At 47.2% G+C, this 72,089-nt stretch overlaps 1 protein-coding gene across 1 annotated transcript; it reads right to left on the reverse strand.

Moving 5' to 3' along the window:
- Positions 1-7,871: 7,871 nt before the first annotated feature.
- Positions 7,872-29,927, reverse strand: LOC120844587 (venom metalloproteinase antarease TserMP_A-like). The gene is made up of 11 exons (XM_040216439.1): positions 29,879-29,927; positions 27,244-27,401; positions 26,192-26,284; positions 25,687-25,804; positions 24,623-24,664; positions 24,076-24,203; positions 23,865-23,936; positions 16,328-16,461; positions 9,537-9,592; positions 8,276-8,387; positions 7,872-8,043 (listed from the first exon to the last, which is right to left on the reverse strand). Exons 1-11 carry the CDS (start codon positions 29,925-29,927, stop codon positions 7,872-7,874), a joined length of 1,134 nt encoding a protein of 377 aa, XP_040072373.1.
- Positions 29,928-72,089: the final 42,162 nt, after the last annotated feature.

The raw sequence follows: 72,089 nt of genomic DNA on the forward strand, positions 1-72,089 counted from the left end.
CCATCGGATATCACTACCGACACCTCGTCGCCTGCGGACACTGAACCCCCACAAGACCCTCCCCCGCAAGCTCAAATGTCTCGTGACACCACATCTAGAGACGCCAGTCAAACCACTCAATCCCCTCCCTTGGTCCTCTCCGAACCGCGTGACCCAGGAAACTTCACTTAATCCGGTGAACAAAACGTTGAAGAATGGCTTCTGCTCCACGAGCGAATCAGCCTGCATAACAGATGGGATCCAACTATTATGCTTGCCAACGTTGTCTTTTACCTCAAGGAAACTGCCCGCACATGGTTTCTCACGCATGAGGAAACAATCACATCATGGGACATGTGCAAAGAGAAACTCCAGCATCTCTTTGGCGACCCCACTGGTCGCAAGGTGTCCGCTAAACGCACTCACTTCACGTGTGCAGTCACCTACGGAGCCGTACATGACGTACATACAGGCCATCCTTTCCCTTTGCCAGAAAGCTGACCCCAACATGCCCGACTCGGAAAGGCTCCCCAACGTCCTGAAAGGTATCGCGGACGACGCATTCCAGCTACTCGTCTTCAAAGACTGCACAACGATGGAGGACGTTGTCAGAAAGTGCCGACGTTTTGAAGAAGCAAAAAAAACGACGAATCACCGCAAATTTTGTGCGCCTCCCCAACACGACACTCACATCCACATGTGAAGACACCAGCCTTCAATCGGACCACATAGAAAAGCTCATTCGCCGAGAACTTGAAGCCATGTTCTTTGTTAACACTTTCACCCGGCTTACTGAACAGCAAGAGCCGGTTTTCCCGGTTTCTGCCGTCCAAGCAGCCATAAGACAAGAAATCAACCGACTTCATGTTCCAACATACGCACCTCGACGTCGAAATTCTTTCACACGGTGGGATTATGACTCCCCTCCCCTCAACACTTCACCAAACCGGCGTGACCCCGCAGCATGGAGGACACCTGACAACAGATCTATATCTCTCCAATGCAACGCCGTTGGACACATTGCACGATACTGCCGCAACCAATGGAACAACCACCCACGCACATTCGCATCGAACATCTATCGGTCCTCGTTTGATCACCAGTTTTATGCACCTCCCCGCCGCAACCCTCAAGATGAAGAACAGATCATCACTCGTCCTACATACAACCGCTCGCCATCTCCACGTCGCCGCCAATCATTGTCCCCCACCCCCCGCCGCCCCATCTTCCCAACCCATGTCCCCCGTCAATCGGAAAGCTAAGCAATGCAGCTTCGAGAGGTGAAGTTGCTAATGGATCATTGGTAAGAAATCCTCTCCTCAAACGTTCACTGACCCCTCATAATCAGATTTTGTTACAATCGAGAATGTTGGAACAACAGCCCTCGTCGATACTGGCGCTGCTATTTCCGTTATGAGGGAGGATCTGAGACGTCAGCTACGCAAGGTCTTAACGCCACCGGATTCCACGTTACTTCGTGGTGCGGACGGTTGTCTAATTCCTTCTCTTGGCATGTGCAGTGCACGTATTGCTCTGAAAAATAAGACCACGTCCGTCCCTTTTACCGTCCTTTCAAATTGCTCTCATGCATTGATTCTTGGATGGGACTTCCTATCCGCCCACAACGCCCTTATAGATTGTGCAATGAGAGAAATGGAGCTTAATGTTTCCGCTTCGAACGAAATTCAGGACCCCGTCATTTTCAAACTATATTCTATGGAAACTTACCACATCCCACGATTAAAAGCAGTCCCCATCAAGGTGTCACCTGAAAGCCCTACAGCCGATGGCGACTGCGTCGTGTCTCCAAACATGGACATTTTTTTCGCCAAGCAACTTAGTATTGCGCATTCAATTCTTTCTATCCTTGATGATTCCACTTCTCTCTGGGTGGTCAATCTCGGGCATAGCCCGCAACTACTTCCCAGAGGCACTTCTCTAGCTGTCACATCACCGTTGTCTGAAGAAGCACTATCGGTTACTACCTACAACGACGGACCAACTCTGAATTCAAGTCCGCCGTTGACCTCTGATCTCGTTCAACTGACCAACTTGATTGATTCTGCGTTAGACACTACGCAAAAACAACAGCTACATAGTCTACTCTCGAGATATCACGAAATCTTTGATTTGCCAGCTCATCCTCTTGGCCGATTATCCACCACCAAACACCGCATTGACACCGGGACCCACCACGGGCCTTATCACCACGGCTCTTTACACCACGGGCCTTATCGACTTTCGGTAAGCGAACGTCGGATAATAGGAACCGAGGTGGACAAAATGCTTTCGCGAGACATCATACAGTTCTCTTCTAGTCCATGATCTTCTCCTGTGGTTTTGGTTAAAGAGAAAGATGGTTCCTGGCGTTTTTGCGTCGATTACCTAGGCTGAACAAGATAAGCAAGAAAGATGTGTACCCATTGCCTCGCATCGATGACACCCTAGACTGTCTACAATGTGCCAAGTACTTTTCTTCTATCGACCTTCGGTCAGGGTATTAGCAAATAGTGTGGATGAACACGACTGGGAATAGACCGCCTTCATTACTCCAGACGGCCTCTATGAATTTAAAGTCATGCCGTTCGGTCTGTGTAATGCCCCCGCTACTTTTGAGCGAATGATGGACCGCCTTTTAAAAGGTTTACGGTGGACAACCTGCCTGTGCTACTTGGACGACGTTATCATATTTTCCAGTTCGTTCTCATCCCACCTTGCACGCTTGGATCAAGTCTTGAACCTCTTCAAAGAAGCGGGTCTCCAACTCAATTCCTCGAAGTGTCAATTCGGCAGCTCACAGATAAAGATCTAAGGCCACTTGATTGACATGCATGGAGTTCGACCAGACCCTGGCAAGATAAAAGCCGTCCAACAATTTCTGACACCCCAATCACCAAAAGATGTCCGGAGTTTTCTTGGGCTGTGCTCCTACTTTCGACGCTTTATTCGCCAATTCGCTCAAATTGCTCGTCCCCTGACAACCCTCCTCAAGAAACACCAGCCCTTCTCCTGGCAACCGGAACAACAAGCTGCTTTCACTCGTTTGAAGGATGCCTTAATGTATAATCCTGTTTTAGGATGTTTGACGACTCTGCACCTACTGAACTGCGCACGGACGCCAGCGGTCATGGAATTAGCGATATTCTAGCTCAGCACCAATCTGGAGAGGAATGTGTAATAGCTTACGCCAGTCGTACACTCTGCCCAGGCGAACAAAACTACACGATAACCGAACGGGAGTGTCTCGCTGTTGTATGGTCCATTACAAAATTTCCTCCATACTTATTTGGCAGACAATTTTCTGTTATTACAGACCACCACGCCCTGTGCTGGCTTTCCTCGTTAAGAGACCCCATCGGCCGATTTGGACGGTGGGCTCTTCGTCTTCAGGAGTACGATTTTAAAGTAATGTAAAAATCTGGACGACTCTACCAAGATGCCGACTGCTTGTCTCGACACCCTGTCGACCCTATTGACCAAACAGCCGACGACACCGACCTCCCCGTACTTCATATTTCAACTTTTATGAACATCGCAGAAGAACAGCGCCGTGACACAGCTCTACAGACCATCATTGACAATGTCACTTCAGGTTCGACTAAACCCTACTCTAGGCTTTATACGGTTCACAATGGCATTCTTTACCGACATAATTTTCGGCAACATGGTCCGTCTTTACTTTTGGTAATCCCCAAACACCTTCAACATACAGTCCTAGATGACTTGCACGATGCCCCAACCGCCGGTCATTTGGGTGTCGTTCGTACCTACGCAAGGGTCAAGCATCGCTTCTACTGGCCCGATATGTACAGGACCATTAAGCGTAACGTTTCCTCCTGCGATTCCTGCCAGCGCCGCAAGACCCCACAATCCCGGCCCGCTGGTCTCCTGCAGCCCCTGCGTCCCACGGTCTGCCCATTTGACCGCGTCGGACTGGACCTTCTTGGTCCGTTTCCGTCCTCCTCCACTGGAAACCGCTGGATCGCCGTAACCGTTGATTACGCAACACGCTACGCGATAACAAGGCCGCTTTTGACTAGTGCGGCAGTAGACGTTCCGCAATTTATTTTAGAAGACCTAATTCTCACGCACGGCGCACCTCAAGAACTTCTGTCCGACTGTGGGCGCCCTTTTGTGTCACAACTCGTCGCCGAAAGTCTACAGCTATGTGCTATCGTCCACCGAAAAACGACGGCCTACCACCCACAGCCCAACGGGCTGGTGGAACGCCTCAACCGGACACTTTCTGTTATGCTGTCGATGTATATCTCGGCTGACCATCGCAACTGGGACACAGTTCTTCCCTATGTTACATTTGCGTACAACTCCTCCCGTCACGACACAACCGGCTTTTCGCCATTTTACCCACTATTCTATTGCGAGCCCAACCTTATGATTGACACCCTTCTTCCACTGCAAACCAACGCCCCACTTACAGATCACACCTCCGAAGCCATATGCCGCGCCGAAGAGGCACGCCAACTAGCACGGCTACGAACACTCGATTCGCAGGAACGACAGTGCGCCCGCTACAACCACCTACATAGTCTAGTTTCCTATTTGCCGGGCGACCTTGTTGTGGTATGGACGCCTCAACGACGTGTTGGTCTCGCTCAGAAAATGTTTCCGCGCTACACCGGCCCCTATCGTGTCGTCGCACGAGCGAGTGACGTTACCCTATGTGGTGGAACCTGTACAACTCTCTCGCGATACACGCCGCACTCAAGCCGACACCGTCCACGTTGTGCGACTCAAATCATACATAGTTCCAGCTAACGGCGAGACGCCGTTTTCGCCCGGAGGGGGATAATGTGACGAAGAAGATACGGCAAGACGACGCCGACGGTGGAAAAAGAAGACGATGCCGGCGGTGCACGCTCTGAAGGACTAACCACCCACATCTGTATTTCTTATTCTCTTCACTGCATAGTAAATCATTTGCATTATCAACGTAACAATATGTAGCCAACCGTAATGGGGATAATTCAAAAAGGTTTGTTCGTGGAGTGACCAAATGAAGTTTTTGCGAATTGTCAATACGCGCGGAAAAATGTGGTGCAGCCCGGCAATACACTCCTCTCTTCGATGCGCAGTGGTAGTACAAAGAATGCAATGATGCTAGTTTTGAGATTTTCAGTCTGTGTGCAAGAGTTGGTAGTCCGAGTTTTTCCTTTAGTGAGGTGATGCTTGTGCGCGTGTAGTTTTTAAGAATGAAGCGCGTGGCTTTATTTTGCACTGATTCAAGTTTTTCTGTCAAATAAAATTAATGTGGTTTGCATATTAAAGAAGCGTAATCAAGTTCAGATTGAATGAGGGTGGTATATGCTACAAGCTTGGTTTCCCAGTTGGCCATGTGAAGATTTCGACTTTGAAAACCGTGGATTTGATTTGCCTTTACACTTATGTGATTGATGCGGGCTTCCCAATTAGACAGATTTGATGTGAAATGAACCCCAAGATACTTATATGTATGCACATGTTCAAGAACCCCATCGAAGAGGGTGTGTGTTAAACTCTGCTGGACTTCGCTTAGTACTAAAATTTTGACATTTTTTTTAAATATTTATCTTCATTTGCCACATTACACACCATGTTGTAATAAAGTCGTTCAGAAGTTCAATACAATCATGAATGCTAGATGGTTTTCTGTAAATCACACAATCAATGGCATAAAAAAGGATGGTGAACTGGATTGTAGCGGTCAAGTCGTTTACGTCCAAAAGGAGAAATAGTGGGCCAAGCACGGTTCCCTGTTATACTGCTGATTTTACTTTTCGATGACATCAGGATTCGCTTTCATAGCAGAAAGTTTGCGAGCGGTCGACGAAGAAGTTCAATTACACTGTATGACACGTAATTCTATTTCTAAATTGCGTAATTTAAAAGGAAGTCGGCGATGTGGTACCTTGTCAAATGCGTTTTAAAGTCCATAAAATTGCGTGGATTTCTGTTTTAGACTGAAGGTTCTGATGAAGGTCCGTGACAGATTCAAAGAACTGGGTTTCGCAAGAATGATACCGCCGAAAACCGTGCTGGTTTACAAAGAGTAAATTGTTGTCCGACAAATGATCTATAATATTCCAGAAAATTGCATGCTCCCTCAGCTTACTAGGTACGTTTGTCAGACAGATTGGTCTCTAATTCGTCAACTCATTTCTTTGACCGGTCTTAAAAAGTGGGGTGACTTTTGCTTCTTTCCAAATTGCTGGAATTTTACCAGTACGTAAGGATTGTTGGAAAACTAAATACAGAAGAGAGGAAGCGTCTTATTTGCAGAGCCTAAGCACTTTCGTTGAAATAATATCAGGGACTGGAGCTGAACTTGGTCGAAGATTTCCTTTTAGTTTCGGAATACCAGACGCACACATAGTATTTGGAGCCATATGAGTTAGTATACTATCTTCAGGCAAACAAACTAACAAGTGAAAGGTCTCGTCGAAAAATATTTCACTAATCAGAAAACATTTCACAACAAGAAATCGCGAAATCGTTAGCACACGTAAACAGCATCCAGCTCGTTTCCCGAAAAATCAGTAAAGTAAAAGGGATTGGAAGTGTGCTTGGGGTTAATTTCATTCCAAATTATTTCGAGCAAGTTTTTATGAGGCCCCGCAGGTGTTAAATAAAGAACTAATTTTTTGCTTTATTTATTTCATTGACACACATTTGGTTGATTTCTTCGTACTTTGCCAATGAAATCAAAGAACGCGATATTTTAGCCTGCTTTCTTGGCGCTAGGAAACAGCCACTACCAGACACCTGAATTGATACTAAAATTCCCAGGACGTTTTGGGGAATAAAGCGATCACATAGAAGGTGAAGCAAGTATACAGCGTCGAAAAATATTTAGTTCACCTATTGTTATGAAGGCCGATAGTGTCGGTGTCGCAGTTTTTAAGCACTGTCAGTTCAGCTTGCACCACGTTGCAAAAGACGCTAGAGGGAACTGCAGGTGCTAACAAAATTTTACAGTATAGCGAATGAAGAACATCTTCATAAAATAAAGGGTGGAAAATACTCCCCGTGTTAAGTTTTCTAGCCACAGTCACTAGTTGATGTCGTCCCGTAGCAATTTCAGGCCCTTCAAACGCTCTAGCACATTGAACAGTGGCATATCCGGCGACGCCTCGTCACACACGAACGAAGGTAAAGAATCAAGATGGCGCAGGGTTCCAAGCGTTGGGCCCGCCGTCAGCACGGTGTGATAGGGTGGTCGGACCACAAATCGGCCAACACGGATTCCGGGCAACAGCAACATGTTGCCCTGCTGTTCTCGTTGCCGCGATGTGAGAGGGTCACCAGAAACGTGTTTTTCTCGTGTTGCCGAATAGAGTTGTCCGACTGTTGCCTCAGTGTGACCGGGACTTAAGGGCGTCAATCAATCAACATTGTAATCTTTCTTTTGGTTCAGTTCGTTTACGACGGACGTACTATTACTCTGAAAAGAAAAAAAATATTTCTCACGTTTAATGAATTCAGCTACCGTTTGGTAAACGCTTTGATGTTTCTTCAGTTCGATACTATGGACATAATTTGTTTATAGCGATAATAAGAGCACAACCACAATAATATGTATTTTCGCTGTGAACTTGCAGCCTCGTTGGCTCTCCAATGACAGGTGAGCTGCAAGTTCCTTTCAACTATCCCTAGCAGCTTAAGGAACATGGTGCGCGTATTATGGTAACACTTTTAGCGTCGTCGTTCGTTCGGTGGATTCAGGTAGTTTTTAAGTGAACTACGATTTAAGTAACTACGATTATAAGTAACATCCCCGTCAACTCTCAAACGACACATTCAAAATGAGGGTGAAATAATGGCATAGGAAATGTCACGGGTCCAAAGGAAAATAAAGGTTCGAAGATGCCAGCACCTAAGGAAGTTCAAGCAACTACTTACTTCAAAACAAATTGCATCTGCTCCTCACTACAACTTGAAAACGTGAAAGGCGGTCCATGAGGCCCTCCACGTTTCATTATGTATTTCTTAGGGTACAGGCAGTGACGAGCACCAGGATGATTCGGGATGTTTCTCGTGGGACCGCTTCCATCGTGCTCGCTCCCCAGCCTGCGAAAATATTGTTCATGCTAAGAAAACCATCTGATGCTCAACACCATAGTCAGGGACAGATTAAGAAACGCAAAGCAAGGCTCACTATAGTCACGCTTCATATCGGCCCATATTGCATTGTCCGTAGCGATGATGAAAGGCATGGGATTTACTAACGGTGACTAAAAAAGCTTTTTGCGGGTGATACGCTGGGCACATGTGTTTATGGAGGAAGCGACAAGATACTTACAAATGCCCGATTTCGTGGGTTATTGTGGTGAATCCATAGTACAGAGGAGGTATTTCCTCGGCCATTCCCACATTCCAGCCTTTCACGCAGACCCTTCCAGTATAGACGAGACCTGGAAATAATACTCCATCTGTTGCTTACGAAAAACATTCAATAACGCTGTTTTCAACCTGTAAGAATACGCTGGGATGTGAAAAAACCCCTCTTTGGAACAGCAGCTATTTAAAATTATGAGACGTTCAGCCACTTAACGTTAATATTTAGCCGATCGAGGCATGACCGTTTGTGCAAAAGTCACAAATGCCAAGGAAACAAGCCGTGTCTAGAAGTGGGGCTGCGTGCTTAGAGGGACAATTTGTTTTCAGAAAGGTACAAGCAAAGCAAACACACAAACAAACATCTACAGTTAATCTTTTCAGCGCAAAGCTAAATTACGAATTACTAAACGCTCAGTCTTTGGCCAAGTGTAGCACTCGGTGCTCGAACCTGATGCCAAAGTTTCACAACTTGCTGACTCAAATGTTAGGAACAGTTTTAGGAAATTCACAATAAGACGATGGCAGTCGACGAAGTCCAGCAACGCATGAAAATGAGTGGCGTCGGCTACCGAAAACGGGAGTCATTTAGCCAGTGTAAAATTAAAAAAATTGCTTCTAACTTTCGAATCCGCAAACAGTGAGTTTTAAAACTTTGGCATTAGGTTGTACCGTTAGAGCTCCATTTGGAAGGCACTAAGCGTTTGGCAATGCGTAGGCTGTCTTGTCATGAAAAACACTTTTTTTCCGCGGACTCGCGTACACTTGAAGTCTTACAGTTTTACGTAGAATAAAAATGTAGTCATAATTTGTTGTTGATTTTCGCGGTTCGTGTTGTAGAAAGATCACCACGAATATAAGTGAAATTTTCAAGAGATATTCGTTGAATGTGATTTTTATGACCATCAACTGACGACAACCCTTCATGTCAAATTTTATTTCTGAACTAAGTGGCCAAAACGTGCTTTAAAAAGATTTCGAACTTGACTTTCTCCAACTGTTTCAAAGCAAGAAATGTTAATTTTATTCAGTCAAGGTCATCTTCAGTGAAAACTGCTACCAACTTAAAAATCACACTCAGTAATTCGTGTTACTAACTAGCAGAAACGGCGAATGTCCATCGTTATTCGTTAAACATCTCTTGGAAATAACTGGTTAAACTCCGATTTTCTCAAGATTCAGCATAAATGTGTGGTCCGGAGCACCTTCTGACCCCACCCTCTTACCGTTAATATTAGAATATAATTTCTTATTGTACTTGTCACGTCTCCCTAAGCTGCGCCTGAAATGCAAATATGAAAATAATAATTATGCGCATTCCTGCTGCTGTGAACAATAATCACGTGAAACGCTGTATGTACATATAATTTGTGCTTTTTAGGCTTTACATGTCCTTTCTTAAAAAAGCAGTGAAAGCTACATTTATGCTGTCTCTGCAGGTGAGTTACACGGCGATGGGGACGTAACAAAGAAGCTGTCACGACAGCCTAATACTGACAATTTGAGATCACTGGGATTCGCATAAATAAAGGGTCTTAATATCCTCGGAAATAACACATGAATAACTTCCAGCATGCAGCGCGTATTAGACTAAATTTTGCACATCTACCCCTCGTTTTGAGGGGCAACAAAGCTTTTTTACACGTCTCTTGTTGCGTTGCCGTAAAGCCAAGTTAAGCGGCACTTAAAAAAGAGGGCATGTTACAATTTCGGATTGAAATGCTTTTTACACAAGCTTGCTGGAACGAGTCGGACCGAAGTACGAGGGTAGCAAAGGTGGCGATGCAGGCGAGTTTGTTCATCACTAGGTAAGGTAAATACAGCCCAGAGAAAGACGAAGACAAGGGGGAAAGAGATATCAGCGCATATGTGTCCTTTCTTGAACACATATCGGTTAGACAGATATAAACACATATGTGTATAGCTAGATACCGCCTCCTAATAACTGAACTATGCCGAAATAAAAATAAAGATGCCTTTTTTTTCAAGAAAACATGAAAATGTATTATTGCTTTGAACCCGTAATCTAGATGGTACTAGCATAAAATGAGTGGAACACTTATCTGCCAGTATTACGAATGAAACGCATGACATAAGAAAAACATATCAAAGCTTTGCAGGTCAAGTTGTGGAGGTTAAAACAAATCATCCTCGGGTGTTTTTCACCTAGCAAAGAATTGCCTGCTTACAAATATTTACTACGCCCAATTTTAGGATATGGGAAGGTTGTTTATGATCGAGTAGACTTTTTCGGTTTTTTGTTAAGGTTCGTTGTTCTAGCGCTCGTGCTGGGTTCTTTATGCCATTCGTGTGTGCGCTGTCTTTACCTTCTCTTGTGCAAGGAGATAGTGAAAACATTCCGGAATCCAACTAAATCAAACGAAGTGAATGTAAATATGAAATCGATTTATCTTCTAGCCTAGTTTTGACGAGCGTTTGAGTGAAACAGCCTCGTGCATTTTTAATCAAAAGTAAAATCAAAGGCCTAATGGTCATAATATATATATATATATAAACAGGACAAAAATGAAAATAAATACAGCTTTGATGCCCTTGATATTTATCGTCTTCATTCCAACAGTGAGTTTTTGGGGTTTCGATGCTCCAGCATTGTGGCACACATTTAGCGAAGAATCAGGTTCGCTACACATTGAAACGGGCAGCACATCAGACACTGTAGAGGAAACGTTTTGCATGTCGCCCAATAAAGGTGCGTAAAATAGAGGAAGCCTTGGGCATCTCTTGTCACCAGGTAGATAACATTTTACGTAATGAATCGAATTCGAAACAGAAAGCTTTTCGCAAGATGGGTGTCGCATTTTCTTAATGCGTAGCGAATCATCTGCATTCGGTATTTGCTCCGATTACAAAAAAACATAGCAGAATGGAAGTTTGAATTCCCTCACACTTTATATTTTTCCCAAAAGTCAATATGTCTTGACTAGAAAGAGATTTTGGTTGAATGAAAATGTAACAGAGGAATTCAATTCCGTATTTGAAGGTCTCTAAACAATTCCGATCCAAGAATGAATAGAAAAGCTCGAAAGACCTCGCATCAAGTGCGTTCATCCTCGAGGGAATTCTGTTTTCAAATACCACAACTTGAAATAGTTTTGTTTTCATTTCATATTCATTTCGGAAACATTTCGATATATCCTACTGTACTCCCAAGAAACACTACTAGCACAACGGCTTCCGTGTATTGGTAAAATGTTATTCTGCTTCGAAAAAATAACGACGTAGTTACGGGGATCACACCATATGGGGTAAAGTGTCGAAGGCGGCTCGAGTATTCGACACGGGCACTCAGTGATCACTCGAGAATGGCTCGTGAGAAAAAACAGCTCGACGAACATTTGAGTAGTAGTTTGCGTCTAATCACTGCGGTACAGTGAATCGCCCAACTGTACAGGGTGATTCAAGGAGAGGCCAGGCTCTTTAAATCGACCGCGAAATTCGGTTTCTTATCCTATCGTGCTACGAGTTTGTGCAGCGTTGGCCACATATTGTGCATTTTTTTGTAAAATTTGCAAAGAGCGAATTGAACTGAGGAAAAACTAAAGAAAGAAAAAGGCTTTGCGCCTATGGAAACGCAGCGACGCCACCGGTCTTCAAACAACACGGCGCCGTTTCGCACAGCAGAAAAGAGATGGCGCAACGAACGCCGCCAACGAACGAGCTTACGGCGCCGAGAGCCGGCGCCTTTAGCAGACGATCTTTTCGACTCAAAAGCGGCACGCGTTCCGCAGGCGGCGACAGCGCAGAAAGTACAGTTCCTTGTTTGCTAAAGATGTCGTATGCTCGTTCGTTGGCGGCAGTTGGCGTCGCCACTGCTTGCGCCATCTCTTCTCTCCCGTGCGAAACGGCGCCGTGTTGTTTTAAGACCTGTGGCTTCGCTGCGTTCCCATAGGAGCTGAGCCTTTTAGAGCGCAGCTCTTAGGGGCCCATTCCCGGCTTCAGCGGCGTCGCCGTCGGCGTAGTCAAGGTCACCCCAAGGTTATGTGACCCCCAAGGGCATCACAAGGTCACGTGACCCCCAAGGTCACCGCACGATCACGTGACCACCGAGGTCATCCCAAGGTCACGTGACCCCCAGAGGTCAGGTGACTCCCCAAGTCACGTGACCCCCCAGAGGTCACGTGAGGTCACGTGACCACCCCGAGGTCACGTGACCCCCCTCAGGGTCACATGGACCCCTCCCCCGAGGTCACGTGACCCCCCGATGACGTCATCGACACTGATGACGTTACCGTCATCCGCATCGTCATCGTCATCATCACTGATGACGATGCGATGACGTCATCGTCACCGATGATGTCATCAGTGACATCACTGATGACATCGTCACTGATAACGTCATCAGTGACGTCACTGATGACGTCACCGGCATCCGCATCGTCATCAAGGACGTCATCGGTGACGTCACTTATGACATCACCGGCATCCGCATCGTCATCGTGATCATCACTGATGACGTCATCGGTATTCGCATCGTTATCGTCACTAATGACGTCAGCAGTGACGTCACTGATAACGACATCGGCATCGTCACGTGACCCACCCACCTAGTACCCTTCCCTCTTCCTCAAGAGCTGCGCTCAAATTCGGCGTTACAGGGAGTTGTAAACGGCTTTCACTTATTTCTTTCTTTACTTTTTGCTCGGGTAAGCTCGCTTTTTTGTGAATTTTATAGAAAAAATGCACCACCTATGGCCCACGCTGTACAAAATCGGAACGCGATAGGTTAAGAAACCGAATTTTGCGGTCGATATAAAGAGCCTGGCCTCTCCTTGAATCCCCCTGTCGTAATAGACCGTTTTACTGAAAGAGGGCGAGAGAGAAAAGGGGAAAGGGCTACCGGCGCTTTCCCCCTTTCTGATTGTGTAGAAAGAGTGAAAGTCCCGGATGAGAGGCCTGGCCGGTGTTGGGTGCCCTCAGTACCCCAACTTCGTTCGCACTTTCTTTTCTGTTTTAAACTCGCAAACTTAATTATAGCTACGGGCTTCGATGGCAACAGTCCCCCGGTCATCGGGACAGCATTGCTCGGTCACAGGGTGCACGAATAAAAACAGAAAGCGTCGAATACTGTCCGAGGGCTTATGTAGCTTGCGAGGAATCCAGCAAGGCGAGAGCGGCTGCAATGTCTTGCAATGCAATGTCGGGATCATGTAGAAAGCTCCATCGCTTTCCATGTGACCCCGGTTTAAGGCGGCAGTGGATTGCGTCCGAAAACCGAAAAGGCGTTTCCTGATCGCCAACCTCTCGACTGTGCTCGGAACATTTTGTGAATGGAGCGCACACCGAACGCTGTACCGCCGATGAACATGGGGTACGCTCGCAAGGTGCGTGCTAGTTTTCTCGTGATAACTGCTGTTTGAGCTTGTCAAATTTTGTAACTGAATATATCTTAATATTGATACTTTTCAGTGGTGACTGACTCGATTTTATCATCTACAACACTTTTAGCGAGTTCGTTTCACACGCACTGGCACCGTTCGAGTTCTCTCCCAGAATGCATCGCACTCGCAGGGTGTTGCACGGAAAATTGGACTCAAACGAACTCGCACAATGCACCGAATGCAAAAGACTGATGCTGTCGCCTTCTATGTTGTAGAAAGAGTACCGACCTCAAACCGAAACTAGGGCCTTTCTGTTTGGAAAGATGGGTGGGAATGCGGGAGTGCAGTCACTACCAACGTTTATCTACAAACGTTGAACGCTGCAACCTGTGGTTTATAGTTGCGATTATGGTTGCGATCTTTCAGTTCTTGTAACCGTTTACACTGAAAAAAACTGATGATGCTGTCCGAGCACAAGCTTGATCCGTTCGAGCATAGTCTTATGCGTGAACCACTGAAATGGTATTGGTTAAAACTAGTCTGTTGGAATATCCAGCAAAACTTTTCGTGGAACATTCGATTTTGGTCGTCATTACAGCTGGTGGATCAGGCCTTGGTGAGGACGTCGAGAAGGAGAGCTTCTTCGAATAGAATACGACGGGGCAAGTTAGCTGACGTAGGTAAATGTTAAACATGATGATGTTGCCCAAGCCCGCGTAAAGTCACTATGTTTAGCTTTCTCGTAAGCCTATTGGGCAGACAGAGGTTTCTGCTGGGGGAGTTTTGTCGACAAGTGTTCAATTTTTCACCCGCACACGGATGAGGATAAACGTCTCGGGGGCCGCTGATGCGTTTGTTCTGAGCATTTCTTCACACTGGTGTATTTCAGCGTCTGTACGGCAACAGAACGACTTAAGAACTGCAAATAAAGCACGGGTTAATTGCTTCTTTCATGAAATAGCAGACGCTCATAATTCAAGCTCGCGTTTGATTATGTTGCCCGCGGGACGCGATTTCTATCAGAAAATCTACTTTTTTTCTTTTCGGTTCCGCGCAACGAGGTAATTGGTTCCGCGACACATCGTTGCAGACGAACCCACCGTCGTCTGCTCCCGCTCCTTGCCGACCTCGCCGGAGCGAGGCATGACGGGATTGCACTTTGGCGCACGTCCGATTTTCTCGGTGCAGCGAGCGCATGCACGCGTGGGGTGCCGCCACTGAAATGAACTCGGAGAGTGCAACCACTCGTGGAGTGCCTGCCGAAACGAACTCGCTTTACGCCGCGAGTGGGCACGCGTGGACACGAGTGCCGTGAAACGAACTCGCTATTAGTTAAATGCTCGTTTCCGCCGCCGGGTGAGGCTGGAAATTTTTGAAATGGTAGTTCTATCGGTTTTCTTGAATTGCGATCTCCTGCGTGATACCAGAGAGCCGGCAAAATAGCTCCTTGGAGTGGCGCTGGTTTGCTGTTTCCTTTGATTGGGCGATTTGAAACACCGGACAGTTGCTGCAGGGTACGTCTCGTGTGTTGCGATCTGCGTTTTCGAGCCTAGTGTCAAAGTTTCTCTGTTCGAGTAATGGCATCCGTCAGTGCGGCGACAGGGGGAACAGCGGCAGCGAACGTGCCAGCGATAGAAATTGGAGGTGAGTACTCAAACTATTGCATCAAATAGTCAAATTATTCGTGGCTGCTTTGAGACTTACTGCGGTTTCATATAAGTACATCTAGAACGTCCTCGTCGTTCATCCACAAGGAAATATAAGAACACGGACACGTAGATAAAAGCAGCGCAAACAAAACGATCAGTAGCAGCTCCGGGTGTTTACAAAAGTTAATTGAGGTTCCCGTTTCGTGTATCGCTTGTTGATTACTAAAAATGCCTACGTTGAAATAGGCTCATTGCAAGGAAACATTTCTAAATGGTTCACCATTTCCAGTCCTGCGGAAAGCGATGGAGCTTAAAAAAACATTACAGCCGCACTCGCCTTGCCGGATTCCATGCAAGCTACTATAGGTCCTCGGACAGTATTCGACGCTTTCTGTCGTTATTCGTGCACCTTATCACCCAGCAATGGTGTCCCGATGACCGGGGGACTGTCGCCATTGAAGACCATGGCTCTAATTAAGTTTGGGAGTTTGCAACAAAGAAGAAAGCGCGAACGAAGTTGGGGCGCTGCAGACATCCAACACCGGCCAAGCCTCTCATCCGGGACTTTCACTCTTTCGACACAACCAGAAAGGGGGAAAGCGCCGGTAGCCCTTTCCCCTTTTCTCTCTCGCTCTCAAAGTGGCGCTACCCACGATAAAACGGTCTATACCCCACCGGCCTTTGCCAAGGTTGTGACACTTGCCTGCCTCGAATCCGTAAGAGAAGATCATGTGGCCACTTGCTCCGGCAACGAGTTGAAAGCTAACTGTGCTCGTTTCTGTACGAAAAACAAATTCTACGCCTGCTTTTGAGTTGAAATAAAAACTAATTTGTTTTGAGAGGTTATGGAAGTCAAAGATATGATCTCAGCAGTGCGTAATTTATTGTTAAGTCCGAAAATTGTCGCACGACCGCCGTAATCTATCACATATCCTTCGGGAGCATTGAATCGCCATAAGGAACTAGAACATGTTATCTCTGCCTCACGGCACAACTAGACCTCAGGCTGAATTACGTGATCTTGCTTACCCAACGAGCATCACGTAGAAATCGGCGGGCCTTGCGAACGTTGTGTCTTTGGTGTATTGTCCAAAGGCTTTTATTGACTCGATCGCTGCGATTAGGTTATCTTCCTCCTCAATAAAATACTCCTCTTCTTTCGTCTGTAAACATAAAGAAATAAACGAAAATATTTATATTTTATTACTTTTTCAATCAAAAATTAGACCACCGTTGAAAATGGTGCTTGGTTATCATCAAAAAGTAGTACTTCCAAGATGCAATGATGTTTCTAGGTCTAAATGTTTGTAAAATTGTGCAATACTTGGCATTGAGTCTTCTAAGTAATATAAGCTAAAAGAAACATACGGAGCTTTGGTAAAGGAATTAGAAAGGAGCTAGTTTGGTTTTTACAACGCCATCTGTCATTACAAAAATAAAAATTGTACAAAATTTAAATATAAAACGAATGGTTACTTCGAAATAAAGCCAACGGCATTGACTGCGCGAACAGAAGCGATTTGGTCAGACAAATCCCCAATTGCTTTTGATCGGCACTATCACGTTGAGTCATATGTCATTCTTTTCTTATTCATTTACACGGTGTTATGTAATCGCGACATTAAAACAGTGCAAGGTCATGGCCCAAATAAGTCGTTTCTTTGATACCGTCACCGAACCATAGAACCCTTCTTCGCAACACAGACCGACGCTCCTTTCTTACCTTGTTCGGGGCCCCAACATACCATCAGATATAAGATATGTGTACAGGCACGCACTAGCACCCTCCCCCTCCCCTCCCTCCTCTCAGGCTTGTTCGAAACTATTTTTCTGCATTCGATTAGAGGGATACCTCCTGTTTGCAACAAACGTACCTTGGTTTTATTTCTCACACATCACACACTGGTACAAATAATCGACTGCAACTTTTGTCACACTCATTTCTCCGACTAAAGCTCTCAGCAATGCCTATATTTCATAAAAAGCTTGTGCATAGTTCAAAAATTAAAAAAAAAAGCGAAATGACGAAACTGTGAAGACGTACTTCATTCTCCCCCAGTTTTCTGACTTTTTTAGCCCACGTGCGGCCTCGCGCACGTACGGCTCCCAGGTTTCCAACTTGAAGCAAGATGACTCTTGCTTGGACCTCGTCTCTCTCGATGAAATGAACGAACGCGAAGCGTATCGGGTGCGATCTTCCCGACGTGGCGTTAAATTTTTCGTTGCCATGCCTCCAAATGGATGTTGGTTCTGGATCTCCTCTTTCCGTGATGGTGCTACCTTTCCGGTGGAAAATGCCCTCATTCAAGTCGCATCAAAGTAATCAAGTAATCCAATAAGCTCCGGAACACCGAGCAATATACGCACCGACGCAGAAACGCCCAGGGGCAAGGGATGTCCGAAGGCGAAACAAAGGAAAATGCCGCGAGTTTATGAATGAGCGCCCTTAGCTGACTGTTTCTTGAATATGCGCTTTGGAGCCCAGCCCCCTGAACAGAAGCCCACATTTTTTGCGCAAAAATGAAAATGGCGCCCACGATGAGCAGCTTGAGAAAACACGACGCGCAGACCACCAAAAAGCGCCTGCTCAAAATCCGTCATGAAATTTTCAGGGGTCGAGGAAGGAATCCCAGCAAATGTGAATGTAATTATAGCCCTTCAAACGCACGGGCAAAAATTTGTAGCTAGCCGACCCGACAACAAAAATCAAACGGCTGCGCTAGGCACTCCGTCAATTACAACATGCAGAATTACAAGTTGGTCACACATGTAAGGTACTATCGGAGAAAAATTAAATGCGAACAGAGGAGCGCGTGGCTCGCGGTACAGGCTGCGCCGCCTGGAAGTGAGCCTAGGGGCGAGGTTGCGTGACCTACTTCGATGTGTTCACGCCCCTCGATTGGCGCTCCCCCAGCTTCGGTAGTGCGCCTCTCAGTGCGTTGAAAGCTGTCACCGCCATCTTTGCCTGCTCGGCAAATGCGGCGAGCTTCTTTGCACCGCACGCGCTGAGCCAGCAATGATAGCGGTGATAGCTTTCAGCACACCAAGAGGCATACTGCTGAAGGTTGGGGAGCGCAGAGGGAGGGGCGTGAACACGTTGGAGTAGGCCACGCACCCTCGCTCCTGGGCTCACTTCCAGGCGGCGCAGCCTGTACCGCGAGCCACGCGCTCCTCTTTTCGCATTTCATTTTTCCCCAATAGAACAAATAAAGTCTCGTCCGCAAAAAAAAAAAAATTTAACTGGCGACAGCCGTTGCATGCCATCTCGTGTTGCGAAGGCAACTATTCAACACGATTGTATCAGCGGTCGTGGACGATGAAGAAGGGCTCTGCTATTTTTGTCTTCTTGTGGGCGTCGTTGTCTTCCAGAGAGTCGGCTGATGAAGGAACCGCCGGTGGCTGCGATGAGCGCCTTTCTCGATACATCGAATCCTTCAGGCTGGCCAACGTGGGCATATCTGCTGCTTATTCATCTGGCACCTAAAGTAATCTTAGTGTTTTTGTTCAGCAAACTTTGCTTAATACTTTGGAGGCGTGATAGATGTAATAATTTGTACGGAAACTGCAGAGCAGGTTTCGAGAAGTTCCTCCTTAAACAACCTTGGCATGGGCGTATTCGGGTTGGGTGCTGCTGACGTTTTCAGCACCAAGCGCAGCTGGTACCTCACAAGCCTCGGCTCGCCTGTTGCATGGTTATGGTCGCCTCTAAGTAAAAGGAGCGTAAATGTGCAACGGCATGTTAATGGTCCTTAAGCATGCACCTGGTGGCGCTAATAAGAGTAAGTAAGACACGATATAAATAGCAGTGGTTTCTATCGTGCATAAAGAGACCGACAAGCACAAATCGAATATAGCAACTTACGGGATCTGCTTTTCACGGTGTCCTCTTCAGTCAATATCGTAGTCGCGTATCCTAATGAATTGTAACGGCAACGAGACGAAACCATTCCGTTTGCTTTGTGCCGCTGTTTGTGACATATGTAACCTTCAACGTAAGGGCGCTTTTCTTCTCTCTGTTTCCTTTATAAAAAGCCGGACATCATCCCTGGCTGATGTTTCACTGTTGATTGGGTCGTGTTCTACTTCGGAGCGCAACGTTCTTTTCTTGAGTTTATGACTCAGCGCCAGCGTTGGGGTAACGCGTTACAAGTGACGACGTTACCGGTAACGCGTTACTTATTTTCGGTAACACATAACGTACTCGTTACTTCTTTTCAAAACAGTAACGGGTAATGTACTTACGTTACTAGCTACTTTTACTTCCTAAAAGTTTAAACAAAATTACACAAATATTTCTTCGTGCTTCAAGGCGCGAAGCTAAATGATTTTTTTTGCGTTTTTCTTTGCATTTTTTGTGAATATTTGGGTGAAGCCATAAAAAGATAAAGTAATTATGTTCAGTGTCTGCATGGACATAATGTTACTAGAAATATGGCGATTAAGTATACCTGTAACGTGAAATCATCAAAACATATCAATTTATAACTAAAAAAGAAAAGCCAAGATAACGTGCGTTAGTTTATATCGGTAACTGTAACGCGTTCCTTTCATTTCCAATTAATCGAATTGAATTGGCTTTATGGAGACACTAGGCCTATGATAACAGGACAAAAGGCAGATTAGCTCTGCCTGACGCGGGCCTATCACCCGTTTACAATGCTCAGCAGGCGAAAAAAAAAACAATAATCAATAAAGATTACAAGAAGATAAAATAGCACATCAGCAACAATCAACACAGCATGTTTTGTACAATGCTTATACAATCGTGAGTGCACTTAATACTTTGGAAATAAATGAGACAGGTAATTCAACTCATACACAATGAAAATATAATCTAAAAGTATTTACTCAACATGACATGAGAGAAGGTCCCGCTGTAGACTAATTTTAAAGCTGTGGTTTGTTCCACAACCTGAGATTGTTTTCCTAACGGCTGGAGTTTTATTTAAGAAATCAGGTATCAAGTATGCTAACTGGTGAATGTCCATAGTTCGTCTTAGACCAAGTTACTTTTTAGGAGCCGTGTCGAAGATTGCATTGTGTATTACTAGGAAGAAGTGCCTCAAAAAATAGTTGAAGTCTCTTATTATTTTCAGTGGTAAGAAAACTGTGTTTAAAATACGAAAGCCGCTTCCAGACTAAGAAACGCCCGTACCTCTACTTTCCCGCACAACACACGAAGAGCATATCACCGCAACTTGCGGAGGCAGCTCAGCGAATGACGATGCCGAAGCATATTTTTAGACCTAAAACGCTGTCCGAGTTGTGACATTAATCAATGCAAAACGTCAGGCTTGCATTGCTTAATGTCAGAACTCGGACTGCCTTTTTTGGTCGAAACATATGCTGCGGTATAATCATTCGCTAAGCTGCCTGCATAAGTAGCGCTGATTGGTTCTCCGAGCGTTGTGCGGGAAAGTTGACTCACGGAATTTTTTTAGAGTGTGCAACTCCCTGTAAAACCGAATTAGAGCGCAGCTCTTGAGGAGAAGGAGGGAAGGGTACTGAGGGGAGCGTAAACACCTCCTTCCTCCTCACCTCCTCATCCTGCCTGCTACTGCTCAGAGTTACGCCAATGGCGACTGCGACGGCGATGCAATGGGCGTAACCGTGAGGTCACGTGACCCTCGTGACCTCACGGGGTCATGTTACCTCACAAGGGTGACGGGACGTCTCTGGGGCCACGTGAACTTACTGGAGTCACGTGACCTCATGGGGATCACGTGACTTCACGGGGTCACCTCACCTCACGGGGGTCACGTGACGTCACGAAGGTCACGTGACGTCACCAGTGTCACGAGACCTCACGGAGGTCACGTGATGTCACCGGTGTCATGGGACGTCACGGAAGACACAAGATGTCACTGGTGTCACGTGACCTCACGGGGGTCACGTCATCTCACGGTTACGCCGACGGCGACGGAGACGCCGACGCTGCTCAAGCCAGAAACGGGCAAATAAGATCTGTGCTCCAAAAGAATGGTGCTGTGTGGTCAGTATGCTCAAGGTTTTCTGTTCAACGTATAGCTTTTGCTTTTGCAAAAGAAACAACCTATCCATAATTTTGTTGCTGTTGAACACGAAACTAATAAACAGTAATGGAGATGAAAGTAACTAAAGCATAGTGCAACTGACGGTTTAACCAGCATGGAACCAGCTATCTAATTTTGTATAAAATACCAATAGATCTCAAGCTGCTTGCATGCATTTTATTTATATGAGGTGTCCAGCTCAAATTTCTCCTAACAAGTCATAAACGATTACACGCTCGATCACCGGGTCTTGGAATTTTTAAAAACAATTTCACAGTCGTCAGGTTTAACTCGTGGGTTAAAACTTGCATATTTTGTTTTCGTAACGTTTAACTGAAGGTGATTGTGGTCAAGCCACTCCGATAACTCGTTGAGCCATGTGTCAACCGTAACCTCTAGATGACGTAAAAATGGACGAGAAAAAAAACGCGTGTATCGTCGTCATACAAAAACTATTTCAGGAGTGTTTAGGATAGGTACAATATCATTAATATAAATATTAAAAAAACAGAGGACTTAAAATAAACCCCTATGAAACCCCATGCGAAATTTGTTCTGGCTTGGTACCGGTATCCATTAAAACACGTATTTTGTGACCCACAAGATAAGTAACTACATACCAAATCTAAAGCAACACCTTGAATTCTATAAAACGGTAGTTTGTACAACAATATATCATGTTTAATGAGATTAAACGCTTTTCTACAGTGTAAAAATGTTCCAGTGGTAAATAATTTATTTTCAAAATGTTGATTGATTTTTCTTTGATACTAAGTAGCGCCATTTCTGTTTACTTTTTTTTTCTTGAAAACCGTATTGCTGCTTTACAAAGACATCTCTATCATTCAAAAATTTACATAAGCGTATTTTGATCACATGTCCTAATACTTTTAAAAATAAAGAAAGTACGGATATGAGCCTAAAGTTATTAATGTTATCAAAAGAACCTGGGCTTTGTGCAAAACAGCAACTCTTGGAATTTTCATGCCATGGGGAAAAGTATTACTTGCTAATGCAATGTTACATATATGCTGTAGAAGAGAACACAAAATATATGCGACAGCTATGATTGGTGTGGCCTTGATATCATCTGCTGCAATGAGTTACGTATTTCGTTACTTTTTTTTCGGTAACGCCTACAATACTGCTGCAGCGCCCACAATGCATCTTGGAAAACACAACAACTGAATTCCGAGTCCCGACTTTTGCCCTACCTATTTGCCCGCTGAATTTAGCGGGAACTCACGTCACGTCACTTTATGTCAAGGGACCTATAGAAAAATATTGTTTCTCCGCTAAATATAGCGGGAAAAGTGATGTCATGTGACTTGGTCACGTGACCTTAACGAAATTTTAATTTGGCCACTAGATTTAGCAGTAAAATTGACGCCACGCGCCCTCAACACCAATTCAGTTTCTCCGCTAAATTTAGAAGAAATGACATCCCGTGACTTTGTGACACATGATCTACACATGAATTTAGGAAAAAGTCGTCTAAGTGGGGAGAGTAAATAACTTGCGGATATTTTTATCTATTTTACTGCCATGTCCGTTGTCATCTTACACGAATTGCTAAACGTATGGTAGTTTATATAATAACTAATAATATTTTCATCATTTACCTATAATATTAATCACTAAACTGAATATATTTTTGCATCCGGCACAATTGTGTAAACCTGCTCTGCAGCACTATCATATTGAAAACAAAACATTGTATCAAGCTGACCAATACAAAATTCTTCCAAGCAAGAAAACATGAGCGTTAACAGCATGCTGGAGAATAAATTCAGGACGATTTAAATTGTGATTTCTAATATGATTTCTAAAGTGCTTTGAATCATACCTGATTCACTACAATAAATTGAATAGAAGCATTTCCACAAAACTAATCCCGAAATAGTTTTATAATTTACCATTTTTCTATCATGCGATGCATTGTATATTGATTGTTTTCTTTTTAAACCAAGGAATCGCCAAACAAAACAAAAATTCAGATAGCGCACTGAAATGAAGCATAAAGCACAGTCGTCTGAGCAAATCTCAGCCACACGATATTAAGCTGTTTTTTTTTTGTTCTACAAAGTCAAAGTTTACTAAACAAAAGTCACTTAAACCCTACTTCAAATCTACAGTAATTATTTCCTCCCCATTATTTTCAGCGGTAGGATGGATTTATTAGTCAATCTGTTATGTTCAAAAATACAGCTAGTGATCAAATGCACTAGTTTATGGCTATACTGATGTTATATAATTTAATATGGTATAACGCAAATGAATCTGACTTAAATCATAGGCATCGAATAATTTATAGTTAAACAAATAGTTATTGTTTTCCTCTCACTCGAGTCCCCTTTGCAAAGCGCAGTCTGATCAAAACGGTTCCAACTATAAAAGTCCACTTTAACTGTGAAAAAAAAAATTTTTCTTCTAAAAATTTTTGAGTTTACAATTGTGTTGCACTCTTGGCGGCCATAACAAGACTTTCAAACTTAGAGATACCAACCTTTGGGGGTTGGACAATCAATACGCACCTGAAACCCGAGTATTCCAACAAGCTGGAGGTTTATTCGGGGCTTGCGAACCGTCTTGAAGATAGGATTCACCTTCGTGGAAAAAATAAGGCATTCGAACGGGTGTCAGTAATCGGAGCACGAAACCCTCAATAAGCACTTTTTGTTTGATCAATGAAAACGGATATTACTAAATTATTTCTGAACAAGAACAAATGTAAAGCATACGCACGATGTTCATTAGCCTTATGATGTATCGAGCCTGTAGGTTTTTGTTTCCTTGCAGGTACTTGTGTATTACACTGTCAAACATGACGTACATTTCAGGTCGCCACACGGTGGGTGGCTCTGCAGTGTCACCTAGAAGATTTCAAATCATGGCATGCCCTCAGTGCTTCTCGAGTTTAGAATTCACTGTGTAATCATTTTTTTTTTAATAATCACGATGCCAGATAAGTTGATCTTGTTTTCTGTGCAAGACAGTAAAACAGTCTCTCCAATTAAATGCTTTCAAACTCATTATATCATCAAAGTGCGGCCTCGAATTGTAGTTACTCGCGCAGCACGTGCTGACGTCTACCGAATTATTTCAAAGCAAAAACCTCATGCAGAAAGATTAGGGTTTCTACTGTGTACAGGAAATAGCATCATAGTTAAAAAATGGCTAGTATGTATGCCGCGCATGTAACTGGAGTTGCAGCCTGCTCCTTGGCGTTTGTAGAATTGGTTGAAGGGACTGCTGAGGAATGTTAAATGTTATAAAAACAAAATAAGCTTACTTCTTGGCAGTATACTTTCATCGGAATGGTCTTCTACGGGAACTGTAAACATAATAGTGATACTGAATATAAAAGTAATCGAAGTTAAAGGTTATAACTTTTCAAAGGCATGCTTCTTCAGCAAAAGTATAGATGGACAGTTCGTGTTTTGCTGTAAACTAGTTCTTGTTTGTTTTTTTCTTTTTTGCTGGCCCGTTTTTGCGGTTTTTAGTCGTTAAGATATCTTCAAGATAATTTTCACAAATAGTTAGAATATCCGATGTCAGCGCATGTGTTTACCTTAATGCCATCACCTCAAAGCCGAACCATGCCAAAATAGAGTACATAATTCGTTTCGTTTGAAAGAAAAGGCGACGAAGTGATATTTTTGACGTGTTACCTAAACAGTAAGTATAATTGAGTAAAAATATAACGGACGTTATAATTGCCAGTATATTCCGCGTCCTAAAAATTATTTGTAGAAACATATAGGCTCGGAACTCTTGAGTGCAACCAATTAAATAATTTAAGAAGAAGTGAACGGCAACTTTGAACGCACTTAATCTGTGTTAACTTGAATATAAGGATATAATAACCTTTTTTCCGGCTGCCAAACCAGTGACCCCTTCCGTTAACTGCGAAAGTGCTAATTATTGGTACGATTTGAGATCATACATACTTTGATACTGAATACTCTTAACATCAGATTACATACTCAGATTACTAATACAGGAGCCGTTGAAATGATGCAAGTAAAAAAAATAATGAAATACTGAGGGGCCGTGGCCTCTGCAAGCACTTCTTTTAATTTCCCAATGACAATTAATTAATGCGATCATTTCGCCACGCTTTAAACGGAATGTTTTGTTAGAGAAAAAACGGGAGGGGAATTAATTATTCGAGATAATAAATGGCAAATAACTGAGAGCGTACCAGAATTGACACCGCAGGCGAAACAAACGCTGGAGGAAGAAATTCGGTCGTATACGTTCAACATTTCTAATCATTTTTGCTTCGAGAAGTCTAGCCTTTAGAGGTAGAATTTTCAACAAATGTCTAGTGCAGTGTTTGATTCTGTCACTTACTTTTCAAGTGTATCGGTTCCTCAGGCGTCGGGAGCGGAAATATTCTGTGAGGGATTCGGCCGGATTTGTCATGTATTCGCAGTGGCTCGATTCCGTGTGTAAAGTTTAGGTATCCTTCCTGTTAAAAAAGTGAAGGATTTCTGAATATTACAAGCACTGCCCGTGGCAGACCTTTTGTGAAACGCTAACCAAACATTTCATCCTTACTAAAAATTCAATGGGTTAGGAAGCAATATATGGAGAAAGTATTCTAAATATTTATTTTAAAGTTCTCATAAATAATGTTCTTTAGACGCTGTGGCGATGTGAACTTCCAATATGCTTAATACATCTTCATTTTTTCGAAACTTAAAAAAGCGCTGCAGGTTTATAAAATGTTCACGAAAATCTATGTAGTTAACAAATACAGGATTTATAAATAATGATTGCATAATCTCTTGTACATTTGTATAATCGTATTTATTGTTCCTATACGAATATATACTTCAAAAATATTTGTACGTACCATTTCGATTCCCACACTTGTTTCAGTAATTGTAAAGGAAGCCTTCTGTTCCGAATTTTCATAAACACTATTACGCATATCTGTAGTATCCATCTGAAAACAACGTATGAGTAAAATAACTGCGAAGTGATCTTCATTATATTAGCAGCTGAAATGCTAAACGGTTATTTTTATAGCCAAGCTATTTATGGCTATAGGGTTTCGTTGATTTTTTGTGCGCGTCAACAAAAACTCAGTTTCGAAATTTGGTGCAAAATTGCTTCATTTTATGCAAAACCTTATGTCTCAACACTTGGATATGCATTTTCAGTAGATTAGTTATCAATGGGCTTCATTTTCAAGATCAGTAGACTCTCAGGTAGATAATAAAGGTTTCTCAAAGATTTCGCGCTGTGCGACCCGCGTCGGCTATGTCTACTCTCGCACCGCCCTCTCCTCGTAGTCGCCCCAAGCGCTTGCGAGCCTAGTTTCCGTTCATTCCGCTGTCCCGGATTGGCGGTCGCGTCGCGAGTGTCTTTTTTCCTCCGGCTCGTCACGGTGACCACCGATCAAGACAATAAATGTGGTCTTACTTTTGTTCAAAATTCTTTGACACGTCTGTGTCGTGTGCTAAACCGCTTCGCTGGTCATCCACCTTCTCAGACTGGAATTGCTCATGCTTTTTATTTTTTTTTTTTCGCAAAAAATGACATTTTATAAAAACTAAGTAAATGATTACGTTCAATGAATTTCAACAAGGCGCAGAACGAATATCGGGGCGAATGGTTGCATAAAACATCGAGGAAGTAAAACTTAAAAAAAATGCAAAAAAGTAATCGTGGGAGTCGGCACATCATTTAAACAAATGCGCGTTATTTGCGTTATTAATAGCGGAGACAATTCTGCTTGAATGGCACTTTCAAATGTACGAAAACTTCCAAAGGCACTAGCGGACACATCAAATAACTTCTGAGTGAATAAACAGGTAGAATGTTTATTTTCTAATTAAATTAAGTGAATTTCAATCAATGAGGCGGAAGCATGCTTTCTTGTGAAAGGTAATCTTTCCTTACCAATTCGTGATTCACCTCTCCATCCCTAGCCTCGGAAAAATACAGACGGTCCCCTAAAACACTGGATTCTTCCAAGTCTATGACGTAGTCTTTAGAAAGTTGAACAGCGCCTCTTGAGTTGCCGCTTCTGCTTTCAATCAGAACCGGATACACGACACCTGGAACGTAACCGCTCCTGTTATCCCACTGTTCCATACTTGCAGGAAACTTATCGGTACAGAGGACGAAACAAAACGTTGGTCACAAGTCACGCTGTTTTTCTAATAAAAGAAATTTTTAATAGATCACGTAGCAACGTTCTTTTTCACAAACAAATTACAATTAACTCAACAAAAATAAGAAAGCTCTTCTGCAATGACAAGACGTTTGAAATGTAATGGAATAAAAACAAACCACGGGAAGCAAGCCTATACTCATGTGAATAGTTCGAACGGAACAAATTTGGAAAATCGGGGAAAGGGGGGGGGGGGGCATCTTCTAGTCGTGCTTCGTTATCACTAGTTATTCTTTCATATGCATTTCTTAATATGCAGCTTATGAGAAGATATCCTACTTCTATAGACTTCAAAATGCTGTAAGAGTGCTATACCACATAAAACAAAGGAACTGAAGAATTTAGATTACTTTTTTGTTGCCAAGTTTTTTAATATTGATGGTTATAATCCTAATCTTTTATACCACGCCTACGTTCCTGTTCTTGCGAAAAACTTTCGGAGATCTGTCAAACTTTTCGCAATTCAGCGCTCTAATTGTACGGCTCCATGATGAATGAAACATCGTTTTGGGACGGTCACATCCATTTGGTAACTCCGATTGTACACATAATCTGAACAAACAGAGGCTAAGAAAAGCGCAAGAGTAATTTTCTCAAATGCCCAACTACGTGAAAGGATTTCTGGCAGGTTGGAACTGGGAAAAAAAAACATTACGTTATTGTGCATTCCGTGCACGTACAATGCAATTGGCGTTCCGCATTAAAAAGCCACATTTGCATCCTCTCTTATTTTGTAGGTGTAACAGGAGGAACCAAGTGCATGGTCTTTATGCAGACCTGATGTACGTCAGACGTTGAATACGCGAACTGCTTCGTGTATAATTACCTCGGTGTCGCTTTCTATATATGTGTGACGCCCTATGGCCGGCTGAACTGTGGAGTACGATGCCTTTAGAGCTCGTCTGTGACTGGTGCGTTAAAGATTCTATCACATACATATTTTAAAAGTAATCCCGAAGTGTTCACAAACGACCTCACAGGAGCCAAAGCGTCATGCTCTCGGATGTTGCTACCCTTGCGCTTGGTGCTAGAATTCCCGGTCAAAATTACGATGGAAAGCTCGTACTTTTGGCTCCTACCACCACCGATGCAACACCGCCAGGATCCTGGCCGACGGCATGGAACTTATATGACGTCGAAGTGCGTAAAAAGACGGACAACTTTTTTAGAACGCGGAACGTGGCTTACGTACTGCTGGTTCCAAACCATTCTTTGGAGCCAGCAGTACTTAAGAACGCTGCTTAAGCTAAGTTGCTTTGACAAATCTATATAAAAAAAAGAAAAAGAATTACCATATTTGGTTAAAAGTACAAGAATTACGTGCCAGAGCTATAAAAATATAATCACTAGATTTGCGTTAGCCTAGTCGCAATTTTATTTTTCTTGTGTTTTGAAGACATTTGGATGTAGTACCGGGTGCATCAAGTAGCGGGCAGACTCTGTAAATCGACCGCAATATTCCGTTTCTTAACAAATGGCGCTACGATGTTCTGCAGCTTTGCTCACAGGTGGTGCATTTGATATATAAAATTTGCAAAGAGCGAACTTCCCTGAGGAAAATGTGAAAGAAAGGCTTAACTCCTATAGAAACGTAGTGAAGTCACCAGACTTCAAACAACAGGGCGCCCGATTGATGGAGGACCGGTGGCTTCGCTAGGTTTCCTCAGGAATTAAGACTATTGCTTTCTTTACTTTTTCCTCAGGTAAGTTCACTCTTTGCAAAGTTTATAGAAAAATTTGCGCCACCTGTGGGCAACGCTGCACAAAGTCGTAGCGCGATGGGTTAAGAAACCGAATTTCGCAGTCGATTTAAATAGCCTGGCCACTACTTGATACAGTCGTTAGAATACGAACGTATTAAAGTATCCGAGTTAACCCCTCATGGTTATCGGAAGATATAGTGGCATATATTTATAAGAGGCCGCTCCTTCAATTATTCACAACCTAAGTGAAGGGCCTGTTGACTGACGAGCATCTCATTATTTCTTCTCATCCATTAGGATTGAAGCATTAGAGGATAAGAACACAGAAGAAGCAATCACGAAGCAAAAATCAAGGTTATATTATTAAGCCACACCCTTCGCGTCTTATTTATCAGCGACTATGAAGGAATCTATGAATACAATCAACGCAGGATGTCTACCCAAGCCTATTTAAACCCTGCGCCTTTCGGGGGTATGGTGCATGCCGTAATACAAATCATTTCTCGTCTGCAATATTGTGTTCGGAAGTTCTATGATAACTGTTTATCGTGCCCAAAAACTCGGAGGTTTAAGCCCAGGAGAAAAGTAAAATTCGATATTACGTCACTAAGAAAAACGCCATGCAGAAGCGTCTTCGTAAATAGAATCAATACTTCACCGGCGTGAGCAGTAGCGACGCTGAAAATAATGAGTGAAGCCGAATACATTTTCCGTCGCATACACGTGCGTAAAGGAGAGAAAAACACTTGGAAATGTAAGAATGGCTATGTCAGGAACCTTTTTAAAGGGTGAAAAGAATAAGTGCCCTTTAAAATTTTACACAAAATACGAGATATTGAAAACAATAAGTCAAATGCCGTAGACAAGAAGTTGCATTTATTATGTTGTTAAAGACAGCTTTTTTCATGAAACGAGCATTAACAACGCAACTCACCCTTTTCAAATATCAGAGCCATCTCGTGGCAGTCTCAACAGCTCTAATTTCTCCGCTTTAATGACGGTGATAGAAGATCAAGATCGTCTACCTTCAAACACTCCCGACATTATGAATCAAAGGCCACTTACGAGGACCAACTTGTTAGAATGGATTCTCCTCTTCTCTGCGACATGCTTTCAAAGGCGCTCGCTTCTCCAAGGGCGCGGAAGCTGCGTAGCGCCGCCATTAGAGCGTCGAGTTTGGCTCTGAACATGGAAGGTAGACTAACTTTTGAAAAGGGCCGATTGAAGCGTGTCAAAAACAAAAAGAAAAGAAACGCCAGTGGTTTGCTTCTCGCGGTGGATTCTAAACATGGCTTCCACTTACATCACATCAGCGGCCATTCTGATGGCCATTGCTAGCTGAGCACGTGGCGTCTGCATCACTGCATGAAAATAAGTATGTAATATGACGTCACATGCCGGCCACACATAAACGCCGCGGCTAACGAGACAAGCAAATATCACGAAACCGGCCCGTTGGAGACGCGGAAGAATACACCAGCGGTTTTCGACAAATGGCGTCTCAAATCTCTCGTCGTTCTGATTGAGAAAAAAAAAAAAGTGCGATTCTATACACAGAATAACAGTGATGACACGTAAAACTGAGATTAAAAATCCTGTACTTTATGAGCGGCATCTGACTTGCTGCTAGGGCAGGTCAGAACAGCTTTCGAGGGCTACGTTTACTCAAGTGATTTCTATTGCCATTTTCACGACCGAGTTGGCATCGCGCGCGTCTCCCACGGGAAGGCACGGGGCTAAGACCCCACCAGCCAAATTTCTCATTTTATCTTTCTCGTCTCTCCTATAACGCTCTAATCTTGTAACGTATCGCTCGTTCATGTTCGAAATGTTCTAGACTACAGAGTATGTACAAAAGAAGCTGAATCCGGCAACATTAAGTCATTTGTATCTTGTCACTGTCACGGGATGCACGCTGTTCTTTTTGCTTAGTTAGGGGTGCGAGTTCACCTTATTGTACATTTGTTTTCAGTTTTTAAATCAACCTACTTTTTTATCCGTGATATTACAGTAATGCCTAAGGATGACACCCAAAACTGTAGGAAGACCGGGAGGTATCCATGGCTGCCCGTTAGATGACACCACTGTGTTCACTCTTTGTAAGCGGTCACAGGCGTGTCAAAACGACCATTCCCCCGGTGGTTTTGAATCACTAGCCTAAATCCACTACGGAGCATCCGATTCGTGCGGCGCCACCGCGCCTCCGACTCCACCAGCGGAAGACGACAGGCTTCCGGGAGTGACCAACTGTCGTCCCGGCATTCCCCATCGAGCTGGGCTGTCGTCATTTCCGGAAAGCGCCATCAGGCGTCGGTCGACCGCCGTTCCCGTCATGCTCGGCAAGGCAGGAAGTTACGTCGCCCAGAGATCGGCTTCCACTCGGCTCCGGGAAGGTCAGCCGATCGAGACCTGGGCGGTCCGAACCCTAAATCAGAGTCGGCGCTGCTCCAAAAGGATGTGCGAAAGACATCCGGGTTGATCTCAAAATACCAGTGGCGAACGCGCCCTCCAAAAAGGACGATTCCAGAACATGCCAAAACATCGTGTGGAATTCGTCATTACTAAAACGCAAATCTGCTAAAAAAAATATAAAAAAAAACCTTAACTCCTAATATAACGCAACGCCCCGTGCACTTTCATATTAACTTTAAAAAATAATTTCTGCAGCCCCCGTGCGCCAAATTGAAAAATAATCTCGATATTCTTGATCTTGGAGTCCAAACGAAGACGATTTTTGTGTTTTTTCTTAAATACAAAACCGCTTCAGTCTCACTTTAACTTGAAAAGCGTTTAGTGTGGTACATGTCAAAAAAGTGTCTTTTGTTGTGTTTTTCTTTTTCTTGAGAAAAACAAAATTGGCGAATTATTGTGTTCTGTTCGGTTTGTGGCGCGGCTCTTAGTTCCAAGCGCGAATGGAGCTGCAGAAATGGAGCTGCATTCCAGCTTGGAACTCTTAGTTCCAGTCTGGCGCACCGCAGTTTCCAAAACTCGTCAGGGTCCATTTTAAAAAGCTTCTGTCATACCTCGTTCACTCTAAGAAAAAAAGGGTGTAGTCAGGTGCGTCGGCCGCACATGCATTCTTTTCCTGAAAGATGCACCCTGCGTTACCCAGCAAGGGTACTTGTACACCGACAATGATCATTCTCCTCCCCTTAAAGACCTCTAGGTGTATCAGTGCACCCCCACGATAGCCGCGCGCCCCGATCAGCTTGTGCTTGGATTCCCCCTTGGGGGTCACTTTTTAAGTTGGGCAGTATCTTAGGAAGTATGGAGCTATCTTGTTCACTCGGTGTTGACAGTAGAGTGGACGCTATGCTTGTTTTAAGCCAATCGGGTCTCCGGATAGGATCACGTGACTACAGTCTCCAAGCAAGATATAAGGTAGAGCACGGCACCTGCCTGAAGGTCAAGGCGAAGTATAGCATTCACTGCACATTTAACTTGGGTCGAACATTTAAGATTATATAAGTGACAAATCCTCTCGTTGTGTTCATTGTTGGGTTGCTCCTGAAGATAAGCCTTTGCGAGGGCGCTTCCCTTTTGGCCTTGAAAAAGCTGCAATTGGCTTTTCCTTTCTCTCCCTAACCTGAAAGCGTGGAAGAAGGTGCGCAGCTGCCGGACCAATGAACCGAAGGCTTTTTTATGCCTCAACATCGCTGTCTGGGCGCGGCTGACGGCAGGAGCGTGATCATGTGGTAAAGGTTTCACGGGTGACGTAGAAGCTTCTTTTGGGGGCTACGGGCCGTTCATCGAAAGTCAATTTGTAGCAGGGCAATTTGTCGCGTAGGGCAATTCTTCATAGGGCTATTCGTCTCTGAGGCATCTAGTCGAAAACTGGGTTTTCTTTTTCTATTTTATTTTTTTTAGGAAAGTTTAGGGGAATTGGAAAGGGGAAGGGGGAGGGTATGGAACGTGTATATATAAATATGAATTTTAGAAGCCTTCCAAGAAAAGTTCGAACAATGCCTTGTTGTTCGCCTTCTTTTGAAGTTTCGGAAAGGTCGGAGGCTGCTCTTCTAAACATGCATGCTGTGTTGTATCCTGTTTTGATAGTTCACGATCCTTTGTCCGGTTTCGATACTCCATTCACCTTTAAGCCGACAGTGCACGGGAGGCTGTATGTTCGCCGGTCCAACAGTTTGAGTGGTTCAGCAAGCGTGCGATTTTTTGTTATTTCTTTGTTATTTAGATTTCGCTTATCCATTTTTCGGAAAGTCCAGAACGAACTTTCAAGACTTATAAGATAAAGTTTATAAAACGTTTTTGTCATCCACATCCTTTTAGTTCCAGGGGGACGTTCGTACACCAGCCAAATGTTATAAAATAACTGGTCTAAGCGTTTATTTTGGCAGTCGCTCTGGAGGTCATCAGAAAGACAATTTGTAGCAGAACAACTCGTAGCACGGCGATTCGTCGCATAGGACAATTCGTCCTAGTGCTACTCGTAATAGGGCGATTCGCCCAGATGACGATTCGTCACTCTATTGATGCCTTATTACGTGTTTAATTTTCACAGTTTTTTTCAAAAACGAAGGTTCTTTCTCATTTGGTGTTTTGATTCGTAGCATAATGTTTAAGATTTGGCTTAAATGTTCTACTTTCGCAGTAGACGCTGTCTAGTTCTGTGGGTATACGACACAACCCACTTACAAATATAATTCAGTAATTTTCATGGGACAACCACACAGGTGTGAGTTCACGAAAAGTGTTTTATTTGCATCGAAAACTCTGTATATAGGCATCCTGCGTTGCCCAGGAGGCGCTGCGAAAACTGACTTGTTAGGACTTGTTTTGGGTAGTACAAACTTGAGCGTCTCAAACTGCCACACATATAGGAGCGTGCCTGCTCTGGCGCGAAACATGATAACGAGTGAAATAGAGAAAAAAAACGAAAAATGCTAACTAACGCCGTCGAAGCACAGGCCGAAGCTGGGACGATAAGAGCGGGAACCAAAAAACGCCGTATCACGCGTCCCAAAGAAACAAAGGGAAGAAAAAATAAAAACGTCGGAACGCCAGATGTTCTAACGTCCCCACTGAGAGATGCGAGACGCGTACCTTAGCGGCGGTGGCATGAATCCGGAACTTTCGACTGTCTTGAGGCGTTGAATGTAGCCGATTTCGGACGCCCAAAGGTTTTTTCCGTTCTTCTGCACTACAGAAAAGAAAAAAAAATCACAGCGAAGGCGCCACATTAGTGGGAGTCCCAGCCAGGTGAGCTTGTACTACCCAAAACGAGGGCGCCACCGCTTGTTCAAAGCTTCAGTGCAGGAGGCCCATAGGTGGCATTCACTGAGCGTGCAGGTTCGAGTTTGCTAGGGAGCGCCACCGGCGATCCGCCATCTTTGAGGTCGTGGTTTGACGTTTGACTGCGTTGGGTACACGGACCGTTCGCTGGTTGTGTGTTTGTGTGTGCGAATTTTGTATCGTTGAAGCTTGGTTGATCAGAAAAGAGAAAACAGTTTATCCCGAGGGCGGGATGTTCTAATTTCTTTGTTACCGCCGAGTATCGTGTGTAAAGGCTCAACCGCACTTAAGCAATTTAGCGGGCGACGAGACGAGCGACGACTACCCGCTTTGCTGTCGCTCGGTCACCCGTGCGACGAGGCGAACCCCGTGAAAGCGACGGGAGCAGGCGACCAAGGCGATGAGCGGCGATTTCTAGAAATCTAAAAACCGAATGGCGCGACGAGCGACCGTGAGAAATCTCTGTCGCTCGTCGCCGACTCCCGTCGCTGTCGCCGTTCTCGCTAAATCACTTACATGCTGTTCTCCCTTCACTGTTGCGTAGCTTGGTTTTTGAACTTCTAGCAAACTTAGCGCTCATCGCCTTGGTGCTTGGTCGCTTTCATGCGGTTTGCCTCGTCGCGCGAGCGACACTAAACCGGGTCGCCGTCGCTTGTCTCGTCGCTCGCCAAATGGCTTGCGTGCAGTTTTTAAATAGTTTGGCCTAATAAAAAACGCGGCGTATTTTCCATTAGCTGCGCACTCTGTGAGCCGCACGGTATGTTTCTGCACAGGAGCGAACACCGAAAGCAGACGTACGACACGGAGGCGATGGAGCAACACAGTTACACGGCCATAGTACAGAAAACCCGCTAGAAAAAAAACAAAAAAACAATAAGGAAACTAGCAAAACAAAACGAAGTAATCACACCGTGCTACCCCAAAGTAAAGCCCCAAAGTAAAAAAAATCACAGTTCTCGCAGAAGAGCTAAAGCTTTGGGCACGGCGCGCGACACGGAGCGCTGCATGGAGCGAATCCCGGACAAAAGCTCACCGGACAAAAGCTCACCAGACAGAAGCTCACCGGACAAAAGCTCACCCATTTTTTCACAGACCCGGACAAAAGCTCACCAGGAGAAAATTTAATGTTGGTCTTAAGACGAGTGCGAACAACTTAGGTGCATGCCTGCGACACTAAAATATTCAAATACCTTTACGACGCACAATGAGGGAAGGAATTAATTTTCTCAGCCATTCACTTCAAATATTACCTTGAACCCCAAGAAAACCCATGCATTAGTGAAGAAGAGACCTTGAGCTTAATCTTTATGTACGCGTTTAGCGTAACATAGGCGCAATAAAAAAGCGAGTTCACCGAAGGGTGACTTCGCTTCTTCAGTCACTTTTCGGGTTCAAAAACTTCAGTTCACGACGTTTTCTGGGCGATGCACAAGGGTGCTCCGGCATACCTTCAGTCAAGCAAGCTTGATCTTGTCAGCTCCACTCAGTTTCGGTGACCTACATTTTGGTCCCAAAACGTTGCTTCTCTGCCTGTCATGGCTTATCTTTCGACACCTTTGCATGGGATAGGGTACCAGTTTTCCTAAAAATGGTACAATGTCCATCGCGTCCGCACGTTATCCAAGCCCGTGCTTCGCCCGGGCAGCAAAAAAAAAAAGAGGTGAGCTTTTGTTCGGGTTTGCGAAAAAACGGGTGAGCTTTTGTCCGGGGAGCTTCTGTCCGGTGAGCTTTTGTCCGGTTACCGCATGGAGCAACACGGCCGCGGTGGCAAAGTCTGAGAGCGACAAAAACCAACTGAAACACACACAAAAGATATTCCTTAGGCGCTTTATATACACCAAAATCTGAGAACAACCTCTAGTTTCGGCCAAAAAGACCCTCTAGAGTTGTATAATGCTACTAACCGACGTTGAAAGCTCCGGCCAGACGACACCTAACACGTACGTGCGATAGAAAGAGACCTCGAAGAGGGTGACAGTGGTGGCCAATGCCAGCGCACGCACCTAACGAGTGACGTCAAGTAAATGCCACCTATACAATTGCGATTACAATGTTTTGCTTATGGTGCAAGCCTCGAGGATGTCCCTGTTGTTTGTGGTTATTTGTGACCTTAAAATAGCTTTCACAAATAACCCCTGCATGACTGTGATTCTGTGTGACTTTAACAACGCGAAGCTTAGAGACGTCAGTCAATACCTTTGAAGGTCTCTCTTCTTCGACATACCCAGCAGATGCTTTGCTCAGACCTTCGGTCAACAGTATATAAAAATCCTTCGCAAACCAGCATCTCCCCGCCTCTTTCAGCCCTGATGATTTCCATAGCGACTACCAAAATAAACGCTTAGACCAGTTATTTTGTAGCATTTGGCTGGTGTACGAACGTGCCCTCGAAACTAAAAGGATGTGGATGACAAAGACGTCTTATAAACTTTAGCTTGTAAGTCTTGAAAGTTCATTCTGGACTTTCCAAAAAAAAGATAAGCGAAATCTAAGTAACAAAGAAGTAACAAAAAAGTCGCACGCTTGCAGGACCACTCAAACTGTTGAGCCGGCGAACATACAGCCTCCCGTGCACTGTCGGCATAAAGGTGAATATTGTATCGAAACCGGATAAAGGATCGTGAACTATCCAAACAGGATACAACGCAGCACGCATGTTTAGAAGACCAGCCTCCGACCTTTCCGAAACTCCAAAAGAACGCGCACAACAAGGCGGTGTTTGACATTCCTTGGAAAGCTTCTGAACTTGATATTTATACATACACGTTCCATCCCCTCCCCCTCCCCCTTTCCGATTCCCCTAAACTTTCCTAAAAAAAAAAAAACTAGAATAAAAAAAAGTTTTCGACTAGATGCCCTAGCGGCGGATAGCCCTATATACGAATCGCCCTACGCGACGAATCGCCCTGCTACGAATTGCCCTGTTACGAATCGTCTTTCGATGAAAGGCCCGTAGCCCCCAAAAAAAGCTTCTACGTCACCCGTGAAACCTTTACCACATGATCACGCTCCTGCCGTCACCCGCGCCCAGACAGCGATGTCGAAAGATAAAAAATCCGTCGGTTTATTGGTCCGGCAACTGCGCACCTTCTTCCACGCTTTCAGGTTAGGGAGAGAAAGCAAAAGAAAATTGCAGCTCTTCAAGGCCAAAAAGGGGAGCGCCCTCGCAAAGGCTTATCTTCAGGAGCAACCCAACAATGAACACAACGAGAAAATTTGTCACTTATATCCTCTTCAAAGTTCGACCCAAGTTAAAAGTGCAGTGGATGCTATCCTAGGCCATGGCCTTCAGGCGGGTGCCGTGCTGTGCCTTATATCTTGATTGGAGACTGTAGTCACGTGATCCTACTCGGAGACCCGATTGGCTCAAAACAAGCTTAGCGTCCACTCTACTGTCAGCACCGAGTGAACAGGGTAGCTCCATATTTCCTAAGAAACTGCCCAACCCAAACAGTGCCCCCGAAGGGGGAATGTAAGCACAAGCTGATCGGGGCGCGTGGCTATGGTGGGGGCGCACTGATACACCTAGAGGTCTTTAAAGGGGAGGAGGATACTCATTGTATCCTCCTCCCCCTTAAAGTGTGTACAAGTACCCTTGCTGGGTAACGCAGGGTGCATCTTTCAGGAAAAGGGTGCATGTGCACCCGATAAACCTGACTGCACCCTTTTTTTCTTAGAGTGAACGAGGTATGACAGAAGCTTTTTAAAATGGACCCTGACGACTATTGGAAACTGCAGTGCTTCAGCCTGGGATAGTTTCTGCAGTTCCATTCGCGCGTGGAACTAAGAGCAGTGCCACAAACCGAACAGAACACAATGATTCGCCAATTTTGTTTTTCTTTAGAAAAAAAAAACACAACAACGAAAGACAATTTTTTGACATGTACCACACTAAACGCTTTTCAAGTTGAAGGGAGACTGAAGCGGTTTTATATTTGAGGAAAAACACCAAAATAGTCTTCATTTAGACTCCAAGATTACGAATATCGAGATTATTTTTCAATTTTGCGGACGGAGGCTGGAGAAATTTTTTTTTAAGTTAATATCAAAGTGCACGGGCGTGACGTTATACTAGGACTTTGGGGAATCCCTGCTCTAGCCCATCTTCAGCAACTCTCAAAGCTATGCGCGTGCGCTCTTGGTCTTTTCGAAAAAGTCAGAAATAGACGTCACGAGTGACGTCAGTGCCGAAAGATACACCTGGAAAGCTTGCGATTGCACGCGCTGCCCACACCAGCGACAGGTGCTTGGCGGCCCAAAGATCCTAGTGCGACGTCACGACTGGCCGGAGGATATCGGGTTTGCTCACGTTTAGTATAAATCTTCGTGGAAAATGAACGTAATATTCAAGTGCACGGGATAACAATACTCTAGAATTCTCCTCTAACTCGTCAATTTTTTTAATAATTGTTTCAGCTTCTTTTTAAAGGCTCTCAGCTATTCAGTCTTTTCACTACGCGCGCGCGCCGACTGAAATAATTTTTATTCTATTGTAGTAATTTGTTATGTCGAAAACATAATTTTCGTTGCTCCTAAATAGGAAAAAATATGAAATCTTTTTTAACAACTTACGATCAAAAAAGAGGACAAGCTGACTCCGTTCATTTCGACCTATCGCCCGACGTGCCACAATTGATGTCACGGTCCACGTCATTGATAAGCTGAATTTTTCCGCAGTCGCGGGCGTCGCTCTCATCGGTCCCGGTGTGATTGTTGCTGGTTGTATTCAATTAATTTGTGCGGCGCGCAAGCGCAACATCGGCCTTAAACTTGGTAAAAATTACCTGCAACACACGTGGCGTTCATATCAATCGTTAAGGCCACGGTCCCACTGAATGTGGCAGTTTAGGTACTTTTTGGCAGGTCATTACTCATCTCCTTTTAAATACTGTTTTGTGGGACTGATGTTATTCGAAAGGCCATGCAATCCTCTTTCATATGATATTATGTGTGTGTTGGTTTTTCATGTTCATGCGCATTTATAGCAATGCGAATATGATGGCGCGGAAACTCACTTGCTCCGCTAGTTCATGTTTCATGAACGATCCATTAAAGATAACACGGTTCCAATATAGCAGTTTTGTTAAGATGATGTCGGAGCAGAATTTAACGATACACTTTTTTGGTATCTGCACTGCTTTGTTTTTTTCATCCATCCAAATATTGCCCTAAAATTGACATTTTTCAGCACAAATATGTCTTTACTGACAAGCGCTAGGACAATGAAATTAGCTACAGATGTAGTGCTTACAATTGGTAATATGCAGAAAAAAACTTAATGTTGTGTAAAATATTTTTGTTTAGATATTTTATATCAAACGTAGCACTTTTTTGTGCTTCGAGTCATGGTACTTCAAATGCCGCTGAGGAAATAATTAAACTATGATAAAATCTTCGATAACATTTAGAGCTACAATGGTTGCCCAAGAGGTGGACGATGTCTTTTTTTTATTTTCAAAGTCATAACGCTCCAAGAGCCCCTCAAACTTACCTGTTTTTGATGCATATCTTTTTTGGACATCAAACAGATTTATTGGCATCTAATAACATTTATTGTTTGAAATAGATATACATTGCGATGTATTAAATCTTCACAGTTATCTTGCTTTGGTTTTTGAATAAGTGTGGAGCTTAGCTAATTTAAAAAAAAAATTAAAAACTGTTTGGGTGTTTTATTGCGCTACCTGGCGGATGGCAGACAAACTGCTGATTTCTAATGTTCAAAAAATTTCCGAGGGCGGCGTTGGCGTCTGTATCATCATCAATCTCCGTGTCTTTTTACCTTCACATTTAAAAAACATATTGGAAGATTTACTATCGATAAATGAATGGTTTAAGTACTGGATCAGGTTAATAAATCTAAGACAAATAATTACACAAGCGTAACGTGATATAATGTGTTCATTATTTGATATGATTGAAATCAATAAACAATGAAGACGAAGAGGAAAAGAATACACCCGAGTTCACTTCGTGCCTAGAGTCACTAAATGAGCTTTAAAGTATCGGCACTCCGTCCCCCAAAATTGTTTTGGGTGCCGCCATTTTGGGTCTTGTTCAGAGAAAACGCAACTGCCGATCATCATGATCCAAAAGTACTACTTCCTCAGCATTAGATGCGGTGCTAGGAAGCTGATGCAATATTGCAGTGCTCTGTCGCGGGTTGTTTAAACATTTGTGGAAGACGGAAAAGCGTTTCCTGTGATTTTAGATAAAGCTTCAGGTAACTGGCAACCATGATTTTAAGCCACAATATGGCCAAGTGTCGTTACTCTGAACCGTAGCTAATTTACTGGCACAAGCGGGAACAATGAGGAAGAGGCAGGTGTCAAAAGGTAGTGGCTTGTGGAATCCACGGGGCTTACGTCATGGCCCCTCCAGGTATTACAAGCCTCTTGAACAAGAGCTTGAATAGTGTCATTAAATAAGCTACGCCTCAGAGTATCGACAGTTGGCCAAATTATGGCTTAAAATCATGGTTGCCAGTTATTTGAAGCTTTATCTGAAATCACAAGAAACGCTTTTCCGTCCTCCACTTTTAACAGTGTGCGACAAAGCAAAGCAACCTTACATGAGCTTCCTAACACCGAATCTAATGCTGAGGATGTCGCACTTTTGAATCATGAAGATCGGCAGCTGCGCCTGCTCTGCACAAGCACCAAAATGGCGGCGTTCAGAACACTGTCGGGGAAGAGAGTGCCAATACTCTAAGCGCAGCTCATTTATTGACTCTAGTTCCCGCGAAACTCCTTTTCCCTAACTGAAACTGAAAGCAAATATAAATAATGCACCATTATTATAGCTTATTTAGTTATAACCAACTACACATAATAAGAGGAGGAAGCGGCCGGATAGGAGAAACGCGGGTTTTATGTGCGACCGTTCTAACCGTCTCAAAAGAGAGAACGCGCGAGCTTTCGCTGGTTTAAAAAAGGCATCCAAAGAAAAGAGGCGGCACGCTGTGTTCTTCGTTATTATGCGTCTAATTGCAAATTGTTGTGTGTATGTTTATAGAGCCGGAAGTTAGTCTGCCTTAGTGGGCGTCTGGTGTCTCAGCTGTAGATGAGAAATTTAGCCAGTGCGGTACAAACGCAATCCTGGGGTTTTAACGTGCACCAGGCAGTAGGAAACGCGACCGCACGCCGGTACGATGCTCTTCCAGATCGAAACGGGCAGGGGCGGGGTGGGTTCTGCAGCGCGAGCTTTCGCTTCAAGTGCTCCGACTGGTGTGCGCTAGACCATGCACTCGGCCACGGACCCCCCCCTTGTGCGTCTAATTTACATACAGGTATAAGTATTTGAAGATCTACGATGGACGTTGATTGTCTCGAGGTAATGTAACGTAATAACATTATATAAATAACAAATTTGTTGAAGGACTGAACGACTCAATTTTTCAATTCTTGGATTGTAATATGGCGGTAGCCTATTGTACTTACTGTTGATGAAGAGCAATATGAGGGGGGGGGGGCTCGAGGTGATGATTAAATGATGAGGCTCCATAAGGAAGACGACATTAGTGGGTGTCGAACCACAACGACTTTCTTCACCCAAAACAGAATATGGTAGAATCAATGAGGATGCTGCTTTACAACTGTACGTGGAACAGGAAAACTGCACTGTGCAGAAGGGCGGCTTATTTGTTAATATGAGGGACGGATTTCTAGCAGAATTCCCTGATTGACTACTTGGAACAAAATGGCCTCGTTGACGTAAAGTGTCCCCGTTCCAAAAGATGTTTGAAGCATACTTAAACCGCAAAGGAGTAGGAATCGAAAAATAAGAAAAAAGAGCCTGGTGTGAAAGGTCCAAATCACCACCATAGCTTCTACTATCAAATACAAGGGCAGTTACAAAATACACAAAGAGAGTTTTGTGATTTAGTTATATCGACACTCAAAGGCATTCGTATTCAGAGGGATGACACCTTCTGGTCAACCAACATAGAGCTTATTCTACTCAAGTTTTACATGGAAGACCGGTTTCCGCTGAAATTCCTCACGTAGAAGAGTTGTCCGACCGAATAAACTGCCATTACTCCCGATCTGCTAATCTCTCGATCTTCCTTTGTAGGCCATAGTATCATGAGATCGAGGGGTGTGGCTCTTCGTCCGCCGAATATTGTTTCGGCGGGTGCTTTTACCGTCTAATATGAGACAGTCGCGTGCTGCTGGAACAAAAACCTGACAATTCTTCACTGAACTGCTTCTTCCGTAAGCTTCAATACGGCATTTTTTTGTTTCGCACACCATCTGTTCTGCTTGCCCGTTAGTTGCAGGATGGTATGGTGCACTAATGTGATGCCTGATGCCGGTTCTTTTTTTCTTCAAAAACTTGCTTATTTTATTTTAAGCAAGATTTGGCGCGTTATCAGAGAAAAGTATTTTCGGTAGGGCAAAAGTAGCTCAAAGAGACCGTAGAACGTCAATGACGTGTTCGGACGTCGTGGCAGGCATCGTGTAAACTTCCAGCCACTTAGAGTACGCATCGATCATGACTCCGCAGATGCGGATACGTTTCACCACCCACCGACTGAATAGTGGATCGTTTTCAGTTACTGTTCATGATGCCGTTGGACTCAAGGAAGACTTCGAGCCTTTTCAGAAAGTTTCTGGGAACCCCTCCTATAATATAACAACCTTTACAACATATTCCGGACCCCGTAAAACACAATATTTCGTGACGTTATTTTAGTCGTAATTAAAATGGTGAGGTAAGTACCCTAAATCGCGAAGCAGTTTACTTGACGTCCGCTTCCACTGGTGTCTTGGAAGATTGAGTCTACTGAGCGTGCATTCCTGCAGAAGAAATTTTCATTGATAGAATATTAACACGTCAATCAACATTTAATTCCTTCTTGGTAAGATTTATTGCGAAAGCCCGTTACAACCGCCGAACCGCATCTCCCTATATCAGAGAATAATTTATACCCAGCCTGACATTCTCGCATACACCCGTTTGCTGGGCCACGCTACTTGAGCTAGCTGAGCACAGCTGGCAGCGGCGCGAGCAAGGCCACGAGGGGAACGTGATGGTGCTCGGGCCATCCCACTGTGAACCAATGTTTCGGCCACCCCACGGGTGCGTGTCGCCATCTATTGGTTGAACTAACGCCATGTTCAAGATGGCTGCCGTGGGACCGCGGCCTTAAGTCCTTATTTCGAACTCTTTTCGTTCGCCTTCCGCCCATTGAAAAGAATGCGGGAAGGGCCTTAGAACGCACCTGGTATCGCTGCGCCGCAGCGTTCTTCCGCAACATAAAGTTCGTCTGCTTTCCTCTCCGTTACCATAGCAACGAACGCCGAATGAATAGAAGCACGCACGGTACCGCCACGTGAAGCTAGCAACAACTGACGCCATTTTACGAACGCCGTCTGCTAGCCAAAGCCGAACGCGGTGTGTCAGATAAACAGCCTCCGCCGGTGCGCCGCTAGCAAAGACGACGAAGCTGAGACACGCCGACGGCGATCGAGCAAGCAACAACACCGCGGGGCGACTGCAAAGGCGGCATTTATTCGGATCAAAGGCCGCCTTCGCCGGTGCGCCGCTAGCAAAGACGACGAAGCTGAGGCACGCCGACGACGAATGGGCGAGCAACAGCACCGCGGGACGACTGCAACTGCGGCATTTATTCGGATCAAAGGCGGCAAATAAGCAAAACAATTTTTATTTACATCATAACACCCGATATCCAAAATGGGGACCACATATTTTGCTGGGTCTTTCCTGTGAACTTTTTACAGAGACACGGGGTGCCGCATTCAAAACACAGCTCCGTTTGAAAAATATGGGGGCCCCTGAAAAGGACCGTTTAGACCGCTACCAGGACCTATAACTGACGTAACGAGCACTTGACGAGCGGTTGGCGCATAAGTCGTCTTTATGCATGCAGGCAGGTGACGGGCTCAGCGCAGCGGATCCCTCGAAGTCACCGGTGCCGTCAGAATCATCGCCCTGTCTGCGTCGGGGCTCTAGATTTTGGCGGCCGCAGCGACGAACGACTGGAATCTATCAGTGTTTCCGCGCACCTTATCTCTCCTCCAAAACATGAACTTTGCAAGGTGACCAGTGAAATGGTGGCTCTCGCGCCGTCCAGATGGAAGAGTTTTTGGCGTGGGCCCAGGTGCAATCCACCGTATTGGTGTGCGCACCAGTGTTCGAGTCGACAAAGTGCAGCTTGTGGTTGACGGTGAGGTGCGTGAAGCGAGCGTCATCTGCAAGCTTGCGATAGCCAGCCCAACAATCAGTGATTATTCTTGTTCCAGGGCGGACCCACTCGGCTATTAGCCCTTGCAGGGTTTTAGCGTCACGGGTCTCCAGGGGAACAAGAAAGCAGCATCCGCTGCAACGCGCCACACCGCCGAAAACCCACTGGCCAGGCCTTAAATACCCGCGATGGTACTTGTGCCGACCGAACATACTCTCGTCTAGTTCTACAGTCACGCCTTCGCCACCAATCATGTCTGAATGCTTAAAGACGGCATTTACCACAACCTCCCGACAAAGGCTCGCCCAATCAGTTATTGTCTTACTTGCGATATCAGCCTCCCGCTGAATGACGGCGCACGGTAGGTTCTGGCATCCGGAGGATGATTTTCACGAGTTGGAGAAGCGTCAGGTGCGATCCTTCGAAAAAGGAACCGCTCCGTACCGTGACCTCGCCTCGGCACTGAACTTTGACCGGCTTCCTCCTGGGCACCTCACGAGTGATCCACACACCAGACGTACTAATCGATTATTGGACTAATTTTATTGGACTAATTGTATCCACAAACCAATCCGACCATGAACTAAACTTTTTTTATTTATTTTTTATACGTGGTGCAAAGTAATCCCGCCCCATATTTTTATGGCGTCAGGAACGAAGCAGCATACGAAAGTGCCCTTCAAACGACAATAATAATAATTATTAAAAACTGCCGAATCTCCGCTGGAGACTCCGAGGCACAGTGGAGTAAAAATCTGAAGAAACAAAATAAATAGCCTAACGGTCGTCGGCGGCGTCGAAAGGTCTCGCCAAGTGCATGCGCAGTATAACGGTCTTGGCATACGGTATGTATTGTGCATTCGTTATTTTCTTCTCTTTTCCACCACGTCAAATTCTGACGCCACGAATCTCTACCTCCTCCGTTCCAACGTGTTGTTTGTTATTAATTTAACAAATCAGCTTCAAATAAGGGTTGGGGCACCCTGTAGAGTAAAAAAAAAAAAGAAGGAATATTCCGAGCAGCCAGAGCAGCACGGCTGCTCTGGCCGCCCTGGCCAGAGCAGCTCCTCTCATCAAAGACGCCGTCCGAAACTCCAACGGCTCCTTTCTTATTTTTTTTTCTTTTTATTCACTTTGTTACTTCATTTTGTTGTTGGGTTCGACTGCTCCCTTCTCTGTGACGATGCCGTCTGTGGACATACGTTTGGCAGGACTCTGGTTTGGCGTTTGTTTTGTCACGCGATGGTGTGGTCCGACCGTCCAACCAATGAGTTTGTTAGAATTGTGTCACGAGGTATAAAATGGCGGATGAAAAAAAAATAACAAATGCAAAGAAGCGCGCAGTTGCCCCCCTCGGCGCTTTATTCTTCCAGAGGCGAGCATCGCAGTGCCATGGCGTTCAACTTGTGCCGTCTTCATGGCGCCATGAAAGACCCTCTTGAAGCAATTAATTTGCTTTAGCGCATTGGCCTGCTCCCGGCTCCTGGGTTTTCGTGCGTGTCCAGAGTGCGAAGCTGCGATGACAAGCTGCAAGTCCGCGCTAGATCTGCGGATGGCTACCCGGGGGGGGAGGGGGGGGGAGGGGGGGGGGGGGTGCGGTGTGGTGTGTGGATGACTCGTGACGTGCCCAGGAGGAAGCCAGTCAAAGTTCAGTGCCGGTGCGAGGTCTCGGTACGGAGCGGTTCCTTTTTCGAAAGATCGCACCTGACGCTTCTCCAACTCGTGAAAATCATCCTCCGGATGCCAGAACCTACCGTGCGCTGTCATTCAGCGGGAGGCTCATATCGCAAGTAAGACAATAACTGATTGGGCGAGCCTTTGTCGGGAGGTTGTGGTAACTGCCGTCTTTAAGCATTCAGACATGATTGGTGGCGAAGGCGTGACTGTAGAACTAGACGAGAGTATGTTCGGTCGGCACAAGTACCATCGCGGACATTTAAGGCCTGGCCAGTGGGTTTTCGGCGGTGTGACGCGTTGCAGCGGGTGCTGCTTTCTTGTTCCCGTGGAGACCCGTGACGCTAAAACCCTGCAAGGGCTAATAGCCGAGTGGGTCCGCCCTGGAACAAGAATAATCACTGATTGTTGGGCTGGCTATCGCAAGCTTGCAGATGACGCTCGCTTCACGCACCTCACCGTCAACCGCAAGCTGCACTTTGTCGACGCGAACACTGGTGCGCACACCAATACGGTGGATTGCACCTGGGCCCACGTCAAAACTCCCTTCCATCTGGACGGCGCGAGAGCCACCATTTCACTGGTCACATTGCAAAGTTCATGTTTTGGAGGAGAGACAAGGCGCGCGGAAACACTGATAGATTCCAGTCGTTCGTGGCCGCGGCCGCCAAAATCTAGAGCCCCGACGCTGACAGGGCGATGATTCTGACGGCCCCGGTGACTTCGAGGGATCCGCTGCGCTGAGCCCGTCACCTGCCTGCATGCATAAAGACGACTTATGCGCCAACCGCTCATCAAGTGCTCGGAGTCGTTACGTCAGTTATAGGTTCTGGTAGCGGTCTAGACGGTCCTTTTCAGGGCCCCCATATTTTGCAAACGGAGCTGTGTTTTGAATGCGGCACCCCGTGTCTCTGTAAAAAGTTCACAGGAAAGCCCCAGCAAAAATATGTGGTCCCCAACTTGGATATCGGGCGTTATGATTCAAATAAAAATTGTTCTTGCTTATTTCGCGCCTTTGATTCGAATAAATGCCGCAGTTGCAGTCGTCCCGCGGTGCTGTTGCTCGCCCATTCGCCGTCGGCGTGGCTCAGCTTCGTCGTCTTTGCTAGCGGCGCACCGGCGAAGGTGGCCTTTGATCCGAATAAATGCCGCGGTTGCAGTCGTCTCGCGGTGTTGTTGCCTGCTCGATTGCCGTCGGCGTGTCTCAGCTTCGTCGTCTTGGCCAGCGGCGCACCGGCGGAGGCGGTTGATCTGACACATTGCGTTCGGCTTTGGCTAGCAGACGGCGTTCGTAAAATGGAGTCAGCTGTTGCTAACTTCACGCGGCGGTACCGTGCGTGCTTCTATTCATTCGGCGTTCGTCGCTATGGTAACGGAGAGGAAAGCAGACGAACTTCATGTTGCGGAAGAACGCTGCGGCGCAGCGATACCAGGTGCGTTCTAAGGCCCTTCCCGCATGCTTTTCAATGGGCGGAAGGCGAACGAAAAGAGTTTGAAATAAGGACTTAACGCAGAATGCTGCAATTCTCCAGGGCCTCATTATTTGACGAGCCTTGCACGAAAAGCATGTTTTTAGACCGGAGTTTGGAGATAGCTTTTTTTACAACAACATGGATCTAAAGTATCAATTTGCCAAATATGGCTTGCAATAAATACCATCTATAGGTGGCCGTTGATGATTAATTGCCTTTAGACGAAGTATGACTTCTTTTATGCAGCTGAATTCTCTCGAAAAATCATTGACAGCGCGTGCGACTGTGGCTACGGCACCCTCGGCAACTGTGAGCGCGCTGCCGCGTTCCACCTCTGCCACCATTGGGAAGGAAACATGAGCAGGCTCACGGTCGGGGTGTCGTCCTCGTTATGACAGTCCTTTGCGCAGCAGTTCTGGCCAGTCTTCCTTTTAGAGCGAAGCTTTTAAGCGTCCGTTTCTGGGTTGAGCGCCGTCGCCGTCGGCGTAACCGCGCGCGAGTCTTCGTAGACCGCGTTTCTCCTCCGCTAAGCTCTAGCTAATGGCGAATTCCACAGGTCGTTTTGGAGCGCGCCGAGATCGACTTTTCTGGAGCGATCCTATTTCACAGGGCGATCGGGATCGAGACCGACGTGTTTCACTGGTCGTTTCGGATTAGCTCTCGCTCCAGATCTTGATCTAGATCCGAGAAAAGTCGCTCCGACGATATCGGAAGATTCAACCGGAAGCCAGCTGGGCCAGCTCTCGGCGCACACACGTGACTTCCTTTCTCGTAGGGCATCTCGCCTGATCTCGCCCATCTCGCCTAAGAAAAAGAAGCACGTCGCTATGGTCCTAGAACTGGGCAGTCTGTCGTCCACGCCGAGAAGCAACGGAGGGAGGAGGTCGGCGCAGCGGTGACGGCGCGCGAGGACGGCAGGGGGCGCTGCGGGTAAAAGGCGTGTAGAGTGTAGGCGTGCAACAGGCGTGCTCCTTCACACTCGGATTGCCGTGTTGTCGTACAGCTTGTGATCGCGTGGTTCGCGTCGTCGCTTTGTTTTGCTGCGTTTTTTTTTTTTAATCAGTGGAATTCGCCGTAAGGTGGCGATGCAGGCAAGTTGCGCGCAAAAAAAAAAAAATAAAACAAAAAGACGTGGACAACGAGATGAGACGGGACGCGATTTTCTGAGCTCCCCGAACAAAATGACCAGCACCGAGCTGCCAAATTCGGGCTCATTATTCGGCCTTCCTCGAGGGGTTTTCTCACCAGGAGGACCAGAAGAAAGGCCCACTACTTTGAGCAACGTTCCAGTCACCGATGTAAGCGGTCAGCTCGAAGCCATGGACACGAACATTGCGAGCAACGCCGAAACCGCCCCTATCGAGGCGGGACCGGCAAGTCTTGCCACTCCGACACTGAAAAAGCCAACAATGGAGTGCCCCGCCGTTGTATGCTTCGGTGAGCCCTCCACGATTCCAAACACGGCTTTTTCAGTTGAACAAGCTGTAAGGTCCCTTCTCGCGACTATCCCGAGGGAGAACCTTTTAGACATATTCTAGGACATACTTGGAGAAACCCATGAAATAGTGCCAACCAAAGCGAAGAAGAAGAAATCGGCTTCAAAGAAAGCTCCGATAAACCCTCTAGGTACAAAACAAACGCAAGAAGCGCCGGCCGCAGCCGGCACCACGCCCATACCAGACACAACGCCGCATGCAGTGGAGAACAAGCGCGCCAGTTCGATACCTGCGGGGACACTGGCACCACCACCGAACGCGGTCAGCGAGATGCCACCTGCTACACGAGAGGAACCTGAGGACACGGTTGGTTGGACCCAGGTGACGTATAAGAAGAAAAGGAAACGGGTCCGAGGGGACCCGACACAGCAAACTTCCGAGGAAGCCAAGTCAACCCGGCGCTGGCAGTATGAGTATAAGATCCGTTTGACGCGTTCACAAATCTCGATCAAGCCCCTACTTCCACTACTCAAAATGCACCTCACGGGCACTCACATCTCCACGGCCTTCACAATGCATCTCATAGAAAAGGCTAACACGATTACGGTCCGCACAGATTCGAAAGAGTTGGCCGATACTCTTGAGAAGATCACAGAGATCGGCACTGAAGAGAAAGGCAACAAGTCTACACACAAGTCCCATACAAGTCTTCAGGACTTATGGGAGTACACACAGCAAGGGTGTCATTTATGACATATATCCCAAGGAAGAGGACCCGCAAGACGACGTCTTCAATTCGGAAATTGAGTCAGAAAAGCCTCACGTGGTAGCCGCTCGAAGACTAGGCAAGTCAAACACGGCGGTCCTCACGTTCGATGGAGAGAAAACGCCTCGATCTGTTCTTTACGGCAAGAGGTACATGCGGGTATTCCCGTTCAAACCGAAAGCAGTAACCTGCGGGCACTACCACCGTCTAGGACACAAGTTCGATATATGCCCGAATACGGCAGTGTGCCCTATATGCGGAACCGACCATCCAAGACCAACGGACCCGACCCAGGGACCTGGATGTACCGAGACTACACCCTACTGCCAGGGATGTAAGAAGAAGGGCCACCTCGGAACCGACCGCAAATGCCCCACATGGCAGGAAATCAACAAAAGGATGCGGAAAGACATAAAGAGTTTCAGAGAACAGCACAAGCTGCAACAGCAACAACAGGAGATAGGAAATAGACCAGTCAAGACCCCGGTACCGCCCAGTGAGAACCTGTGGGCCAATAAGGTCAAGCAGGGTCTCTCGCCACCACCGTTACCATCGCCAACGGCAGAAGCACAAGAATTGCGCAACACGAGCAACTTCCTCAAGGCAACACCATCGTTCAGTCTCTACAGGAGGAAAACAAGAAGTATAAAGAATACGCCAATCATCAATGGGCACTCGCAGCCCAATTCTTTATGGAAAAATGATTAAGGTACTCCAGTGGAACTTTCAGGGGCTTCGCAAACGGGCGGCGGAGCTTCGGATACGACTCCTGGACAAGCCCGATGAACGTCCTGACGTAATGCTACTTCAGGAAACTAACACGTCAAGCATCAACTTTAGCGGCTACACAGCCTACTCCAGCCCATCAATCACATCCAAGCGCCCAGGTTACTCGGCTTCTCCACCGGGAAAAGCTATTGTCTACGCAAGGAGCGACTGGTATCAACACCAGGTCGACCTTAGTCCATACTGTGACGAACACCAAGAAGTGGTTGCAGTTCACGCAACGGTTCAGCAGACGAACCACATTTTTGTGTCCATCTACTACAGACCGCTTAGAGAAAAGACGCATACAAGAAACCACGGATGGATCGCTCATCTGCACGATGTATACCCCCCAGAGCAGAAGCACTACGGCGGAGACTTCAACCTCCAACACCAAACGTGGGGCTACGCACAGTCTTCGAACGGAGCGGAAGATCTAATAGGTGAGATGCAAACATTTAGTTGCAATTGGCAAACAAGAAAGGAACCAAGACAACACTGGGAGGAGCCGGACAGAAGGACACGACACGAGATCTATCATGGACGACAAATCAGTACATACAGCATCAAAAATGGTAGTGTCTCCCAGACCCATGGGGCAGCGATCACTTCCCCGTTATCTTCGAGTTCTTGCCCACAAAGAAGGTAAAGAACATGACGAAGAAACGAAAGGCCAAGACCGTTCACTGGGACAGGTTCAGGGACGTCCTTAGGGAAGACAAATCAGAAGAGTTCAGCTTCGAGAGCCTCCTCAACAGCGCCCTGCAGGCAGCCACAATCAAAACAAACGTTGAAGAAGCTCCTAACACTGATATTTTCCTTCTCAACCTCTGGGCCAAGCGACTGCAAGCGGTGCAGAAGTACCGAAAGGGGTGCAAAACCCCACTAGGCAGGCAAGCTATTACTAGAGCGACGGTGGAAGCAAAGGTGTACGCCCGAAAACTAGACTCACGCCGCTGGCTAGATTACAGCGCTTCACTTTCCGACAAGACCTCGATCACGAAGCTCTGGGCTACGAGTCGAGCCTTGCTCGGAAAAAAAAAGACTAAAGGAGAGACGCCGACACTAGCTCTCAAACTGAACAAGTCTGAGGAACAGTTGGCCAGAATGTCGGGAGATCTCTTCTTTCATCAACCTGACCTAACCGGCTGCGCCCCCCCCCCCCCCCCTTACTATCAAGAAATTCTGGCTCCCGATCACGAGATGGACCGTCTCTTTACGCGCGGAGAACTCGAGTGTGCCTTGAATCAAGGGAAGTTGCGCACGGCACCGGGATCAGACAAAATCACTATGGCTATGCTACGAAACCTCCCAGACAACACGAAAGAACAACTCCTAGACATGATCAACCAGATCTGGGAAACTGGCAAACTTCCCCAGCAGTGGAAGCACTCCCTCGTCATTCCAATTCCCAAGCCGGGCAAAGACAAAGGTGCACTCTGCAGCTACAGGCCAATCTCTCTAACGTCATGCACATGCAAGTTGATGGAACGAATGGTACTTGCAAGAATCGTATGGCATCTGGAATCTACGGACGCCTTCCACCCCGCCCAGACAGGGTTTCGACCGAGTCTCGGAACGCAAGAAAGCCTCGCCCTCATATCGGCTGACGTAATACGAAACATCAACTCCAACCGCGCAACCATCAGAACAATTGTGGCGATTGATGTCAAGAAAGCTTTTGACTCGGTCCCACACGCATCAGTCATCAACGAAACCCGAAGACTCGGCATAGTCGGAAGGCCGCTGAACTTTGTCAAGAACTTCCTTGAAGGGAGAACGTTCTCGGTACGCTGCGGCTCGCACGACAGCGAACCGAGAGTGAACCCAGTCGGAGTCCCACAAGGCTCCGTGCTGTCACCAACGCTCTTTAATATCGCGATGGCAGCCCTGCCTCACGAACTTGCAAAGATCCCCAACTTGGGCTTCACCGTGTACGCGGATGACGTCTCGATATGGACCAAGAACGACGACATTGCAAGACAGCAAGACACTCTACAAGCGGGCCTAGATACAATCGAAGCCCACCTATGCAGGGTGAAAATGCAAGCCTCTCCGGAGAAAACCAACTACACCGTAATCGCACCGAAACGACACCGTCTCGCCAAGATTGCAGAACAACTAAACCTCGTTCTTGCAGGCAAGCGAATCGAGCCATCCACGTCTGTCAAGATATTAGGGATCGCTATTGAGGAGACAGGTAAGGCAGACATCTGGCTCCAGGACACACCTAAACATTGCAACTCTGCCCTTAATGCCATTCGGAGCATCTGTACCGCAAGGGGTGGAGCGTCAGAAGAAATTGCCAAAGAATGGTCAAAGCTTTAGTAGTTTCGCTTGTCTGCTACGGGGCTTGACACTACTGGCTGACCAAGGCACAATGGCAGAAGCTCGAAGCTCTGAACAACCAAGCAAAAAGAATAATCACGGGCCTGCACAAGTTCTGCCCCCTGGGCAAGCTGAACGAACACGCTCAGATTAACTCCCTACACGAAACCGTTGTTGCCCGCACGGTCGCACACGGGGGGAGAGTTTAGCACACACGACAAGGGAGAAGGATCCTGGAACTCCTATTGAGATGTACCGGAGACCTACCCAATCTACCACAGGAACTCCCGCCATGGGAAGATCACGCAGAAATCACAGACAACAAGCCAAGCACGCGGAAGGGCGACAGAAAGCAACAAGACCGCCTCGCTAGGGCACACATCAAAATGACGGAGGCGTGGGAAGAAGAAACGAACGGGATCGTGGCTGCATACACGGACACTCCTTCGATAGACGGCCCAGTCACTCTAAAGACCGCGGCTGTTATCTTTCTAACACTAGGCACAAGCGCAACCAAGAACCTTCCAGCCCGCACCTCGGTGAAAGGGGGAGAACTTGCTGCAGTCCGCCTTGCCCTCGAGACGGCCCTTGCATTACCTGAACCACCACCAGAGCATCTCCGGAAATTTACAGACTCTCAGGAAGTGGTAAAAGAATGCAGAAAATCAAGAAGCCCTAGCTTAGACGTGCGTAATATCAAGAAACTCGCCTCACTGCTACTACCAAGAGGCACGACTACGAGAATAGCCTGGATTCCAGCACACGCAGGAATACCCGGCAACGAAGAGGTGCATCGACTCGCCCGCGCGTCCCTTCTCGCTCCCCGTGACCGAGACGATACACCTTCACTGCAAAACCACGACCACGGCTACGCTCCCGTCCGGGATCGGGCACCGGCTAGTCGAGCACGAGAGGAAGACTGCAACGATGGAGTGTACGATCCAGGAGAGGAACGTGCCCAAATCAAGCAAGAATACCAATCAACACTCTGGGAGAAACTTCCCCCAACACCAAACCCTCCTCTGCCAACAGGGTTTGGAAGAAGGGCCAAGGTCCTCCTGACCAGGATCAGGACAGACAACAACATTAACACCAGCGCGCATAGCATCTTGGAGCCGCGGGAAGAGATCTGGCACCTGCACCAAGTGCAATATAGGTGCCAAGGCGGACACTTTTCACTTGTTGTGGGAATGCCCCAAATACAAGATCACCAGGTCGAAGCACCGACCGAGTAACGTCGCCTCTCTGGAAGGTTGGACACACCCGCCAGGCGAAGAGGACAACAAGAGAAGCATCCTCCGAAGTCTCATAGATTTCATCTACGAGGCGAACCTGGATATCTTTATTTAGCCTAGTTTAATTATTTCTTTTTTTTTTTTGCCTGCGTCCTGACCTCGCAGCCGCCGACGCACTCCCCCATCCCTTACCCTTATTTTATGGCCAATAAACGCTTTCTGAACTGAACGAGATGAGACAATGTGCTCTACTCTCGTTGTCCTCGTCTTTTTTTGCGCGCTGTTCCCAATTTCTTAAGCCCTAGCTCCTCTACGAAGAAGACGCTACTGCGCCTGCGCGCCCATTGCCTTCAGTGTTGAGTTCCGGGTATCGTAGCGGGTTGCGGAGAGCGTTGCGGGACGGTGAAAACGATCTACGAAAGCCCGTTATTAGAGAGTTTTAGCAGAGCGGTTTTTCGCCCCGATAACGACACCCGATAACGATAGGATGCATGCCCAAGGTTGCCAGAGGGGAGAGGAGGTATTGTTATCGGGGCGGAAAACCGATCTGCTAAAACTCTCTATTATGGGACGTTTCCCCGCTAAAGTTAGCGAGAAATTTTTCCTGCTAAATTTAGCGGAAAAATTGCTCTGCTAAATTTAGTGGGTTAAGTTTCGCCACTAAATTTAGCGGGCAAATTGACGTCACGTGACCTCAATACTAATTAACTTTTCCCGCTTAATTTATGGTGGAAATGACGTCACGCCTTCGTGTCATGTCACCCATGAACAAATTCAGGGGCAGGAGGAGTGAGGGACAAAAGGAGAGGAGGAGGGGGCATACCTTCCCCTCCTCCTCCTCAAGAGCTGCGCTCTTGTTTCGCACCACAGAGATTTGTAAACATCTTTCTTTGTTTCTTTTTTTCGGGCGGTCATTTTCGCTGTTGTCGGGGGGCTTCTTTTTAACCGTTGCAATGAAACACTACCCGAAAACTACACACAACTGTAGGAAGAACGCTGGTTTAGAGCGTTGCAAATGGCGGAACTTCGACGGAACGGACTGGCCACCGTTTCAAAAGCTGACCGCTAGATGGCCCGACATGTCAGACAAACTGCATTGTGCGGAGGCCTTGAATGGTCTGACGTGAGTGTAATTCACAAAGCCTCCTTTTTGAATCAAGCGAAACAGAGTGCTTTATTTGCGGTAAACAATGTCATCCTCATCAAACGAAAACACAATGGGTCACCGAGAGTGTTTTCGCGTATTGTTACTGGGTTACACTTCGTTTCACAATAGGTTTGGCCGCAGCCGACGCCATGATGCGACGGATCCAAACAAGCAGCACCAAAAGTGCATGGGACCGAAGCGCCCACGTTTAGCAGCTGATTCAAGCGCCATTCCAGCCCCTGGTGGGACGCCCCTGGTGGGACGCCCCAAGCAGAGTGGCCCGAGCTGTTTTTTGTCCCGCTTCGCCGCCATGGGCCTCCTGCGCTGAAGCTTTGAACAAACTGTGGCGCCCTCGTTTTGGGCAGTACAAGCTCACCTGGTTGGACTCTCACTATTATGGCGCCTTCGCCGTGATATTTTTCCTTCTGTGTAGTGCAGAAGAACGGAAAAATACCTTTGGACGTCCGAAATCGGCTACATTCAACGCCGCAAGACAATCGAAAGTTCCGGATTCATGCCACCACCGCTAGTGTACGCATCTCCTATCTCTAAGTTGTGACGTTAGAACATCTGGCGTCCCGACATTTTTGTTTTTCTTCCCTTTACATTTCTTTGGGACGCGTGATACGGCGTTTCTTGGTTCATGCTCTTATCGTCCTCGCTTTGGCCTGTGCTTCGACGGCGTTAGCATTTTTCGTGTTTTTTCTTCTATTTTCCTCGCTATCGTGGTCCGCGCCTGAGCAAGCACGCTTCTATATGCGTGGCAGTTTGAGTTGCTCAAGCTGAACTACCCAAAACAAATCCTGACAAGTCATTTTTCGCAGCACCTCCAGGGCAACGCAGGAGGGCCATAGGCGGTCGGCTACTGTAGTCAATAGTATTAATTGCGATAAAGAAGATATAAAAGCCCGGCTCGGCACAAATCTTGCGTTCTTGATCCCAGAAACAACCTCCGATATTTGTTATAGTCAGTCCTTAAAATTCTGCCGCTTCCCTGAAATCGATCGAGACTCAAACAGCGCCAAGCCTGGACCACGGCAGCGCTCCGACAAAAGTACGTTTCTCGTTCGTTGGAGGATAAACTTTGCTAAATATGACGAAAAAACGAGATGAAATTTGTGTCAGGAGAAAAAAAAGCAAGAATACCGAATGCGGGAAAGTCAGTTGACAGTGCCTGCGTGAGGGAATATTTTATTTACGTGCGCTCGCCTGTCCCTGCCTTTGGGATGTTTGACGGGGCCTCGATCGAGATATTGGATCCCTTGGCATGAATATTTCAACTATAATCATTGACAGGGTGAGAACGGTAGGGAGGAACCTCAGTTACCCCGCCCCCAGCACTAACTTTCAACCTTCGATAGAACTTTGATCTGGCGAACCTCGAGCATGCACGTAGCAGCGAAGGGCAACGAAGACGTGCTGGAGGTCGGCCGTTCAACGTCCTGCCGTTCTTACTTTGTCCGCAGCCTTTTTGCTAGGGGAGGGGCTTAAGGGGGTCGCGAGTACGGATTTGGTCCTTTCGTGCGCGTGTCTTAGCCTCATCGCGCGAGAGATCTCATATTGGTGATAAATTTTTCAGTGAGGGCCGGTCAGTTCGAATTCCGCCAACGTCACCGAGGATCTGTAGCGTGCACTGCGTGAACACCTCCAAAAACGACGCTGAGGCTCGTCATGCAACAAGTTACTAAGCGAAATGCCAGCCCAGGTGACCTCAATTTAACGGAGACTAGATTGCAGAGTACCTACAAACCATGTGATTGCACGTAAAATATCCTTCGCTGTTTTAAATTAATCTTCACTCCCTCGCTCGAATATACAGGTGACCTTTACTTGTCGATTTTGCATTATCTATCTGTGCCCGGTTCTTAGCCAGTTAGAACCTATCATTAGTTATATTATAACCTATATAGTCTCTTTTGTCTTCGAGTTACGTGTCTTAGTTTAACCTGCAACCCAACTTTCGGTATAACTTGGCTAAAGATACAGATAATTAAACCTAGGTGATGACTGCATTCTCACAAACTGGGAGACAATCTTTCGTGAAATTTAGAATATCATGATACGGCTGATCTGTCATGGAAGATCCCTAAAGTAGTCAGGGTTCCGTTGGCCCTCCAGATTCTTTGACCGGCCTTGCTCCTCGAGATGTCTACATCATCTGCAAGTGTCCTGCCGGGCATTCTTCGAGCCTGTGCCAATGCCACCGTGTTAGAGCGCGGGAAGAATTTTTATATTGCCATAAGGTTGTGTATGTTTACCTACTCATTGTTGGGATAAAGCTGTCAATAAAAATGTATTTCACTGCCAACAAAACATTCCTGAAAGCATTACATTATGCTGTTGTACAATCCATGAAACGCTTGAAAACGTGCAAGTGACAATTTTTTTTTATTAATTTATGTGTCCAAGAAATATTGCGAAACAAGCTTTATTCAGTGAAGCAGCAATTAAACACTAAAAAGCGTGGATTATTTGTTTATAAAATAAAATTGTTTCTAATAAGGGCAAGATAAAATGTGTCACTGGTGTTTTCTTTGCTACACACCATTTTCCTACTTCAATATCCCGCCACAGGAAAGTATGAATCATGACCCCACCTACCATTTGGAAATCTTGCATGTGGATTAGACATCTTAAATCTGAAAGAGAAATGAAGTTTTTATAGCCGTCCATACAATTGAACATTGTCACGAACATTCGACTCAAGTTATGCAGAACAGTCATCTGTATAGGAAACATTTATGGAGGAGATTTAGCCTAGCCTACCCTCTTTTCGTTTTCAACAATTTCTCCCCCTTTCTGAGAGCATCTCACGGAACATTATTGTTCGAACTAGCAGAAAAAAAAAAAAAAAAAAAAACGTTCAGCCTTTTCGCTCTCGTGAAGAAGGAAGACCAGCGGAGCTGTACTCGATGCACTGCCGCAACGCGCACGCGCCCGATTCCCGCTTCTTTTCGTCCGACACGCCGCCGACCGTGGACACGTCTCCGACGAACCAGGGTCGGTCGCACACGGCGCACGTGACGCCAAACGGGTTCTCCACGAACTCCCTCCGAAACCTCAACGTCGCACCCGGGAACTGTTAGCCGGCGTGGAGTGCAGTCGTCGCCGGGCCTCGTGCTTGCGCTTGGCTTCCTTGGCACGATCCATTTTGAAAAACAACGCAAATAACACACGGACAAGAAGGAGAGAACACACAGCGCCTCGTCCTGTGTGTTCTCTCCTTCTTGTCTATGTGTTATTCGCGTTGTTTTTCAAAATGGATTCATACCAACTCGCCCAACTTTCATTCTAGTGGCACGATCGTCGTCCGTGGCGTTGGCCCACCGGCGCCCTCTACATCGCTGGTTCTGTTCTCGGCGGCGGCTTTCCAGGCGAGCGATGTGCTCTTTGGCAAGGGAATCTGAAGCACTGGACGCAGTGGAAGTCGAGGAGACAGCGGCTTTGCGGCGGTTGCGGATCCATTCGCGCTGCTGCGTACGTCGTCGCTCCATCCGCAGCCTGTCTCCTTTCCCCGAACGGGCGCGCGGCCGATCCATCGTGAGTAGAGTTCCTGTAGAGGCTCCCTAGGGGAGCCAGAGTTGCACGTTCATCTCCGTAGCGCCGTCTTTCCTGCACGGCATGTTGATACCACTCGTCACGTGACTGAATTCGGCGAATAGCGGCGCCGCGCGGCCGGGGAGCGCGGCGCGCTCCCGCCCTCTCCCAGACAGCTGGGGCAGTGACCACCTCCCCATCGTGGTGGGCACCCCCAAGAAGGCCCCAATGGAGGTATGCAAAATCACCAACTGGGACCACTACCGGGCACTGATCGCCGAGGGGGCGGCGGCCGGATTGCCCTTCACCTCCCAGCTTATCGAGGACGCCGTGCGAGCAGCGACGAGGACCGTCCAGGTGCCCAGCACCCGCTCCAACCCCGACCTCCTGTGGCTCAAACTCTGCGCCCGCAGAAGGCAGGCCCAGCGCCGCTCATGGCGAACCAGCCACCCTGAAGACATCCTAGCGTACAAGCGTCTCGACGCGGACTTCAGGCGCCATGGGCGACGACTAGCCAGGAGACAGTGGCGTCTCCTGTGCGCCTCCTTCGGGGCCCCAGGAGGGGGAAAACGTGCGTGGAAAATAGTGCGGACGTTGGGCGGACTCCCGGTCCCGCGCAGCCCCGTGCTCTGCTTGGCAGCACACCTACATCTGTCCCCGACCGAGATGGCGAATTTCCTGGCGGACTCGCTGTTCACGGCCCCCACCCCCCCTCCCCCGGGCACGCCCCCTCCCATGTGGTGGATGTTTGAGTTCCCGACGGCCCCCGCCACGCAGGCCCCCGACGCGGACTTCAAACTGCACGAGCTGCGGCACGCGCTGCAGTCCGCCCCGCGCCGACGCACAGCACCAGGCCCCGATGGGATCACCGACCAAGCCCTCCGGAACCTGGACGAGGGGACCCTGCCGCAGCTCCTGGCCTTCCTCAACAATATCTGGCGAACGGCCAGGCTCCGCAGCGAGTGGAGGGAGGCTGTGGCAGTCCCCATCCCCAAGCAAGGCAAGGACCCCAACAACCGAAGCTCATACAGGCCCATCTCTCTGACGTCATGCCTCGGAAAGACAATGGAGAGAATGGTCCTGCGCCGCCTCAACTACCACCTCGAGGCGGCAGGGGCCTTGCCTGAATGCTTCTCGGGGTTCCGGACCAAGCGCTGCACGGCGGACTCCATCGGGGACCTCGTCAGCTCGCTCGAAGAGGAGGAGGCGAGGGGACACTCCGCGGCACTGGTCCTACTCGATATACGCCAGGCCTTTGATGCGCTGCCACACGCTCCGATCATCGACGCCCTGCGGAGGCTCGGGGTCACCGGGCGGCCGCTGGGATTCGTCCAGGCGTTCCTCGGCGGCCGCACGGTGACCGTCAGGGTGGGCAAGGACAAGAGCTCACCGCGGCACCTCACGCGCGGAGTCCCGCAGGGCAGCGTGATCAGCCCACTCCTCTTCTCGGCCGGTATGTCATCTGTCCCGGCGGCAGCCCGTGCGGGGGGCACGGCGCGATACCCCGTCAACGTCGCTGTCTACGCGGACGACGTCGCGTTGTGGGTGACCGGACAGGGCGGCAAGAAAGATGGAGGGCTGTGGCCGAGCTTCAAAGGGCGCTGGACAACGTCATCTATCATCGCAGGCAGCTCGGACTCACTGTGTCGGGCGGAAAAACTCGGGCGCTCATCTACGCCCCGCGTCCGGCCTCATTCCGACCGACACTGCTCATCGAGGGGCAACCGATCATCCACGAGCAGAAGGTCACATACCTGGGCATTGTCCTGGACAGGAGGCTGACGTGGGGGGCAGCGGTGGCGAGCGTAGTCCAAAGAATGCGGCGCCGCATGAACACCCTGCGGTCGCTCGCCGGCAGCACTTGGGAAGCATCCCAGAACATGATGCTCCAACTACATCAGGGACTGGTGCTGTCGGTGGCGCTCTACGCGCTGCCGCTGCTCAGCCTCAACACCTCACAGGCAGCAAACCTCGAGACAGTCCCCCGGATCGCACTTAGGATCTGCCTCGGCATATCCAGGTCGGCGGCGTCCATCCCGACGTACACGGAAGCTGGAGCCAACACCGTCAGCAACCATCTCCAAAAGCGCGCACTTGGGCACCTCATCCGCATTTCCACCTGCGAGTCCGCGGCACCGCTGCTGGCACGCATCGCGGAGAGGCCCGAGTCGCGCTTGGGGCAGCTTCTGTGCGTTTTGGGGGACGTCGCAGGCCCTGCACCGGCGATCACTCCCCTTCCCACCATTGCACTCCGACCCCCATCCACTGACTGTCCACCTCCGAGTCGACGGGATGGGCCCTCGACGGAGGACGGCCGACGTCGTGGCCAAACAGCTGGCGGAGGACCACATCGAGCGGCACTACCCCGGCTGGGCAAGGGTGTACACCGACGGCTCCGTGCGGCCCAGCGACGGCTCGTCGACGGCGGCTGTCTTTGTGGAGAGGGCAGACCTGGGCGTGGGCGAACGGTTCGCCTTCCACGCCACCAGCACCACCACGGAGCTGGCGGCGATCCTTCTGGCGCTGCGCCTGATCCACTACAAGAGCCGACGCCCGGACAGCTGGCTGCTGCTCTCCGACTCCCAGGCAGCCCTGTCTCAGCTGTACGGGCTCAAGGGGGCACGCCCCCTCGCTCGGGAGATCGCTGGTGAGGCTCTGCTTCTCGGCGGCCTCGGCCACCGCTTGGCGTTCCAGTGGGTCCCGAGCCACTGCGGGATTCCTGGCAACGAGCGCGCGGACGCCCTGGCGGACCGGGTCCATGACGCCGCCGAGTTCCGGACGTCGGACGTGGGCCCCTTCGCCGACGCCAAACTTCTTATCGCACGGGAGGCCGCCGCAAACCACCCGGACGACCGGTACGCGGCCGGGGACCCACCGGCGAAGCCCCCTCGGGGCACGGGCCGTTCAGCCGCCGCAGTCGTCCACAGGATCCGGACGGGGTGCGCCCTGACGCCGGCACGGATGCATCTCCTGCGCAACGAGGCCGACCCGGAATGCCCGACCTGCGGAGAATGGTCGGATCTCGACCACCTCCTCCTGACCTGCCCGGCACACGCTGACGCCCGGGCGGCCATGACAACATCCCTCGCCGCATTGGGGCTGCCCTGCAACACCACAGAACAAATACTGAGACCCAGGGCGACCGGCGCGGCAAAGACCGCGCGCTCAGGGCCCTACTGACCTTTCTGGAAGAAACCGGGCTCCTGTGGTCCCTCTGAACTTCCTCCGGGCGCCCGCCGACTGCGGAGCGGGGCCCTGACGGCCGTGCTCAGTCGTGCCCTGGACGCTCGCTTTGGCGCGCACCTGCCGCGTGCTCGACGAACGCGCCCGGACTCCGGCGCGGATGGACTAGAGTGGGACCTCCCACCACACGACGTGGTCGCCCCGGACGATTGCTTCATCGCCGGACACCGCGCCGTGCCAGCCTCCAGCGCTGGACCCCCAACTCCCCCCGCCCCCCATCCCCGGCCACCCGGTATTCGATGCAACTAAATTAATCCCCCTCGCGCGTACTCCGACATGCCCGCCCCCCCCTCCCCTTCTACAAATCTATTTCTATCTCCCCCCTCCACTCCCAACCTTTCTCCCCACACCCCCCTCCCCCCGAGAGCCAGTGACCAAGCGCCCGGTGCGCAACCACTATTGGCCCTCTCCTCCCCCCCCACCATCTTTCAGAACGCTTAGAAGAGAAGAAGAAGAAAAGCAGGGGAACGTACGCCGGTGCGCGTGCAACGTCCTCTTTCCTGCACGGCACTTGATACGGCTCCTCATGTGATCGGATCTCGGCAAATAGCGGCGCGGTGGCACATGGAAAACAGACGCGCAACTCTGGTTCCTGTAGGGAGCCTATACAGGATCTCTAATCGTGAGTCCAAAGCGAAACTTATAGACGGTTTACACACGCGCCAAATTACAGCCGCCATTGCTGACCTTCTCTTGTCTTACCGACATGCCAAGCAACTGAAACGGTAGTTGACGATCCTCTACAAAGGCCGATGCTTTAGAAAACGACACAGTTGAATCTAATATGGCAATAACCTGTCGTGCTATGGTAATGATGAAGTGAAATAAACGGAATAAGAGGAAACAAAAACTGAAAGTCAGTTATGGCGGCGTCCATGCACAGCTGCTGCAAAGCGTCTATAAGAGCGTATGAGCGTAGGAAACGGCGCGCAAAACAGACGAGGACGAAGAAACAAACGTAACGAGCGCTGCGCTCGTTACGTGTGTTTTTTTTCGTCGACGTCTGTTTTTCGCGCTGTTTCCTACGGTGAATTCCCACCGACGCGCCCAACTATCAATGCTTCTATGATAGCTGCAGAGCCGTAAATGGGGAGAGTTTGGTCAGTCTATGATCTCGCCGCCGTAACGCTCTCCTCCCGAGTGAGCCAATCAGCACGCGGCGTAGAGCGAGAGGCATGAGCGCATGCGCGTGAACTCCCGGCTGCTCCCACTTGAATAGGGAGGGCCGCCATCTTCGATCATTCTCCCGGCGGAATGCGTGGGATCGGCATCTAAATCTCGATTATTGCCTTTAATATCGCTGGCTCTGGCTAGAAAATGACATTCTGTTATTCCTCGGTCAGTTAAAAAGCTAATAAATGAAGATTTTTCGGCGTATGTGCCACAAACTTTTATTCAGGCGAAAAAGAAGTCGGCCCGTAGCAGACGACGCGTAGCCTCAGCAGTGCTCTTCACTGACCAGTCTCCGCCAGCGTTGCTAGAAAATGGCGGTCGTCTCCTCTCTGCTCCCTTCTTCCTCTCTCGCTCCTTCGGCGCTCTCCTCCCTTTCATTTACTTTTCTCCTCTCCGGCGCCTTCGTCGCCACACCCACTGGCCAAACTCTCCCAATCGACCTTTTCTGTGTACTCTCGTCCCCAGCCACCTAATACAGTCATGTCTCGTTAATATGGACGCCTCCGTTCCCCAGAAAAATCGTCCATAATGTGAATCGTCCATAATAACGAATCAAGGTCAAAAACAGAAACATTAGGTAATAATTGTCAAAAAAATCATTGTTTATTTCGCCGAAAAACGAGGGGATATGAGTTTGCACTGGCGCTTTCGATCCCACTTTAGTGTCCAAAAAGCGCAACACTTTGGCCACTTGAAGTGCACGTTCTCCGTCCCCCTCCTGCTCAAGGTAGGCGATCGCTGTCTACAAGCCACGGCGAGCTTCACATCGAGTAACGGTTGGTCTCTCTTCTTCATCGGCTGTTTCTGTCGGCGCAAAGTTTTCGACGAGTTGATGGCCCTGTTGAACGGATTCACCGACAAGCTCCATGATCTGCTCGTCGCTCATAGGCTCCCAGCTGTTAGTCTCTTCGTCTATATCCAAGAATGCCGATGCCTCTTCATCTGGGTTTTTCTCCCCGATCGAGTTGTCGAAGAGCTTCACGAAGGGCCGCAAGCGGAAGTTCATCCATCGGATCCTCCACCTCCATAGCAGAGCTGTTAACAAGAATACCTGCGTGACGCCAGCAGTTCACAATGGTTTGAGGCCTCACCGCGTCCCACGCCCTCTTCAGCTTTTGAAGGCACCACCTCAAGTCAACAGTTTGCGGTTCGTTGTCTTCCGCGCAAGCGATGTAGTGCCGCACAAGTTCACCTCTGTAGTGTGCCTTAACCGCGCGAATAATTCCTGCGTCCAAGGGGTGTATTTTGGCAGTCATGTTGGGTGGAAAGAACTTCAAGGTAAGGTTTTCATAGTCCGCACGAACAGAATGGCATGATGCGTTATCAACCAACAAAACAGCCCTCCTCTTCTCAGCCTTCAAGAAGTGGTCGAATTTTGCCAAGAAGATTTCAAATATCTTTCCTGTCATCCATGCTTTCTTGTTGCAATTGTAAGAGCAATACATGTTCGGGTCAAATGTCTTTCCAAAACATCGTGGTCGCTCCACTTTTGCCACGACATGGGCTTCCACTTGTGGGTGCCGCTCGCGTTGCACAAGAATCCTACCGGGATTCTCTCTTTGCTTCGCTTGTTTCCAGCCACAGGTTCGGATGCCAGAGTCGAAGATGGGCCCAACTTGTAAAAAAAGCCAGTCTCGTCGAAGTTGTAGATATCATCTGGAGAATACTGAGCAAGAAATTCCGCAAGCTGTTTCCGAGCACTGGCAACGGCGGCTGTATTCACGCTTCCACTCTCTCCATGAATACGGTGGCTTGAAATTCCATGCCTTCTCTTAAACCTGCTGAGCCAACCCCTTGAGTAGTTCAGGTCATGAATGTCTGCATAAAGACGTGAAGATTGCAGACATTAAAATAAAACCACTGAAGAGAGAACAGTTATTTTAACGTAGATGCGTAATTGCACAAGAACGAGCAACTAGAAAAATCATTAGAAGAAACAACATTTTTGGGGAGAAATGCGTAACATTTTGAGAAAACATTTTTAACTCAGTGCTTAAAAAGATACGCTCAGAACTCACTTACCCATCGCTGTGCCGAACTCCTTCGCCTTTTCTTGTAGCATCTCGTCGCTGACGGTGGCCCCTCTGGAGCGTACCAGATGTTGACGGCCTCCTCCAACTTCTCAAACTTTGGGGGTCGCTGCCGGCAGGAACTGGAGCTGGCTGTGGGAACGCTCATCCATTTCTTTGATTCTTTTAGAAATCCGTGGTCTGTCGATTCTCCGAGATCAACGCCAAGGTTTTTTCCGCTCCACTCTTTCACGTACTGAACAGACGCTGAAGGCGTTTCAATTTTGAATTTGCATATCTCCTTTTTCAGCTGAGCAGAAAGCTCTGTCCGTTTAAGCTTAACACCTGTCATCGTCTCCACCTCCGAAATGACAGGAGAAGCGTCCAGCCTTGCCTCTTGCCTCTTATGCACAACGAATGTGATTCATCACGTATGCCAACCCGGAAGCAGATGGCATACGTTTAAACTTGAAAGACTAGAAACAAAAAGAAAAAAAAAAAAAAAAAAACGACCACCTTCAGGCGCGCAGGTCTTATCTCAAGGGCGGAGGACAATAGTGAATTCCGGGTACAAACTGTGACCTCAACGATTCACTAACCTTTTCTTCTGTCGGGTATGTGGACTCGCCTTCAAAGTAACCAAACGGGGAACAAAAAGGCAATGGTGAATTCCGAGTAGTACTACACACTGGCGTCACTAATATTTTTTTTTTGTGGACACGTGTCCATATTAACGAGACAAAAATGCCTGTATTTTCCCGTTTCGTCTCCAAAATAGCCGTCCATAGTCCGGACTGCGGGTTTCTGTATTAACGGGACAGAATTGCATGGCGGGAGACCGGTCGCCGAAAATTTCGTCCATATTGCGGGGTGTCCCGATTAACGGGGTCCATATTAACGAGACATGACTGTAGGCGTATCCGGTATGGGCGATGAAAAAATAATCGAACGTTTCAACCTGCAAATAGTAAAAAAATAAAGGGGAGGCAAAACGAGAATGTGTGACGGTTACGCTTATATCCTAAATGCCTTCTATTGGCGTGGCAAAGGCAAAACAATGTTTTCGCCCATACTGGAAGTGACGTCAATTCAATATGGCGGCGCACTTGCAGAAAAGGTCTATATACGGCTCTGGATAGCTGGAAAGGTTGCCGCCATCTACGAGCGACGGCGGAAACCATACTGGTTGTGTGCTTGTCGCCGTCGCTTATAAGTGGCGGTAGCTGTCCAGCTAGGTTTGTGTTGTCATAGCGGACACGATCCTGGGGAACCTAGCCCTTAACAGCTCCGCTGTAAAACTGGCAGGGCCTTGACCTTCAACTGACCTATAAAGCATGAAATGTTGTTTTTAGGAACGATTGTTGCAATCGTTTGGAAGACGTTATAGCAGTCACCACGGAAGCGAAGAACTGCTTTTATTAATTTATCAATATATGTCACGTAAAGTAAATTTTCCCGCTAAATTTAACGGGTGACTGAATCGGTGCATAGGTCACGTAACGTCAATTGTTTTTTGTTAAAATTATCACGGAAACTAAATTGACGTCTTGGCCAGAAGATGAAATCTTTTCCCGCTAGGTTTAGCGGGGAAACTGAATTGACGTATAGGCCACGTGCCGTCAATTTTCCCGAGTTGTATATGTCTGTGACGCCACTTTCTTCGCTAAATTTAGCGGAAAATGCACGGACCGGACGGACGGACACCATTTTTGGATTGCGGGGTAGCATTAAAAGCATTTAGTGCTTCAATTAATAATGGGTCGAACTCTACATGCTTGATCGGTATCCTACACTGAGAGTGTGGGAATGATTGTAAGGGACGGGGGGTAGAGGGTGATGAAAGAGAGATGCAGGAGGAAAGGCGCGAGGCAGCGAGTCGAGAATTGCTTTTCGATAATCCGGTATTCCCACCGGTAGGAAGCACTCCCTGAAACACGTAGCTTTTATTGCGATAGCATTTGTAAGCTACTCGTCACAAATTTCTGTCTATCTGGTACCTGGGTTAATCCGAAGTAAGTATGCGCATTAGACCATTTCAGCTCACTGTGCCTGCTCCCCATTGCACCGCACGAATGCGGAGCGGCAGTACGCACTGCTTCGCATTCGCACCCTCCAAGAAGGTCCTGACGACCTTGATGTCGTCCTTAGGTCGTCCCCTTGAGATCACACTAGAGGTTGTCCTATATACATCATGCTCGACGTCGTCCTTGAGGTCGTCAAAGACGTCGTCCTTTAGTAGAGTGGCTTTTAAAAGGGGTTCTGCGGAACCGCTGGGGTCCGTGACGCCATTTTTGGGGTCCTCAAAGCCCGCCCCCCCCCTTTTTTTAAATAAAAAATATTTCGTTGACACTGGCTAGACAGTGCAAGTTACCACCATTGTAAAGGGTACAGCCGTTACAATCTGTCCATCCATTTATAATTTTACTTGATGCTTCTCACTTATCCCGTCTAGAACAGTAAAGGATGCCCTATTTCACACTGAAATTAGATGTCGTAGTTCATACCTCCTTCCCTCTTCTGCCACTGGCATGGGGTCCCCCCTCACTTTGGCTGGTCCCAAAGGGTCTCCGACACATATATGCTTGAGAACCACTGCCCCAGGACATCGTCCTCGATGTCGTCCTTAAGTTCGCCCTAGAGGTTGTCATTAAGGTCTTCCTAGAGGTCCACACACAGCGAAAAAGTACACCCCTGGACGTGTAAACCGTTGTCCCAGGGCGGACTCCCCAAATAGTGTTCGTTTTACACGCGAGGCTCGGTGTATTTCGTTTGCACCCGAGGTCTCGTGTAAAATTAACATCTTTGAACGTGTACTTCGTTCTGCGATCACACGTCTAGGGGTGTTTTTTTTACAATGGCGGCCGTTTGACGCAAGACGGGTTCTACGAGCGAGGCCCAGCGCTTTACATGGCTTTTCGCCGCAGCGAAAGCGTAGTTTGCACGTGTTCGTTCGTAATCGTCCATACGTGCTGAACTACCGCAAGCATTCACCCCCAAGCGCCGACGCTGTATCCATTACGGCGATTACGCGACAGTGGGAGCGACCATCGACTGCATCCAGCAGCGTGCTTCCCCATCGAGCAGGTCTCGTTCGCGTGGCGGTTCAGCCGATCGCCGAGGCCTCAAGCCGGTTGCATTGTCACCGACGCCGGGTAATTTCCACAGCAGTTATCTTTTCGCGACCACAGACATGAACTTTATTGAAAAAGCCCGTTTGCCGCGAGCGACGACGAATAGCTCCGACACCGACCCTACCCGACCGGCGTTACCGACGTCCCGCTCACCTCTTTACCGCGAGCAAAGTTGTACGCGACGTTTCGACGTATTCACTCATATCTCGTGTGTACGCAAATTTTTCGGCTTTCCGGGTACGAATCGGCTACCGAAACGGCCAGCGAACGAAGACGAACTGAACGCCGGCGCTATGCGCCATTTAAACACGCGGTTACTTTTCTACTAGACTGTAGCTATGTGGTGTGGTTCCTTACACATAAATGGACTATGTACAAACAAAGCTAAAATAAAATTGGGCGGCTGCTAGTGCCACCTAGTGAGTATGCGGAAAACTACAAAAATGAAGGACATTTTGGCATTTGAGGAAGTGACACGCTCGAACACGGACGGCAGCATACCAACGCATACATCACAGCACATACCACAAGATCAACATACAAGCATCTACATACACAAACAACGAACAGAGACACTGACAACCCGACACACCTACTCGATTACGAGAGAAACCCACTCGGTATATATAGCAGACTTTTTGTTTCAAACGAAGGTCCGGTGACCCCCCCTGTATTTTACATGAACGTAACGATATTACACAATTATTACTTATATAGTACGGCGACATAAATATAATTTGGGAACGTACACATTTCTCTTAGTCTAGATTATAGCTAAAAGACACCCTATATTAAAAAAAAAAATGTTTCGAGCTAGCCAAAATGTAGCAAAATCTGGTTTCGTTTTCGGAAGTTCGAGCGCTCAAGGCTGGAATGCGCTAGCGAAGTGTGTGCTTGCTTCTGCCAAACTATAATCCGTTGTATGACGCTCTCAAAGCTGCTGGCTGCAGCCCCCGTCTTGGTTTAGGGTTTGATTTACACGCGCTCCCGTGGAAATAAAATTATGCGCGCTCGAGTCGATATTATCGACAGCGTGAAGTATAAACCGAATGTAAACGATTTTGCGAGCGACGAGAACAGCGACGGCGACCCGCTTCGCTGACGCTCGGTCACTCGCGCGACGACGCAAGCCGCATGAAAGCGGAACGATGTTTTCTAGAAATCCAAAAACCGAGTGACGCGACGAGCGATAGTAAGAAATCTTCGTAATACGTCGCTGACTCGTCGCTGTCGCCGTCGCTCGCTAAATCGCTTTATGAAGTTCAGCCTTTATACTCACGCTAGTGCCGACCTGCATTACCCGCTGAGCCCAAGCAAGCGATAAGGATATTCAAATATGTCACAACAGTGGCGTGCATTCGCTAAGAAAACATATATCTCAAATTCCTGTAGTTTGACGTCGGGATCCGTTACTTGTTCTGCTGTCACCTTGGCGAAACGGTCACTAAAGAGAAACTAGTCAGTTTGTTTTATCAGAAATTATAAAAACCTTATCTAGCCACTGATATATGCACAAAAGCACTCTGGAATTTCATATAAATAGTTTAGAATAAACTGAACACAATCGGTAACTTAATTTTCCAAGCATAATAATAAAAAAAAATCTTAGAAAACAATGTATTTTTAAGGTGTTTCAAATAAAAAAAATTGAAAAAGGAGCCTTATTTCAGTTGCACTATCACGTAAATACTTTGGGAAAAAATATCTATTGAGAAGTAGGTTTTGCAATCTCTAATTTGCTTCTTTCAACTTTCCAGTTACTTTATGCATACTTGCAGATTGTATCCTGACAAATCTAGACAAAATTGTATAAAAAGTAACAGTCTATATAAAATTTATACCTTAATTAAATTCACATTTGTTTGATAATGTTCAATCTTAAATATGAGTTTTAAATTTCACATCTATTATTACAAATGATTGAATTACATGCTGCTTGATGCATGCTGTGCCGCCCCCCCCCCCCCCTTTAAATATATATATATCCTGTATATTTGCTGGTTAGTTGCTGTAAACCTCTTAATGTCGTGTTATTTGTTTTTTGTTGTAGGTGTGTGAATGCATATGTTGTACCCCACTCCTACTTGGTCCTTCAATGGCCAGTAGTATCCTCTAAATAAAATTAAAAAAAAAACAAGTGAGCAGTAAAAATCTGGAAGACAAAAGTAAACACAGAGCCGTGCAAAAAGGCATTCAGAATATGAAACAGATACAGATATGGGCCTCTGGCGGTCCATCGGTTCAGCCTCCACACCGCCTAAAGACGGCAGTGTTGCAATATTACGAACCAGCGCACAGGTAGACAGTTACCAAAAATCCAAACACAAAAAACTCGCATCAGCGCTGTGCGAGTGCATATTTTTGTGTATTTGGATTTTGAGTAACTGGTCTACCTGTGCGCTGGTTCGTAATTATGCCGTACCAACTCGCCCAATCTGCCGTATTAATAGTGTTGCAAAATACTTAGATCAACTATAATGCTAATGACTGCAGTGTATAAAAGCAAGCTACTCGTCGGAACGAGCTTGACGGTACGAGAATAAAGAGAATGTTTTCACAGTTAAACTCAGAGTCTGTTGCACCGTCTCTTCCGTCCTCAAGATCGAAAGTGCTACAGATTGGTGACCTGGACATGATGATTGACTCCGAGCACCTGCTATCCAGGGGAATGTTCTTCGTGGCCAAGGGCACGGCAATGGCTCTGCCTTTTCGGACGAAAATGCAGTAGGCACATATTCAACTTTCTCAGCCTCCACATCTGCAGCGCCTCCGCAACCACCTCTGCTCTGTCGCATCTAGCACCGGAATCTCCCAGTAATGGGCTGCGACCACCTTGCTTGCCCCACCGGCTTGGCAAGTGAATATTCATCGACATCTTCACACTGTTCACAAGGCATGTTGCTAGCCGACCAGGGTCTCCTCATCGTTGCCATTTCAGGCATTCGCTCTCAGTTCGGTTCCTCATCTTAGGGGATGTTGCATCGGCCCCGCAGTCGGCCGGCACCCCCCTTTCAGTCCGAGGCTGTACACTCCAAACTGATCGAGCCGGACTGAAAGCACGACAGGGTCGATTTCCCCCGTCTGCTGCCTCATTTCCTGACCTCGGCGTCAACTACCATGCACGGCTTCCAAACGCTCTCCTTCCTGCTCTCTAGTATGTCATCCTGCTTGCGGTACATGTCAACACCAACGACACCTCTCTGGAGCCGCAATCACTTCAACAAAATCGTGCCATTCCTCACAGTGCAGAGCTGAGGGCGATAGCTCTGCGGCAGTCTATCGGTTCAGCCTTGGCATCGCCAAAGATGACAGTGCTACTCATACTCGTCACCACGAGCTCAACGACATGAGAATAAACATAATGTTTTTATTGCTCGGAGTCGGTCGCAGCATCTTTTCCGTCCACAACATCGTATACTCTATAGGTAGTAAGCAAGAGACACACTTCAGATGAAAAGAACAAATGCTCAGATCACTCATGCCGCGGGTGTCCAAAATT

Source organism: Ixodes scapularis, unplaced genomic scaffold (assembly GCF_016920785.2).
Source record: "Ixodes scapularis isolate PalLabHiFi unplaced genomic scaffold, ASM1692078v2 PGA_scaffold6__148_contigs__length_123643588, whole genome shotgun sequence".
Classification (NCBI taxonomy): Eukaryota; Metazoa; Arthropoda; class Arachnida; order Ixodida; family Ixodidae; genus Ixodes; species Ixodes scapularis.

Excerpts from the sequence above, each read along its gene's own strand:
- LOC120844587 (XM_040216439.1), bottom strand. The coding sequence starts at position 29,927 with ATGTATTCGGCTTCACTCATTATTTTCAGCGTCGCTACTGCTCACGCC. Across the intron at positions 24,665-25,686 it reads GGAACCGATACACTTGAAAA|TTCCCGTAGAAGACCATTCC; the intron begins GTAAGTGACAGA and ends TTATGTTTACAG. Across the intron at positions 8,044-8,275 it reads ACCCACGAAATCGGGCATTT|GCTGGGGAGCGAGCACGATG; the intron begins GTAAGTATCTTG and ends ATATTTTCGCAG.